The sequence below is a fragment of the Suricata suricatta genome, chromosome 4 (genome assembly GCF_006229205.1).
Source record: "Suricata suricatta isolate VVHF042 chromosome 4, meerkat_22Aug2017_6uvM2_HiC, whole genome shotgun sequence".
NCBI lineage: Eukaryota > Metazoa > Chordata > Mammalia > Carnivora > Herpestidae > Suricata > Suricata suricatta.
The window spans coordinates 26,429,525-26,496,895 of NC_043703.1; the positions used below are offsets into that span (position 1 = coordinate 26,429,525).

The window sequence follows — 67,371 nt, forward strand, 5'->3', positions numbered from 1 at the left end:
GCTTTGAATGAGGTTGAATCCCAATACCTAGTTCCTCTTTGCAGGTAGAAATATTAAAGGTAAACAAAATTACCTTTTGTTTGAATGAATGAAAGCCAGTGTCCAGAATAGAACAGAAGTGCCAGTATCTTTAATTTCTTTTATCATCTGAAAGATTAGCTATGTTATGAATAATTTTTCAGTCATTACATACATACTTGTGTTTCTTTTCCAATGTGATTTTTACCTTCAATATTGCTGGCGAGAAAGTAAAATGGTTTGGGGCACCTGGGTGGTTCAGTCGGTTGAGCATCTGGCTTCGGCTCAGGTCATGATCTGGCGGTTCTGTGGGTTCGAGCCCCACATCAGGCTCTGTGCTGACAGCTAGCTCAGAGCCTGGAGCCTGCTTCAGATTCTGTGTCTCCCTCTCTCTCTCTGACCCTCCCCTGCTCACGCTGTCTCTCTCTCTCTCTGTCAAAAATAAATAAAACATTTAAAAATTTTTTAATTAAAAAAAAGTAAAATGGTTTAAGGAAGGTGAAAAAAAACTATTTCCAATCTAACAATGATCTAGCTCTTGCATCTTAAACAGGGCAGATTTGTCTCTTACCTCTTAACTATAGAAGTTTTTAGAAGGGAAAATTGGGATTGGGAAGAGGGGAGGGGAGGGGAGGAGGTCTGGTTCTTCCAGGTGACACACTTGTTACTGGCACTGTCCGTGGACTTTTCTGTGCCCCTCTGAAATAGGCAGGCAGTATAAAAAGCTCTTAAGAGATTAATTTTCCTGAGAAAAGATGTGAGACAGGACAGTCAGGGCAGGCCAGACCAGTACTGGTCACAAGATTAGACCATACTGGATGGAAGATTGTGTTCGGTGCTGTGAGAAAGGCCAGGAAGAACAGTGAGAGGAGATGCCCAGAGAGGCACTGGCCCTGAGGTCCTTGAAGGGCTCATGGGTTGGGGGACAAATAGAAAAGGCAGCTTTGGAAAGTGGGGTCAGGCAGAGCAATAGAAGAAAACACCCATTACTTAAAGCCAACAAGTAATAAGCACAAAGATTTGGAGACTGGGAGATTAAAGATAAATGTGGGGGGGCGCCTGGGTGGCTCAGTCGGTTAAGCGGCCGGCTTCGGCTCAGGTCATGATCTCACCAGTTCGTGGGTTCGAGCCCCGCGTCAGGCTCTGTGCTGACAGCTAGCTCAGAGCCTGGAGCCTGCTTCAGATTCTGTGTCTCCCTCTCTCTCTGACCCTCCCTTGCTCGTGCTGTCTCTCTCTGTCTCTAAAAATAAATAAAAGATATAAAAAATATAAAAAATTAAAAAAAAGATAAATGTGGGGATTTACCTAAGGAAACAACAGAATCTACACAAATATTCATGTACAAGGGAATTGGTTGTATCATCAGGTATAATATTGAAATTTTTAAAGTACTCTGTATGTTTATATAGGTATATATGCTATAGGAAGTATATTATATGCATACATATGATATTTGTGTGAAGAAGTATATATCATAAAACAATATATGGTCATTAACATATATTTTAGAATAATATTAGAAATCTGAAAGGTAAATTAAATTTAAAAATTCATGGACTGGCATTATTCTTATATGTGGATATCCAAAAATATATCTTACATACATACACATATGTGAGAAGGCAATGAAAGAATACATCAGGATGTCAACAGTGATTTTCTCTGAGTAGTGGAATTACATATGATTTTAATTTACCTTCTCTATGCTTTTTGGTGATTTTTAGGCTTTTTCGTATCACTAGAGTTCTCCTTTCTATTCTGTTTTCATAGTTTGAAATGTCATTCATGAACATTTTTAACAGTTTTTAATAATACTAGGTATTATTAAATAAGGCATAAAGGTCCCCTGCTCCACTTCCTCTCCAGCCTCCATAACCCTCTGAGTCACAATCTCTTGGTGACACCCTATTTATTTATGTTTGTTTGTATTTCTTTTATTAGTTACTATGTGGATTCTAAATAGTATGTTTATATGTTATGCTATTTATTCTACATGTGCTTCTGATCCTTTCTCTACTCTTTATTGCCCTTCTCTATGTCCTCTGAGGCTGAATTTCCATGGGATGCATTTTGTTAAACCTAATTGCCAGCTTCATTCTGGTTGAATTTGGCCAACAGGAAACACAACTTGGAGATGAGTAGGCAGGAAAAATAGAGAAGCTGACTTGCTTCCATCCCCACATTCCTCAGAACTGGTCCAGAACCTCTACCTCACTGATAGCCAGGCCATCCTTAACATTGACAGCCATCCTTGCACCCTGCCATTTTCTCTCTCCTTGTCCCTTTATCTATTCATCCACAGCTTTCTGATATTTCTGTTCTCTCAGTGTTTTCTCCCTTAACACAGTCCATTCAAAACATCTGGAATGAATTCTATTTTTCTGCCAGACCCTAGAATGGTATATAGTATTTGGTATCTAGAGGGGCCCTAGGCAAGAAACAAAACCTTCAAAATGGGATTAAAGGATAAAGATGGTACTCGGTGAACACAAGGAAGACCCCCTTGTCCAGCAGAAAGGCGTTGGGAGAAATCTCTGGCATGCAGGCAGCATGATTATTGAGAAGTCACCACAGGGCTGTGGGGTAAAAGGCGAGTGGAAGGAAGCCTTTGGGTGATCAACAGGCAGATGCTCGTGACCACTACAGTGGTGATGGCAGAGTTGTGAGGGAGGGGGGTGGGCTCCGTTACGGGACCGCGAGGAAGACAAAACGGAAGTGATAACCCCAGAGACTTCGACCACCAACTCAAGGCACTTCTGGGGAGGCAGAAAGACTTCTATGATGGCTTGAAAATAATCCCTGCAGGGAGAGCATGGCTGTATTTAGTTCGCCTTTCCTCTTCTAATAAATTGCCACAATTTTAATAGCTTAAAACAACATAAAATTTTTACTTTACAGATGTGGAGATCAGATGTCTGAAACGGGTCAGACTGTGCTAAAATCAAGGTGTGTCAGAGAGCAAGGCTGTGTTCTTTTTTTGAAGACTCTAGAGAGAATACATCCCCTTTCTTTTTCTAGCTTCTAGAGACCACCTACATTTCTGTCAGTGGCCACTTTCTTCCTCTTGAAAGTTAGCCAGTGCCAGGGCGCCTGGGTAGCTCAATTAGTTAAGCGTCTGACTTTGGCTCAGGTCATGATCTCGGTCTGTGAGTTCAAGCCCTGTGTTGGGTTCTGTGCTGACAGCTTGGAGCCTGGAACTGGCTTCAGATTCTGCATTGGATTCTCTTTCTCTGCCCCTCCCCTGATCACACTCTGTCTCTCTCTCAAAAATAAAATAAATGTTATAAAATAAAAATAAAATAAAAAATAAAGTTAGCCAGTCCCATCTCAAATCTTTCTTTCTGACTCTGACCTTGACTTTCATGCTTCCTCTTTCACTTATTAGGACTCTTGTGATTACAACGAGCCTGTCTAGATAGTCCTGAATAATCTCTACATCTCAAGAATACATTAGTCACATCTGCAGTCCTATTGCCATGTAAGGTAATAAATTCACAAATTCTGGGCATTTGGTCATGAACATCTTTGAGGGCCATTGTTCTGTCTGCATGATGGCTAAGGATAAAGCCTCAAATCTAATTACATAATTTGCAAAATTACAAGCTAGTTAAATGCCTGACTCACCAAGTCTTCCATACCAAGGATGGGCACTGGTTTACAAGGAATGTGGCCCTTATTCTTGGAATGGGAACATCTGGGCAGACAGAGACAAGTCTGAAAAACATTTTTCCCCAAACCCATCTTACACCATCCTTGCCAGAAGCAGCTACTGCCTCATATGTGTAGGTAAACTGCTTTTCTTTCCTTAAAAACATTCATTAGTTGTGCTCCCAAAGAAGGTCTCTTATCCTTATTTCTTATCCAAGTTCTACCACTCCTCACTGCCTCCAGGTTTATTTTTTTAAAACTTCAGATCCTGGAATGTGCCAGTGGGAGCAAGGATTTGGTACATACACTATCCAGTAAAAGATAGTGAATATGCCAAAGAGCTTCTAAGACCTCATTAATATATATCAATAAAAGTCTGGGGGAATTATGCATGAATGATTTTTGAAGATGTTAGCCAAATGAGATGGAACATAGGTTAGATTTGTTTGAATAAAACCATAGGTGATCTCACTGTGATTCTAGATTTAATGTGCAAATTTTGAGTAGCCATTGGTGGCAGTTTGGTTGGTTAATTGAAGCCTAGTCTCAATAATGGCCTGTATTCAGTGTGTCTGAGATACTGAAACTTGCCTGCATACTGTACAGGAGAAAATCCAAAGGCTCAGAGAAATAGAAATGTTGAGGTCAGGGTGCCTGGGTGGCTCAGTCAGCTGAATGTCTGACTCTTGGTTTCAGTTCAGGTCATGATCTCACAGTTCTTGAGTTCAAACTCCACATTAGGCTCTGCCCTGGCAGTGCAGAGCCTGCTTGAGATTCTCTCTCTCTCTCTCTCTCTCCCTCTCTCTCTGCCCCTCCCCTGCTCTTGCTCACTCTCGTACTCAAAAATAAATAATAATAAATAAACTGTAAAAAGAAAATAAATGTTGAAGTGTATCAAATATGTGCAACATATTCAGAAACCATCAACCATATTGATCTAGGAAGATTCAGAGGAGACTTCCTTCATAAAGACATTGGAAAACACACTGGATTGGATGTGAGTCTCTTAGTGGTGACTGTCCTCTACAAAGACTAGTGATGACAGTTGGGAGATGCTGCCACCAATTGGGCTCACTGATTGCAGTAGGAACAAGAGACTCCCACAGGAGCAGAGACCAGATAAAGCAAGTAACCATCAGGTGTAAGATAGGAAAAATTACTATAAAAGAAAGAAGTAACAGTTTCTGATATGGAAGGATCTGTGGTTGTGACTGATTAATTACAGATTTGTGTCCCTACAAATGAAATAAATGAGAAAATACATAAAGTGTATCCTGGAAAATATAATAAAAATCAAAACAAAATAAAATCCTAGGTCTTGGGAGTATAAAAGTGACCTGAGTCACCATAGAGGAAATTCATAGCTTCAGACCCAGTTTTTGAATGTAAGTTAGCATATAGACCTTATATACATTAATTGAGGAGGAATCTAGGTCTCCTGGAATAAAGACCTGAGCTATGATCACAAATTATATAATTCTCTTGGATTCTTCCAGTACCCCTTAGGATTCCTTTGCATGGCCAACTGCTTTTGGATCTAAATTTTTCCATAAGAAGTTTATTCTTCCCTAAGAAGTTTTGAATCAAGACACAAGAATTACAGTATTTTTTAGTTGGATGCAAATTTGATACTTAGTAAATTACAAGTAGCATGGTTTTTCTCTCTTCCTGCATTGAGATTTTTAGAGAGCCTGATTGACCCACCAAGACTCTCAGCTAAAAGTTCACCAAGAACAGAAAATAGCATAAATTTGTATATAGTAGTAAATTAAATACTATAGCATCTTATAGAGTTGTTATAAAACTAACTGGCTTATAAGATTTCAAATATTAGGAAAAATCTTGTTTATCTGCTATTGCAGATTAGAGTATGTTATTATGTAATAGTAATCCATAACCAACTAGCAAGTTTGCTGGCAAGACATGTGCATACGCTGGATGTGACTCATCTTCTCACTTAAAAAGTCTAATATAGTAAGTCTGAAACCTGGTCATTTGCATTTTTTATCCTGTAACCCAGGGAATTGTTATCATCTTCAAAATTTAAGGGCTATTTTCTGCATATTTGTCTCAGATAATATGCCACATAAGAAGCACTCAGTAAATATTTTTGAATGAGTAGCTAAATGAATGAGAATGAATGAATAAAGGCAAATTTAAAGGGAATCCAAAGTCTGAGACCCATTGTCTCTGTGAATCACACTTCATTTCTAAATCTGCAGACTTGATTAACCAATAGAATATCACAACCATTGCATTGTAGTAGTGTAGTAGTCAAGATATATCAACCTCTCTGAATCTCTTTCATCAACAAAACAGTAGCACTGCTTGCTAAATTCTTCCAAGAGGTACTTTAGCTACTTTATGTCAATTCCCTAATAATAAACAAATAGTGACTTTTATTCCAGAAAATATTTATGTCTTGCATCTTAAATATACAATTCAGTGTACAAGTACTTACTTGACAATACTGAACAGTAAATATATGTATTTTTCTTTTCATTCAGATGTGAATATTGAAGTCATAAAATGAATTTGGCCTCATGCTACCTCAGCATATTATTTTCACTGACATTAATTTTCTTCACTACCATATTGCCTCTTTTGCAATAGCTAAGCTATAAAAGTAAGAAATTGTTTGGGTTTTCTTTCTAGAAAAAAAAAAAAAGTAAAGACACACCCCAATGAGATTTAGCTCACACACACACACACACACACACACACACACACACATTTTCTACAGTGAGCATTTATTAAATCTGATGAGAAAAATTGTTTCTAAAAAGCTTAAAAGACTCAGCTCAAATGCAACCTCCACTCAAAAGATTTCTACGAACTTCCCAATTTACACCCACAAGATCCCACACATTTCCTCAAGACATGGGGAGATCTTTGAATAACACTTAGTTTTCTTCATCCTTGCATTTCCTCCAACTCCCCAGGGTTTACCCCAAGCCCCAGGATGAAGAATCCAGTCCATTAAGTATGCATGAAGAAAAGAGTACACTCACCTAGTTTCAAAATGCCCAAGATGCCTTGCCCTGAATTTTAGGCAAAACATGTGATCTGGTTCATTCTGATTTTAAGTTCAAAGGTATCAGGCCAGCCCTGTAAGTTATCAGCTGGTATAGCTTTTAAGAACTGCTTGATCCCCTCAGAAATGGAAGCTCCACATTTCTGGGGGATGGGCAACTCCATGCTTGGGTTTTCTAGCAGCATCTCACTAACAAGGATGATCTCAATCCCCTGTTTGATATAGGTCCCCAGGAGCTCCTAAGGGAAATTTTGAGTTAAGCTCCAAAATTCAAGTAAGCAATGGGAGCGCACAGATGCTCAGAATAGCTGGATTCTAGTAAATTAAGAATAAATATCAGGAAGTGATGTCACAGCAGATGCTTTTGGTGGTGACAAGTGGAGAAAGTCAGCCTGAAAGATTTACCCATTTCCTCCTTCCGTGTATCATCTAATCACTAGTCATCATATAATGGGCAGATGGTCATAGGCTCAAACATTTGGCAACTTGGGGACAGAGGTTCCCATAATCAAATCAAATAACTGGCGGATGCTATGTAATCATAATAGTAAAACTCACAAATAAAAGGATGGGTCCTGAAGGTCAGATTTTGGTGAAAAAGAGAAATATGCAAATCTTACCTAGTTATGATATAAATTACATGGAGACATCCATGGAAAATTCATAGGACTAACTTTCCCAGGTATGAAATTACTTGTCCTGAACTTTTAATATTTTTGCTTCATGGAAGATAATATTGGACAAGCATATCTTACAAGTCTAAAATAATGTGTGATTCCAGCTTTATTGTTCCTCCAATACATGTGGTAATAGGACATAATGTATCAAAAAAAATCTAAAATGTTAGAGGACTGGTGTGCATAGGGAATGCAAATGTCCACAAGACAGCAAGTTTGGGGGCCCTTTTATTCAGTGATGAGGGTGCTGCTTCAGGCTGTGTTGACACCTTATATATAAAGTCCGAACAAATATATGGGAGAATGGGAAAATCATACACTTCTTTGTGTGATTTTTTCTAAGCCGATGAAGTCCAAAATCCCCCAAGAAGTATCTAGGGAAGAGAACAATTGGAAACTGATGATTTAGCCTGTTATAAATCCAGGCTCTGTAGAAAGTTGAGAGAACTTTAGCCAATCTTTCAGCAGTTGGAATATGAGGGCACTAGCCGAACCCCAAAGCTCACCAAATTTCCGTGTTGTTTACCAGAGAGCAACCAAAATGGCCTGGGCTGGTTTCCTACTGCAAATTTAGGTGAGTCAGCAGGGGAACCTTTTCTGTCAAGGGAAAGGAAGCTATGACTCTTAGATTAACTGTTGGAACAGCGAGGGCCAGGATCGGGGCTGGGAAGACCACTCAAGCAAAGAGAGTGGAGTGCAACAAGTGCCCCTGGTGGGCAGAATATCCTGGACAGAGAAGCAAGTTTTCAGGATTTAAGAGAACTAGTTCACTCCTGACATTACTTTGCCCTTGTGACCAAGAAAACCATTTAAGCTATTACAGAAGGCTTTGGAGAGAGCATTTTATCAGAAAACTATGCTTCTAGAAACCATTCAGTTTGCCAGCCTGGGACTCAAAACTATGAGATTTAATGCACCTACAAGTTGAAGTTCTATGTTTTAATTCACTGAAAAGCTTCAAGCACATATTTGAGGTTCACTCTTTCACCATGGATATGTAACATCACACTAGCATATATTCCATTGAATGTTGGCTAGACGCCCTGCCAACTCTAATTTCAATGCGTTGTTCACAGAGTAGATAATATAAACTGTAATCAATGAGAGAATTGAATTTAATGGCATAAAAAGGAATACAAAAAATAATCGGTAACATTTTCCAAAGGCTATACCACTAATGGCAGCAAACCAACTCTCTGGGCTATACTGAACAAAGTCAGATAATGAGTGAAAAGGAGTCATAGGTAGTTCTGCCATTTAATAGAAGAGGAGACCTCAAAGAGTATACAGTAACTAACAAAAGTAACATTACTCTTAGGAGAATGATAGAAATGACAAATGGATCCAGGGTAAATTTTCCAAAATCAATGAATGCTACCCTGGAGCTTCACTTCCCCTACTTATGACAGTTCTTCACTATGACCTTGATTACTGAGCCTGGACTCTGGATTGTGTGCCCAACATAACCTATAGATTGCCCCCGATAGCATATATGAATAAAAAATGCAAAGCATTTTCCAGCTACGTGTAATTAACATATAAGTGAACAGGCAGTTCATTTGGTAAACTTGTTGTGTGTAGCAAAACTCTTATTAAACAAGTGTGACAAAAATGTGACCTAAATTAAAAGAAAAAAGGAGGGCTGAGGAAGGAAGGAAAGACAGAACAAGGGAAGGAGGAAGTAAAAAGTAAAGAAAAAAAAGAAATGGTTTCTTTGTTAAATTGAAAAGTCTAGGGATAGCATCTTTTTCCTCTGCATTGGCTCCTTTTTCAGGCAATTTTAACAATGACAAATGCCTGCCAGCTATTCCAGAAACTAGTTAAAAGTATGACCTCTTTCTCAAGGGCTTTAATGAATGTTGAGTCCCAAATTGAGACTCATTGGCTTCGTTGACTGCCATTGCCATCTGTGTAGTGCTGTGGCCAAAGGGACGGAATACCCTGATTGTCTGGACCTAGAACATATCTGTCCATCTGGATACAAAGGGGTAGAGTTAACATAAATTTAGAATAGTGAGGAAAATTAAAGAACTATACTAAAAGAGACAGGGATGTAATACAGGCAAAAAGCTTTCTGCTAAAATGTACATAGAGTTCATACCTCAACAAGGGTCCACAAACAGTATGAGCACAGCACCTTAGCCTTGGCCTCTTAGAGGAAGCTGACACTCCTGTCCTGTTCCTTACACATCAACCAACCAAATGGGACCCCTCCTGCCTCCTCCTCACTCATCCTTCTTCTTCCATCAAAAATGGGTCATTGTCAAAGGCAGGAAATGTTATTCGGCCTCAGTCCTAATGGGTGGAGAGTTTTTGGTGTGAAGTTAACCCACAAGTCAGTAGCAGTGGGGTCTGCTCCCACATGTTTGACAGGTGAGACCAATCTGGGGCCAGTTCCATTTGGTAACTGCCTGAGGAGGTGATATTACATTGGGATTCGGGGCAAAAGCCACGTGATGATGAAGAATATGCCTTAGTCTGGCCTTGCCCCCTGTGCTCCTATCTCTCAGGCACATTGCATTTGGGGCCATGTGGGTTGAAAGAAGGATTCAAGTGGTTGATATCCTGGATCCTGGCTCAAATGCCATCTTTTTTCACCCTTTAACATGATTTACATTTGGCCCAGTTTCTGCAGATCGTATATGTGCAGGGAGCTTGAAATTGGGAGAAAAGCTCTCCCAAAGAAAGAGTGAAACTCCTGCTTCAGGGAAGGCCTCGGATGTTTATGTAAGACTGCAAGTGCAGCTGTGCCTGCTGAGTAATATCCCACGTGCAGCACGCAGGATCTGCTGTTAGTGGGGATAGGGATTTATTTCTCCTTCCAGACAGGCTCTCCTGGGAACTCTAAATGGCAAAAGCAGTGAACTTCCATATGGGCCAGGGTAGGCCGTAAGTATAGTCGCCGCATATGGAATTTTTTGGCTGTGCGCCTCCTCACCTTACTTTGAACTCTGTATTTCCTTTCCTTTGCCAGCTGTAGCCTGCGTCCAGGATCAATGATGGATTTGGAGTAGGACTAAGCTGGGGATTCTTGTAGCCCGCTTGGAATAACTCTGAAGCATCGTTCCATCAGTGGCCAGACTGTTAGATAAGCCTTCATCTCTGAACTCTTACAGAGGACGCACGGGGAGAGAAGTGAAAAGAAAACATTGTGTTATTATGCATGACTTGACCACAGACTATCTAGAGCCAACCCTGCTTCGTTCTTTTCTGTTAGAGATCCGTACATACAGTATAGTCAATAGTCCCTCAACGTGGTGGCCGGCTTCAGACACCTTTTTTGTCAGTGGGTCAGCCACACTAAGTAAAAGATTTCCTCACTTGAAATATGCTGCTGCTTCTTGGAATTAGGGAAATGAATAGAAGCTGTTGGGGACAGGGGGTTGGGAAGGAAAAAATCAGTAGTTATTAATTTAGATTGGACTAAATAAATAAAAAAGGAACAAGAGTTGAAACATTTCTATGTATTGCCCACATAACAGACCTCCAGAGGAGCATTGTCTGTGGCAGGTTTGGGGTCTCTTTGTCCGTCGGGCTCCCCAGTGTCTTCTCTTTCTGATACATCATCCAACAACATAACGCCTGTACTTGAGATTCACTTCTTGGATTAAAGGGCCACTGAGCTCTAAGAACGGACTCATCATTTTAAATAAGAAAGAAGAGAATTGAAGAATGAAAATGCCCACCTTTGAGCTCAGTTCCCTGAAAGCGCTTTTCCCCCGTTTTATTAGTGAGTAGTCACAGTTTCAGCTTGCTGCTAGCCGGCTGAATGTGTCTTCCAACTATGTGCAATTTCAATCTGAATAAAACTGGGTTCAAACCAACAGTCTCTGCTAGAAGATATAGTCCCACATCCCTTTAAGCCCTGGTTTTCTAATTCTCTGACACTTTCCTCCCCTAATAGCACTATCAGCATTCCTAGGTCACTAAGGCATTCTTGTTAAAACCATTGGATTAAAAGAGAAAAACAGCTTGAAAAGATAATGGTCTCTAGAAGAAAGTAAAAACGTTTTTCTACTTCTTCATTCTTATTCCAATATTACTCTTCCCGTCTCCTCCAGTCAAGGGAGAAAAGTTTAGTGGGCCACAGTACTGGCACCGGCCCTTTCATTCTGGGCCATGAGTCTTTCAGATGTGAGGAATGAGCGCTTTCTCTGTGCGTTCTCCCATGCAGTCAGCCCATTAACTGAACATCCTGGGCTTTTATACCAGTCAGCAGCCAATTTGCTTTAAGATTTTTACCACCTCTCCCCAGTTTGGCTCCCTTACAGGAACTACATCCCTCTGTTCCCTTTACACCTCTGAATTCTTGATAGAAGCAACCAGTAGGTTAAGGAAGAAAAGAGAGAATGGTGAATATCGTCTGGCCTTTGCTCTCTGGTGCATCTGTTTCTAGTTCTCACCAGATACCCTGCCCTTGAACTGTTTCAGTTTCCACCAGACAGGCCTCGCTGCGGTCCTAGCTCTCACTCTATGGCCTTGGTCTCTGGGTTATTACCATTTCTCCCATTACTCCTCTATTCCAAGGGAGCAGTTTCTAGTAGCTAATCACTGGATTGCCTTACTGTCTGTAGTTTGCTTTGGCTAGACTTACATCATCCATGCAATTGATTTTCTTCATTAAATGCACTCAATTTGAATAATCAAAACTGCTTTCTGTCAAGTTCTTGACTGCTAAAATTATGCTGAAATAATCAACAAGTTCCCAATCCCAGTAATGGTAATTTATAGGCTCAGTCAATTGTGAAATATGTTACAAATCATAGTATTATATCCAAGCATTATGAGATAAGAGTGAGGCCTCTGTAATGACGGGGATACAGACTTCCACTGAAAGTGTTCAGGTTCATGCTGCCCTGAGTAGACGGGAGTCTCTGTTGAGTTCCAATCATGTGGCGCCATCCCGACCTCCCCTGCTGCCCGTTCTTCCCGTTCCTGCAGACATGAATCTGCTCTCCCTTCAATTCATTTTTTGTTGAAAGAGAATCATACCCTCTCTAATGCTATTCCTGATTCAGAATGAGTTCAGGCCTTGGAAGGAATGAGGAAAAAGTTTTTATATGATTGCTTATTTAAAACAAAATAAAACTGGGGTGCCTGGGTGGCTCAGTCGGTCAAGCATCCGGCTTCGGCTCAGGTCATGATCTCACAGTTCGTGGGTTCGAGCCCTACGTCGGGCTCCGTGCTGACAGCTAGCTCAGAGCCTGGAGCCTGTTTCGGATTCTGTATCTCCCTCTCTCTCTGACCCTCCCCTGCTTGTGCTGTCTCTCTCTGTCTCTTAAAAACAAATAAAAAACATTAAAAAGATTGTAAACAAAATAAAACTTATTTTGACTGGGGATGGAGTGAGAATGGGGATTAACTGTAAGAGGCTATGAAGGATTTTATTGGGGTGATGAAAGTGCTCTCAAACTGGATATGGTAAGGATTGCACCCCTTGATAAATTTACCAAAAATCATTGGAGTGTGTAATTAAGTGCATGAATTCGTAGTATGTAAATTATACCTCAATAAAATTGTATTTTAAAAAAACTAACAGAAATGAAGGTATCTTAATTTATCAGAAAATATGAGATATAAATGGGAGACAGAGACTTACAAATTGAGAATATTTTTTCAAAATTCTGAATATCTTTCAAAGCAAGTTAATTTTAAAAACTGCTTTTAAGCAAATATCAAACTATGGGTGAGAAGTTTAATATTTATGAATAGATATAAAGTGTTTATTTCTATTTCTGAAATTTTCAAATGTGTCACTTATTATTTACTTCAATGACAGAGCTTACTTTTTTAGATTATAAAAATTATACTTGCATATTTAAAAATAGTGAATAAAATTGTTAGGTTTATTTAAATCCAGAAGTTCATTTTCTTCTTGAGCCAGACATCATTCACCTTATTACCTGATTAGGATTGAAGAGCATTTCTTGTGAGAAGGTAATAACAGTAATAAAATGACCATTCATCAAAGCATTTTTTTACTTAAGTGCAGGCATAATGCTCATCATTTTACATAGTTCTGAATTTAACCTTTATGACAACCTTATGAAGTTCATTTATTGGAATATTTGTAGTTTAAGGATAAAGAAATAGACAGAGAATAGTGGCTCAAAAGAAAGTTCTGAAAATAACACAATTATCATCAAAACTGAGACATGAACCCAGGCATCATTGAATCCAATGCCCATACTTTATCCATTAGTCTGCAGTGTTTTCTTTGGTAGAGAAGTCTGGAAGATAAATTCTGTCCATATATCTTGCAGTCAATTATAGATACATAACAGTCGTATTTCTGAGAAATTGCATTAAGACTAATGAGTTCATATCTTTTATCTAATTAGATTGCATCATTGTGACCTTAGAAACTTTGAAGGTGAGACTGATAAACTGCTATTAGAATTCTTCCAAATTAATAAGAAATAGTCATGGCGTTAAAATATAGGGTAATCATATAATTAATTATACAAAGTAGGATACGATTAATAATTATTCTAGGATAAGAAGCATAAACCAAGATTATCCTGAGCAAACTAGGAATATGGTCAACTTTTCCAAAACTAGAGATAAAATCATTCCACACATACACGAGAGTATTATTGTGTCTCAAACTGTAACCCAGGCAATTTTGATGTAAATTTGCCAGATAATAATACAGAAATGATTATTAACTAGATTATTAGTAAAGATAAGCGTAAGTTCCCGAAGGTCAGGATGTGCAATCCCAAATGTAACTCAGATACCAGCTGCGTTCACACTGCCCCTTTAACGCAAAGATCCATGTCTTGTGGAAATTCTCAAGCACTCAACCAGGTTTCTGAGAATTCCAGAGGAGTTTACACTTTCTTGACATCTCTGGTTTCAAGTTTTTGCCTCCAAATATCTGACTGCTAAGATCCTTTTTCTTTCATTACCTGTCAAATAATTCTTTATCTCTGTATTGGAGTCCTTACAAGTAGAAAACTCAGCCTTTTTCCTAGTTTTAACCAAAATAAGCTAACAAGCACTAGTAATAGTAGTAGTGGTAGAAGTAGTGTGTGTGGAATTATACAACAGCCACTAAAATCAGGAGAGCTGGAAGGAAGTTACAGAAGAATATGAAGAAAGAATTAGATAAGAATATGAATTAGACTGAGCGGTGCCTCTTACTATTTATATGATCTTGGTCACATGTTGTAAAATGATAACATCACCTCAAATAGTTGTACTAAGCAGTTAATGAGATAAGGACATTCATTAGCACAATGAATGAGCACAAATAAAAGCCCAACAAATATTAGTTATTAAAATGATTGAATTCTTAAGAAAGTAAAAAAAGTTAAATTTAATATCTATTTATAGAAGTTCTTTAGCCTATTTGCAAAATTTAGACCACCTCTTCTCTTTTCTCTACCTACTCTAAAATCTCCCTTCTTTCCCTCTCCTTCACTAAGCAGTAAGGTGTCAAATATATATATACATATATATTCTATAGAATATATGTGTGTTCTCTGTGTATATAGAATAATTCTATCTTCTTTAGCATCTACTGACAAACCAAATTCTGAAATTTCTGTTGCTCATTTTAAGATCTAACTGAGGCTAAGAGTCGTACAAATACTTGGGAGGACCTGATTAAATGAGATGACAGAACAGCATCCTGGTCTAGCTGTACAGGAGGTAAAACGGGTGTCTTTCTTACAGTTACAGAATCTCATTTCCTTTCTAACCAAGATTCCTGGATTGATGTGAGAGGACTAACGTTCACTCAAATATTCCAAAGTCAACTACGTCAAGAGCTTATTCTATAATCGTGGGTAAAGGAGAAAAGGACAATTAAGTGATATTATATTTTGGTAAATTCATTACTGTTTGAGTATACCTAAAGAACACAATGATGGAGTTGATTTCTACTTAATAGTGGATTTTTGAACATTGACCTATTGACTTTAAGTCTATTTAAGAACTCAGATCAGTTTGAGATTTGGAGGAATATATCAATGAAAAGAATATACTAATATAAATACATATTATATAGATAAATGTATATATCCATAGATCAATATATTTATTTAGAAATTCACACACAATAAACACAAAAAAATAAATTTTTTCAGGTGATTCAAAGAATAGCAATAACCCATGAATTTATGAAACTTCAGCCTAAAACCCTTGATCAAAAAGCAAATCAGGAAATGAGCAATGATCTGCTCCTGTTCTGTCAGTGCAATACAGAACACAGCCCGAGCCCAGGTTTTACACAGTTGAGTATCAGTCCATCCAAGCAAATATTTGGAATGCAGACTAACCTACATGTTCCATGATTAACGAGTAGTGTCCACAAGATGTTTTAACAGCTACCTATCATCAGGCCAAAACATACAGTGATCCACTAAAATTACCAAAGTTCAGTAATACAGTGTTCTCGAATGAGGCACAATAGCTGGATATGAATTTACCCTGTGAGGTTAGACTAAAACACACATGAGTAGTACCACAATGTTATATAACTGCACCCTACAGCTTTCGGGTCAGTGCGCTTGCGTTCAAATCCTTGCTCAGCCACTCGATAACTATGAAAACTAAGCTAAACAATTTAGCCGCTCCCAGTTTCATTATACTAATTTAGAACACTGAGTTCATGACATCTACCAGTCATATTATAATGATTAAAAGAAACAACATACATTAAAAAAAAAAAAGTGCCATGCCTGACATATAAGTGCTCAATAAATAACTGATTTTTTAAAATAAGCTGCTAAATTTTTATGCTATTGTGAAATGACTGCAGTATTACCATTATGATTACAAAATATAAAATATATAAATAACATAATGTATATTATAACTATAAAGTATCTTTGAAAATCTCTTCAACTCCCTTGGAAAAATATACTTAATAATTTTCTACTAAACCATAGAATGCAGGCAGTTGTGCATTTAAGGCAGGAATTGGAGAAACTTAGTCAAGGCAGACAAGGAGAGTTATTCATAACAAATCTGAGTCAAAATTAGATATGGATAAACACATGCAGCTAGAGGGTCAGGGAAAACTAAGCCCAGAAGCGAGGCATAGTATGAACAAATAGATACACATGGAAACCAGAAGCTAGGACAAGAAGGTAGTTTCAGTGTCAGTTGGGAAAGAACATTTCAAATAAGTAGAAAAGGACAAGGCAAAACAAACAGAAGACTAGATTTGAAGTAGCAATAACAGAAATGATCTGGATTACTAAACAATCCTTCAATCAGAATAATCTTCAGTTGGAGAGTTTTTATATGCTTCTTTGTGAGGATGTGGGAAGCCTAGAATCTTTGGAAGTAACAGGACTGAGAAAAGGCAAGAGAAAACTGATGAGAAGCCACATCAGGATCGCGGATGGTGCCTCATGCTGTGAAGGAAGCAAGCCCTTCTTTAACACAAATGGGAGACTATTCCTGTAATTTCTTTCTTGCCTTAAAGTAGTTCTTCAAAAACTCTTCACATTGGGAGAATAATTCACAATTCTTCCATTTACCTTTTTACTTTATAATGAGTTCAGAATATCAATTCTGAAAAGGCCATTCAGTTTATCTTTTCAATCAGAATTCAGAATAAGCAGGACATATTTTTGAGTTTCAAAGTTGTGTGCAATACTTCTAAGTAGGACATACATCCAAAATTTGAAATGATAATGCTATACTTAATTCAATCAAAATGTATCAATTTTGCTATAGCACCTGGCATGGGCATTTGGATAATTTTAATATATTTTGCAAATACAAAAGTGTAAAAGAATGGATCAAATGAAAACTAGTCAATGTATCTTAGAAATAGAATATTATTTTATAGAATGGAAATAACAAAGTGCACAATTCAATTTGATGTTTTGTACTGATTGCCTTCATTATTTTTTTCTGATCACTATCTCGTTAATTTCTTGGAGAACTCATCTATTCCATCTGCAGTATACTATAATGTAGACCCCAGATTTTGAAATGAAGTGATGAAAAGAAGTCAGGAGAACTAATTTAAATTCCCAATCTTATCATTTGTCAACAGATGACCACAGAAATTTTACTTATACTCTATGCTCTCAGTTTGGAAATCTAAAATAAGGGGAAATTATTATCAGCTATTTTATATCCTTTCTAGTTGAAAGAAATAAAAAAAAGAGGAGTAGCAAGAGAAGGAGCAGGAGGAGGGGGAGAGAAGGAGAAAGAGAAGAAGAAAAAATTTTGGTCAGTATTTTCTAAATCATTTAATTGCCTATTTACTAAAGCATCCTCTTAGAGTTAAAATTTTGTGACCACATTTTGTTTTACTCCTAAAGGGAATTTTTGTGTTCTGATATAACAGCTACCTCTCTTTCCATGTTTTCTTGTCTAAAAATTCATGATGGACTTGGATATTCTCATTTATGGCCCATAAAACTGAATTTGAGATATAAAATAATTCACCAAAGATAACACAGTTAAATCCCATGTATGTATCATTATTGTAAATATTCACCTCAAGATATATACTTTGTAATAAAAGTATTTAAATTCCATAGATTTCAATGTAATTTCAAAATAGTCTATGTAATTATGTTAAAGAAAGTACTTGGACAGCTAGCATTTGTTAGACGAGGATTTTCCCTGAATAGACAGAAGATTGAATGCAGGAAATAAGTTATCGACCAGTTAGTGTATATTTTTTTCCAAGTCTTACTCATAACTTCCCTAGCTGTCATTTTGTATAACCATCCTTTACCTGTAAATTAAGCTCTCCTTTTATCAAATTCAGCTGGGGTTATTATATCAGATTTAATGCCTCTCTAAAAATGGATCTACATGTGGATTTATATCACAAATGGAAAATCTGAGAATGAAGGACATTTTCCATGTGGCAGTCTCATAAAACTATCACTTTTAACAAACAACTTGAATTCAAGAGAAATTTGCAAAAATCTTTTAGGCACATTCATGGTCTTAGGAAGAAGTGCTAATATGGAGTCTGTCTGCTCCGCTGCAGCTGCTTGATTTATGAAAGCATAAACAACTGTGACTCATTCTAGGGAAGTTATAATTACCATATGGAGTGTTAAATGTACAGACACTTTGTAAGGACCAGTGCAGTAGCTTAAATTATAGTCATTATGCTATCCCCACTCCCAAATCTTGCTTTAATGCCTGCTGAGGAGGGAAAAAAAAAAAGCCCCCTTACTCAGTACCTTTCACAGTCACCTCCACTGCATCTTGCAAGGAACATGAAGCCATTTCATAGAAGAGGTAAGTAAAAAGTGATTAGCAAGGTGACTTCAATGGCTACTTCCTCAAATACTTAGTGATGAGTTTCTCAGCATACTTCTTCTATGCTGTGCATCATGCTACATAGCAGGTTTGTTGCTAGCAATGAAATGTGCAGGCCTTTTAAGGTTGCACAGTATACCAGAAGAGGCAAACAACTAAATATTTGAAATAGCTGTGATGTGACCATTGGAAATATGTTTCAATGGCATTATGGTAAGTAGAGAGTTTCTAATGAAATCAATAGCATGCAGATAATGAGGGGGGGAAAAAAACAAGAAGCTAGCTTTTTCTTCTATTCCAAAGAAGTATTTGTTAGCATTATATCTTTCTATCAATTGCCAACCCACCACTTAAAAGGTATCTTAAAAGGCAGTTAACCTTTGATCAGAATCTCCTCTCATCCAGACGCCGCACTGCATGTTGGAGCACAATATCTGAACAGATCTCAGGGAATCTTGCCTCTCCATTAAGGTGCCCTAAAACCAATAGGAACCCATTGATAGTTTTTAAACAATAACAGAAAAGATTTATCTAATGCTCAGTGTGTCCCAGGCACCATTCCAAGTATTCTAAATATAACAACTCATTTACCCCTAACAAACTCTATGAAAAACACTGTTAATTATTCTTATATTCCAGTAGGGAAGCTGAGGCATAATGGAACCAGAACTCAAACACCTGGGCACTCTGGTCTGTGCTATTGTCATTCTTAAGTAATAAAATGATATCAGCACTGAACTTTGAGAAGATTGTGACATCAGTATACAATATGTATCTGAATAGGTACACAACTGAACAGAAGACTACTAATTAGAGAATTGTAGGAAAGCAATTTATGTATGGAAGGATTTGAAAGTGATTCCAAGGAATCTGGCAACTCTTTGGACACGGAAAACAAAGGAGAGAGAATTTAGATATCCCTAAGGATTTGAGCTTTAGAAACTGGGAAGATGTCTTAATAGAAATAGAGATGACTAAAGGAAAGTGAGAGTGGAGGGAAGACAGAATCCTATTCAAACTTCATGTTGCCAGGGAGAGCTGTGGGTCACGTCTGTGTTGTGTAGACAAGGCACAATCAGCTGTGCTATAGAAATCAGCCCTCTTTTTGGGTTCTATTTCTTAGGTGGTTGGACACATATCACAGACAAATTTCACAAAGTATTTGCAGAGATATCCTATTCCTTTGCAATATTTTCCAATTGCATCTGTAAATATGTATTTAACATTGAGGAACTCTACTGACATACGAGGTACTTAACAGGTTTCAGACTAAATGTTTAATGGGGATGGATCAACCTGGCTTATTGTCCTGTGACAGAATTCATCACGCCCCTCTTTAATTCCTCTGCATAAAGTCAATTGGTTTGGGTGTTAGAAATTAGTATAGAGCTGAACAAGAAATGAGGCTAAGTGAATCACAAAGGTGGAAAAAGCAGGCATGGGAGTGTAAAACCCTGTGCAGGTAGCCAGGTGGTCCAGAAATGCCTGCTAGCACGTTTGCTTCCAGTTGGCATATAACATCTGTTTCTACAGTGAAAGGGTGTGAAGAAAATGACTCAAGTGGTAAGCACTGACATATGCAGGGGAAAGGAAGTGATTTATTTTATATTAAGATTGTTACTGTTGCAAAAATAAAAGCACAACCTGAATATGTCTCTGTAAGACTTGTATAATATGTGTGTGTTTAAGGGAAAGATTGTATATTTTTATTACATCATAATAATACAGGGCTCTGAAAATCTAATTAGCACAATGAATAAAAACAGGAGACCTATAAAAAATTATTTTCTGAAATAAGGGTAGAATTCTACCAAGAGTTTAGAAATAAGAAAGGGAAGAGAACTTAGGAAAGTATAAATTATTCATTCCTATTAGCTAAAAAATGTTATATGTGAAAGAATCGACTAATGTTTACTGAGAAAATATCAAATAAAAATATTTTAAAAAGAAATGATGATTTTCACTATATTAATTTAAGAGCCCTGGTTAAATTAGGCATTAAATATTTTTTAGTGTTTATTTATTTTTGAGAGAGGGAGACAGACAAAGAGAGTGGGGGAGGGGCAGAGAAAGGAAGAGAGGGAAGCTCAAGCAGGCTCCACATAGAGCATGGAGTCTGATGCGGGGCTTGATCTTACAACCATGAGATCATGACCTGAGCTGAGCTGAAATCAAGAGTAGGACCCTAATCAACTGAGCCACCCAGGCACCCCTGAAAGTGACAACATTTCTGACTGAAGTTACTATTATTATATTAGTCTCATAGAATGAGTGTATAAAAAATAGGAAGAGACAGATAACGTAGGATAAAAATTGTGGTCTAAAGACTTAGAATGGACTCTAGATGTCAAACAGTTGAAATCTTGTTTTTATAAATAAAGAAGCCACATGCCATTAAGCTGAAGTGTCTTTCCCAAGATCATGGAGCTAGAAGTATTAGGAATGAAGATTTGTTTAAGGGGTTTTTAGCAATAGTAAATGGACAAGCTTCTTTGGAACTTTGGTAAATGATAAGAGGGAGCAATATTGTGATAGTCTCGGAAGAAAGGGAAATGGGTGAAGACCTGGGCAGGGGCGGTGACTGATCAATTCAAATAAAGCTATAGAGAGTAGTATACTGCATCTGGGAAAATAAGAAAGGGCCAGAGAACAAAATAAAAGATCTTGAGTATTTGAAATAAAACGCTGTTGGTATATTAAGTATTTGGCAAAGATATTTATCTAGCAAAAGTGGGTGAGAGGCAGGGACAAGGGAGAACCATTTATTTTTCTTTGAAGGTACCACTTCAAAATTAGAAAACATTGAAATGATGAGAAATAGCACGTGCCAAAAAAAAGTATCAAAGTTGTTTTATACAATTTTTTTTCAATTACTGATAGAGTAAAACATGGAACAAAAATCTTATTGTTAAATTTTACGAGATGGAGCATTTCGGATAGCCACTCTCACCTCCCGGGTCTCCTCCATCCTACAGGGCATTTCCAGCCCTCTCACTCTGGCACTCCTCCCGCTGTGTTATTATTAGCCCTTCATACATTTGACCCTTTGCCCCTGACACCACACCTCTGTAATCATGGTGCACAGCTTACAGTGAGTACATCACAATGTGAAATTACTCCTCTCAAAAGTATTTTTTTTCCACGAGAATAATGCTGTTATATGACGCACGTGCGATAATCCTAGCAGTCTCACATTTGTGACAAACGGGATGAGGTGATATTGTCATACAGAAAAATGCAAGAGGGGAAAGTTCTTCAAGTACTATCTTCAGAAATAATGTTGCCAGAGCCCATGCAAGTGCTTTCAAGGTAGGGAAAAATAAATGAAAAGCAGATTTTTCTCCCTAACAGAATTGCCAGTGGGTAAGGCAAAGGTTCAGGAAAACAGGAGGTTTCTAATATATTAGCCACCCGTTCAACGTCTGGCAGCAATTAGGAAAATAAACAGGATCCTGAGTTGAATTAACAGCACCAATTAAACTTTCCTGCAAATGCATTTATACCGATAACTAGTGGGGCAGCATCTGGAAAATTATTCCCAAAAATGATGGCTGATATTTCTGATATTCTCAAAAAAAGAAATTAAAAATAACAAATGGGTAGGTGGTAAGAGCTGTGTACCAAAAGAGAATTCTGACTTTTGCCACAATTTCAAATAAAAGTCAGATCAAACTTTTTAGAGATTGAAAAGGTACAATTACCTTTTTAGTCTATTTTTGTATTCAAAGAGCTATTTCTAAACATGGGCAAAGACATAGAAATTCAAAAATTGTTTTTAATCTAGGAACTAGAACCTTACAAAACTGAGAGTGAGGTAAAGATATTGTACTTAATAATACACATTTGGAAAGCTTGATAGAAATGGGATTTTTGAAATCATATAAAATCCTTAATTCTGCAAATTTTTGATGATAGAAGCCTTTGGTGAGGTGTTTTTTTTAAAATAAAGAATCGTCTGTAATAAAATAATTCTTCTTTTATGTATCTCAGCTGCATGTTAGGAATCCAAGTTGTAGATATTTATATTAAAAAACTTATCATAAATAATTTTTTTGAAGTTTAGAAAATAATCTTTTTGAAGTTTAGAAAACATTTTTCTCCAGAAATCACAGTAATGGTAGTTTTCTTTCTAAGGTCTTCAACTGGAAATATAGTATCAATTGCATTCTTTTAGCTATGCCCAACTAATTTTCCTTACTCAATGAATGCATTCTGGGGCATGTTGGTGGCTCAGTTGGTTAAGCGTCTGATGTTGACTCAGGTCATTACCTTACAGTTTGTGAGTTTGAGCCTACGATGGCGTCTGTACTGCCAGCTTGGAGCCTGGAGCCTGCTTCAGATTCTGTGTCTCCCTCTCCCATAAGAAGTCTGATTGTGTTTGTTTGGAGGCAGTGAAATGACATGAGATGGGCTTCAACAAAAGTGCTTTAAAAGGCCAAACACAATGGATTACAAAGGAAGGTGTTGGCCATTGGGAGACATGGATGTTGGGGAACCAGTCCTAAAATATGGAAATAAAATAAGACAGCCCAGCATTGGATTTTGGAGATGAGAAATTTTAAGAGACTTTAAAAGCTGTTTAAACATGGGAAAATTGAACTAATTCATTTTGGAAAGCCAAACAGAACAAAAAGGTAAGGCTTTCAAATTGAGCATGGATAAATAGAAGAATGGAGATAGAAAGGGTTGGGGAAATGAGGTATTTAATAATGCACACATTTCATTTGCAATGCTACTAAAATAGAGTTGATGATAATTACAGAAGTTTTCATTAAATCCTAATGCTGAATGAGATCATGGGAGAGAAAAGGATTTGGAGAAATGCATATATTTAGGGAGTTATGGAATGAGTGGTGAAATGGATTCAAAGATGTTAAAGAGTGTTCCTTTTGGAAAGTCAGGAGAAGTGCATGTCACAGAAGGCCTTGGTCAATAGATAAAATGCTACAGAAGTGTAGAGGAAGATGAAAAATGAAAAAGAACCAGTGTATCTTCAAATACTACCCATTCATGTGGCGTGTCTTATTCCCAAACTTGTCTGCATCTAGTTGTCTTACTTTTCTTTTACTTCCACCATCTACTTCACAAGGAGATATCAGTTTTATCTTGATGAAATAATATAAGTTGGCTTTTATTTCATTAGGCTCTCCCTCTATGCCTCACAAGTTTCTCCAGGAAATTATCCAGTATTGGGGATCATGACTGGCTTGTAGAAACCACTGAATAATGGTATGTTGGATAAAAGTATGATAATGGTATAGGGTATGGTTGGGAGTAGAACTGAAAAGGATTTGGAGAATATTGAGAAAGCAGAGTAAGAACTCTATCTGAACAGTCTGGACTGTATTTAGGTGTAAGGTAAGGCAGAGCTTTGGAATGGTATGTCACAGTTTTGCTCAATCTTCTCTCAAAATTCATTAGAGTTTATCACACTTAAGTCTTTCACTGTTAGGTATTTCACCTTGTCTTTACTTTACAAATATTTTTACTTTACATTTTTTTCTGGAATTCTACTTCATCAAAATATCAGTTTAAAAAATCAATAATTCCCTTAAATATTACTTTGTTTTCAAATATAACTTGGAACTTTAAAAGCCTTTAGTTAATGAAAAGCCACATAGAGTAATGTTGAAATTCTACCAAAAAAATCTATGCCAATATATGCAAAATATTCCTGCAGGTTACCAAAGCCACATTTAATAAAAATGTAAATCCAATAAAAGTTTCTAATAATTCTGCTTAATTAAAATTTTACCCATGTACAATGAATTATTAGGAAATATCCCCTTATTTCTTCTTACCAACACCTACATGGCATGGCTCTCTCCTCACCTCTGCCCCACTATTACCTTCTCAATAAGTTATTTGTGTTTCTGACAAGGTAAATTAAAGCCAAGTTTTTGTGTTTTTCTGCCCTCCTTCTCACCCTTAACCTGAACTTGGCATTATGACAGTTTGGAAAGAGAAAATGACGTCAGCTCTTCTTTGAGTTTTTGAGTCCCTTCCTTTCAATTTCCTCTGCTTTTTCACCCATCTTTGGATACTTTATTTGGCTCTCGATGGAAGGTAACCAGCATGATAGGATAAATGAGCTATATCAGGGATTTAACTTTGAATCATTGAAACCTACATTTGTGTTTCTACAGTGAATTTCAGAGCAACACAGGGACTTCTGATGCTAAGCACCAGAGATTTTGGTGTGAGGAACAAAACATTATAAGTTTGGAATCTTCATTATGCTCTTTCTTTTTGTCTTCCTTTCCTTTCCTTTCCCCTTTCCCTTTCCCCTCCTCTTCTCTCTTTCTTTTCTTTTCTTTCTTTTTCTTTCTTTCTTTCTTTCTTTCTTTCTTTCTTTCTTTCTTTCTTTCTTTCTTTCTGTCCTTCCTTCTCACTCCCCCCTTCTTTCTTACTCTTCCTTCCTCCTTTCCTTTCTTTCTTTCCTACCTTCCTTCCTTCCTTCTTTTATTTAAATTAATCTTCTTTTCATACATCAGCCAATTTGGAGAATCCCTGAGACAAATATTCAAAGTGAAAATTTGTACTACCTAACCTTTAGTTGTTACCAGTATTTCCCAAGACTATTGTCCACATCCTCTGTGGATCAACATGGATCAATTGCACTTCTCCTAAAATCTTTGTATTTCTCAAATTTTACGTCCTGGGTAACTGTTGTAGTTTAATGGCAAGTATACTTCTATGCAAGCCATATTCTTGTATTAGAAAAGTTGGACTACTCCTGCTTTGAGATTCTCCGAACCTCTTTAAATGGATTGTATTTATAAATTTCAACATGGTTTTTATGTCGGTCCTTTTCTCCCTTACCATCTCACACATACATCTTACCTCTGATGATTTATTGTTGTTGTTGTTTCATCATGGGCTGTCATTCAATTGCTACATCAAATCCTATGTGTAAAGATGATTCTGTGCCTCACTGAGTTCTTCCCCAATATCCAGAAGTTCAGCATAGTTTTTAGTTCACCTACAAAGTTGCAAAGGTTATTTCCTAACTGTAGTTTTCCCTCTTACTCTTCTTAAATGTGGCTCCCTGATTGGGATGCGTTCATGGAGGATAAGCACTTGTTTTGTGATAATATGGTTAAGGTTTTTCTTCATCTGATGGAAAATCTTCCAGTTAATATGTATCTGAGTTTCCCTTCATCTTTCTTTCTTTGTTAACTAATTCCACTCACTTCTAGTGGTCAATATAGATGATACAACTAAAATCTTAATATTTACTACCTAACATTCACTGGGGGTTCTAGTCAAGACAGACCATCACAAAAAGTGCATCTCTGGATGTCCTGGAAACAAGCCAAGAGAATTACTATGGCTTCAATTTTTGATTTTTCTTTACTTATGTTCTTTTTACCTTCTCTTCACCCAACCCCCCCAAACTTACAAAGAAACAAACAAGAGATTATTTGAGAGCACATCCTGGGGTTGGTTCTTTGAGAAGTGCCACACTGAAGTTTATAAATTGCTCCTGACAAAGCTGCCTCTTTGTTCTTATAATTTAGGGAAGATAGTGATGAGGAACAAGAGAATTGAAATAATGAAATGAAATGAAATGAAATGAAATGAAATGAAAACCACCTCAAGGGATAGAACCTTAGTAACCAGTTGTGAACTATTCAGATCTGTCGGTGCCACCAATATGAAATCCAAAACTAACGCATGGCCACTATGCCTGTTGTAATGCGAATTCATCTTCGCCCTAGGAACAAATCTTTTATCACCAAAGCCAGATTCTTATTCATTAGACACCCTGGACTTAATCTATTTCTAACACAAAGACCTAATTTCTCATGGGTAACGTATTGGTTTGAGACTCCAGAGTAAGTTTTTTTAACAAACCTTGTCAAAGAAAACCAAAAATAGATGGTCAGGGTCATAAACCCTGAAGTCTTCTATATCTCCTACTGATTCACGTGTGAAAAACACACCATAGACAGTCCGGCAAATCACTATTTAATTGTTAGTGTTAAGACCCACACATGAACGGCACAAAGTGCCTTGACCATCATTGCCTTGAGTCCCATGTATTTCCTGTCCTTCAGCCTCAATAGGACAGTAGGAGAGAAGAGGTAAAGCAATTTTTAAATTGAATCCTGACTGATCTCACCACACCATTAGACCCATAAGCATTATAAAGAGATAGAATGCAGGAGGAAAGAATCATAAACATTCTTACATAAAATAATGAACTTTGTTTCTTCCTAAATTTTGATAACTCATTCAAGGTATGGTTGCTTTTGGGGGGAGGGGTATTGTGATTACCCATGAAATAATTTAAATAAACATTTCAAATAAAAATATTCTATTATATTTCTTAATAAGATCAGTAGTCTGACAAAATTTTTTATATCCATGTGGAGAGATAATGCAAATATATGAATGTTATTTTTAATTTCACTCTCTCATTTAATGGGCCATCAAATGATGGGAAAAGGGGATGATTGTAAAGGCAGGATCTTTCTCAAAGGTCACAAAAACTGGTTGGAAGAGTACGCAGTGTTAGAGCCAAGTAGGATCCATAGTAGATATAAAATCAGAAGATTATCTTCTTTGCCCTCATATTATAATAGGAAAAACAAGGCCCAAAATAATAAAATTAACTAGTCATAGTGAAAAACCAAGAAAGTGACAGTGCCAGGTATAAAGAGGAAGTCTTTTTACTTCCAGTACTATATTCTCTCCATTGCTTTGTAAAAGAGATGCAGTGATCATTTTTTATCATCTTGGGCTGCATTTTGTTGTGTCTAGGGAATCCTCTACCTACTGTGACAGAGAACATCACCTATCATTAAAAGTTTAAAAATGCCAGATATTTTTGTAACCTCCCATACAGCTAAAGTATGGACGCATGAAATCAGCAGTCAATCCAATATCCTCGTACAGACCTCGAAATAGAAACAAGTAAGGCAAGAAAAGCAAGGGTTTGCAGAACTGAATATGATAAAAGCAGTGGCAGCAGTAGTAGTCATGCTGAGTCCCGCTGGAACTATCGTGTGATTCTAGAAGCACTGTCCAGAGTCTGTCCAGTGACAGTGGATTCATAGTGGAAGCTGTGGAGGTTTTGTCCACTAGTGGTGGCCATCGTATCTTCATGGCCAATTCAGAGACCTCAGTTTGGTAAGATACAAAACAAACAGGAAAGCTTAGAGATGGCCCAAGTATAAATAAGTCATATGCAGCCTTCTGCCTCAGCCCAGATGCAGTGCTGTTTCCTTGTCAAGCAGGCCTAAAGACATCTTTGGCCTTAGGGTCTCCTATGAGCTGTAGATCCGAATGAAGTGTGGTATGAACAGCCATTGACTCCAGCAGACCTTACTCGGTGGAGCTTGATAATAAGAAGTAAAGTTAATTAGTTTGTCTTGCTTTTCTTATTTCAGTTTCTGTGTTTACTTTCTTTTTTAAGTATTTATTTGTTTATTTTGAGGGGGAGGGAAAGGGCAGAAAGAGAGGGAGAATCCAAAACAGGCTATGAACTGTCAGTGCAGAGCCCAACACGGGGTGGGGCTCGAACTCACCAACCATGACATCATGAGCCGAGCCAAAACCAAGAGTCAGACACGTAACTGACTGAGCCACCCAGGCATCCCAACTTTCTTTTTAAATATGTTAGAAACTAATAAAGGGGTGCCTCGGTGGCTCCAGTCAGTTGACCATCTGACGTCAGCTTAGATCATGATCTTGTGGCTCTTGAGTTCAAGTCCCATATTGGGCTTTGTGCTGACAGCTCAGAGCCTTGAGCCTGCTTCAGATTCGGTGTCTCTCCCTCTCTCTGCCCCTACCCTGCTCATGCTTTCTCTGTCTCTCTCTCTCACAAAAATAAATAAACATTAAAAAAAGAAACTAGTAAAATGTTGATGAAGTGAATGAAATTAAATGAAAAAATAGTGAAAGGAAAAATTAAGTTATTAGTATCTGACTGTACATATACAGTCAGTCTGGATGAGACACTGAATGCTAAACTACTTTAAGAAATGTCATAGTTCATGGTCCAACCACTGAGACAACTCAAATGCGTACTGATCATTTTCTTGCCATTTACAGAACTATTCTAAACAAATGACTGTCATGAATCCAGTCTGCTTAAAATAGAAGTTTGAAAGATGTTGCTGTTAACACAAACTCCCTTCATTTTTTGTTGTGTTTTGTTGCTACCCACTGGTATAAACAGTGGCCATATTTCATGGAAGGTATTGATGCAACATCTAGTAAGAATTAAGGCCATCTTCTGTAACAGTAATTTCTGTAGCTTCTAAAGTAACATTGCTGTCTCTAACTTCTCTGAACTTCCCAAAAAAGTAATTTGTGATATAGTGACTTTAATTTAAAATATATACTTTATATATAATTTATACATATAATATATAGTTAACCCTTGAGCAGGGAGGATTCAAACATCACGGGTCCACCTGCCTATGGATTTTTTTCAATACAAGACAGTACTATACATGTATTTTCTCCTTTTTATAATTTTCTTAATAGCATTTTCTTTATTCTAGCTTACTTTATTGCAGGAATACAGTATATAACACATGTAACATACAAATATGTGTTAATCAACTGTTTATGTTATCTGTAAGGCTTCCAGTCAACTGTAGGCTGCTAGCAGTTAAGTCTTGGAGCAGTCAAGAGTTACACCCAGATTTTCTACTGCATGGAGGTTGGCATCTCTAACCTCGTCATTGTTCAAAGGTCAACTGTATTTGTTCTTCCTCCTTTTCCTGGTACGGATCTCCAAAATGCCTTAGAATTTCCTAAGTGAGGAAAGCCTTAAAGGTTTTCTTTTGTTATGTTAACATGGAGACTTTTGGACTGCACCTAAGGATGCGGAGTTGGTTGCCCAGGAGAATCAACAATGTGATTAGAGAGTTGGAACTTCCAGTTCCACCCCCTTGACCTCTGGGCTGAGAAAGAGGGTGGAGATTGAGTTCAATCAGTCACTAAGGCCAATGATTTAATCAATCATTCCTTTGTAATGAAACTTCCATAAAAACTCAAAAGAACTAAGTTCGGAGAGCTTCTGGGTTAGTAAACAGGTGCTGGGAGAGGGGCACACCTGGAAAAAGCAGGGAAGCTCCATGCCCTTTCCCGACACTTGCCCTTACATCTCTTCCAACTGGCTATTCCTAACTTACATCCTTTTATAATAAACCAGAAATTTAGTAAGTAAGATGTTCCTATGAGTTCTGTGAACCTCTCTAACAAATCAACCCAGCTTAAGGAGGGAGTTAATGGAACCTGCAATCTATAGCCAGTTGGTCAGAGGGTCAGAAACATAAGTGACAACCTGGGCTTGTGACTCGCATCTGAAGGGATGCAGGTAGTCTCATAAGACTGAACCTTTCCTTATTTATAGTAAATTTGTGGATGGGCCTTAGCAAATCCTATCTCCGGAAATGCAAAACAAAAGAAAATCAGATTGGTAAAAGCAAAAACTACACTCAATCGATATGTGATTACAATTACCTCATGTTTTTGCAAACTTGGTATCTTTCCCTTCATCCTTGATTTTTGCTGATTTCAATGTTGAAGAATCCCTTAGACATTTTTTTTAATATCCTCCACAGTGCCGAATGCAGTATTTTGCATGTAGGTGTTTAATTATTAGCTCATATCAATCAAGTCTTGGTGCAAAATATCAATCCATTACCAAAATTATATTCAACCACCCTTTCAATTTAACAGATTTCCATTTATAAAATGCCAAAACAAGGAATATAATCAACGTGTGATAAATTGCATATCCAAATTTCCTGTATTAGCAAGTCTAGAATGTAGCATGAAACAGATCATGAATATTTGCAATTTTTTTGCTCAAAAAGAATGTTGTCTGGAAATACTTTGCATAAGTTTTATGTAAGTCATTCCTCATTCTAACATTATTCATCTTTATCTTAATATTATAGCTTTAACTATTTATAAGATTTAATACTACTGTATTATCTGTTGAATAAGCCAAGGAATATACGAGCTAGAAATTATTTTGACAATACAAGAGTATGTTTCATCAAATATATTAAGAGTTTTACCTATCTTCATGTCATATTATACTTAGCATAGTAGAAAACAATTAAGGGGTGCCTGGCTGGCTCAGTGGGCTGAGTCTCAGACCTCTGATTTGGGTTCAGGTCATGATTAATCCCAGGGTCATAGGATCAAGCCCCACAGGGGCTCTGTGCTGATCATGGAGCCTGCTTGAGATTCTCTCTTTCTCCTTCTGCCCTTCTCCCCCACTTGCTCCCTCTCTCTCTTAAAAAAAAAAAAAAAAGCAATTCATATTATAAAATAAAAATTAAATAAAATTGCATTAAGTTCATTATTAAGGAAAATGGAAGTTAAAAGGCTCATCATCATTGATTTTTTATTCCAAGGTAGTTTCCTTATATTATCAAATCATCCCTATGAGTTAGATGTTAACTTTATTTTAGACTAGAGACATAGACAATATGTAAGATTAAGGCTTACAAATAAGGAACATATTTTCTCACCCAAGTGTGACTTATGTAGTGAGTGTCTTGAAGAATTTAATGATTATGCATGGACAACACATATAAAAGTTATTTATTATCATCCCATAAACAATTCCATGTAAAATAGTCTATTTAAAATATACCATCTCATCTCCTAATCATTTAGAGAGGTTAAAAAAAATTGTCTATGTCCACAAGGACTATAAGGGAGAAAAATGATGTGACTTCCAGTGAAGAATATTCTGTGTCTGAAATTCTGCAAGAATAAAACTTCATCAAGAGAGCACTTTCTTTAACATAATGTCCTCCAGGTTTATCCATAAGCAGTTACAGTGGAAACAAATACTATGTGAGTTCATTTATATAAGGTGCCTATAATAGTCAAATTCATAGAAAGAGAAGACACAATTGTAGTTGCCAACGCTGGTGGAAGTGGGTGTTTAAATAAATGAGGAGTTGTTCCGTAAGTATCAAGTTTGAAAGTTCTGGAGTTCTGCAGTAGAACATACTGCCTCTCACATATCTGCACATAGTTGAATAAGCCTACCAGTGTCCTTTTTCCAATACCATTTGCTCACTTCATGTCTCTGTGTCACATTTTGGTAATTCTTGCAATATTTCAAGTTTCTCATTCTTATTATATTTGTTATGGTCCTCTGTGACCAGTGATCTTTGATATTACCTTAGTAATTATTTTGGGGTACCACAAACCCATATCACACAGCAAATTTAATAAATGTTTTATGCATTGTGACAGCTCTGCAAACCATCCATTCCCCTATCTCTCTTCCTTTATTCAGTTTTCTTTATTCCCTTAGACACAACAATACTTAAATTAGGCCAATTAATGTTATGGCCTCTAAATGTCCATGTGAAAGGAAGAGTCACATGTCTCTCACTTTAAATCAAAAGCTAGAAATGATTGAGCTTGGTGATGAAAATATGTTGAAAACCTGAGATAGGCCACAAGGTCAGCTTCTTGTGCCAAAGAGTTAGCCAAGTTGTGAATGCAAATGAAAAGTTCTTAAAGAAAATTAGAAGAGTTATTCCAAGGAACAAGTGAATGATGAGGAAGCAAAATAGCCTTATTGATGATGTGGAGAAAGTTTTAGTGGTTTGGATAGAAGATCAAACCAGCTACAACATTACCTTAAGCCAAAGCCTCATCCAGAAGAATGTAACTCTCTTACAGTCTATGAAGGTTGAGAGAGATGAGGAAGGAAAGTTTGAAGCTAACAGAGGTTGGTTCATGAGGTTTAAGGAAAGAAGCCATTCCCACAACATCAAAGCGCAAGGTGAAACTTCAAGTGCTGATATAAACGCTATGGCAAATTATCCAGGAACTCTAGCTGAGGAAATTAAGGAGGATGGCTACACTAAAGAAAGATTTTCAGTGTAGATGAAACAACCATTTATTGGAAGAAGATGACATTTAAGACATTTATAGCTAGAGAAGAGAAGTAATGCCTGGATTCAAACCTTCAAAAGACATCTGACTCTCTTGTTAAGGGGCGAATACAGCTGGTGAATTAAAATTGAAGCCAATGCTCATTGATCATTCTGAAAATAATAGGTCCCTAAAAAAATAAATTTCTTTCAAAATATTACTGCCCATTGACAATATACCTGGTCACCCAAGAACTCTGAGGGAGATAAATAATGAGAGAAGTGTTTCCATGCCTGCTAAAACAGCATCCATTCTGCAGTCCATGGGTCAAGAAAAAATACATTTGGTAAGGCTATAGCTTCTATTGACAGTGATTCCTCTAATGGATCTGTGAAAAGTAAATTCAAAATCTTCTGGAAAGGATTCACCTTTCAAGATGGCATTAGGAACATGTGTGATTCATTAAAAAAAAAGTCAAAATATCAATATGAACTGGAGTTTGGAAGAAGTTGATTCCATCACTCAGGGATGACTTGAGGGGTTCAAGACTTGTGTGGAAAAAGTAACTGCAGAGGTAGTGAAAACACCAAGAGAATTATATTTAGAAGTGGAGCCTAAGATGTGACTGAATTGCTGCAATCCCATGATAAAATTTAATGGGTGAAGAGTTGCTTCTTATAGATGAGCAAAGAAAGTGGTCTCTTGGGATGGAATCTACTCCTGGGGAAGATGCCAGGAAGACTGTTGACATGATAAGAAATTATTTAGAATATTACATAAAATTAGTTGATAAAGCAGCAGCAGAGTTTGAGAAGATTGACTCCAATTTGAAAGAAGTTCTATTGTGAGTGAAATGCTGTTAAACAGCACTGCATGCTACAGAGAAATTGTGAAAGTTAAAACCAATCAATGCAGCAAACTTCATTGTCTTGGTTTAAGAAATTGCCACAGCCACTCCAACCCTCAGCGGCTGCCACCCTGATCAGTCAGCAGCCATCAACATTCAGATAAGACTCTCCACCAGCAAAAAGTCTATGACTTACTGAAAGCTCAGATGATGGTGAGCATTTTTTTAGCAATAAACTATTTTTAACTATGGTATATACATTGGTTTTTTTAGACATAATGCTATTTCATACTTAATAGACTATAGTGTAGTGTAGACATAATTTTTAGAGAGAGAACGCATGCATGGGGGAGATGGGCAGAGGGAAGGAGATAGAATCTCAAGCAGGCTTCCCAGTTAATGTGGAACTGGATGAGGGCCTTGATCCCGTGCCCCTGGGATCATGACCCCACCCTAAATCAGGAGTGGGGCACTTAACTGACGGAGCCACCCAGGCACTCCTAAACATAATCTTTATATGCACTGGGAAACTCATTTGACTTGCTTTATTTCCATATTTGCTTTATTGTGGTGGTCTAGAACCAAACCTGAAATATCTTCAAAGTATGTCTATAGAATACTTCAGAGAACTTTCTCTCTACTTTCAAGCCGCATTTACATGGAAGTCTGAGCACATTCCTCAAGACAACTTCTGAGAAGAACCTGAGGTAAAAGACTAGAAAGATCTGTGATGAACATTTGAGGTGGAAAGCTGTCAATGAACAGTTTCCCCCATTGCTACAGTTCAAATTAGAAGTATACATACATACATATTTCTATGTCCCATAGCGTCATAGGGACATACGGTATCAAAAGCATCTGCTATAGTTTCTCAGAAATGATCTTCAGATATCCTATACAGATAGTGGTTTCTGTGTACTAGGTACTAAGCCATTGTTCCTGTCTTTTCATTCACTTCCAACATATTTTGAGATGTTATGTATAAGTATGTTTTCACAATATTAAAATGCAAGTAGGGGCACCCAAGTGACTCAGTAGGTTAACTGTCCAGCTCTTGATTTTGGTTCAGGTCATGATCTCATGGTTTGTGAGTTTGAGCCCCACATCAGGCTCCACACTGGCAGTGCAGAGTCTGATTGGGACTCTCTTTCCTTTCTCGGCCCCTCCCCCCCTCCCCCACTCATCTTCTCTCTCAATTTCTCTCTCTCTCTCTCTCTCTCTCACATACACAAAAATAAATAAATAAATAAATAAACAAACTTAAAAAAATAAAAAGCAATTAAATGCAATGTAACTTTTATGCAGTCCTATTAAAAAATCAATTTTACTAAGCTATATTGATTGCCTAAAGTATTTCCTTTTCAATGAGTTGTACATTGTAGTTCATAGCCAAAGACTGAGAAACTGAATATAGCCTACTAAAACATCTGGCCTGAACTTGGCTTGTAAAACTCCATAGGATATTCTGTTGCTAATGTTACTGAATAGTTCAAATGCTTCGACTAGATTCTTATCGAGTAATGTCAGCCAACCTTTTATTTAATCATTGCTCAATATTCCTCATAAAATTCAGAAAATAATAGCAATATATACTAATTTCTGTTCAGATTAACCACATCCTTCCTTTGTTAAACAGAAATTTGAAGCTCTACATTCTTTATGTTTTATTCTGCATGAGGAAAATAAACCACAATCTAGGAATTAGGAACTATTGAAATTGGATTAAATTGTTCTTGGTTCTAATTACATTGATTACAGAAAAATAATATGCACAGGGCTCCTGAAAGAAAATCCTATGCAATGAAAGACATATAAATATCAACGGCATAATTGACTCACAACATCCTGTGATATCAAAAGATTTCATCTTAAACTTCAAAGAATCATACTTTCTTTTGTAATTCCAGAACTGTCTGTGATTACTTTCTTTGAGCAGTTGGTGTTTATTAGCAAGGAAGTAGATTAGATTGACATCACATGCCTTCCTATACAAAACGTGGTCTCTGGACCAGCTGCACAGACATGACCTGGGGGGCTGTTCACAAAACAGAAATTCAGGCTACTCTCCAGATAGACTGAATCACAATCTGCAAGTCTAAAAGACCTTCATGTGATTCATATTCACTTAACATGGAAGAAGCCAGCTCTAAATGACAGGGTTTTTTTTTTCTATTGATGATATATTTTATTTGTGGAATTGGAGACGGATAATGATAATGTTCTGTGCTTTACACCAGTTAAGCCACAAACTTTCTTTCTCTGGCTTGCACACCTGGGAAACAAAGCTGCTGAGTAGCTACCCCACAATTATTCCCAATGTCTTCCCTTCTAACTTTATTCCTACCTCTTTGACAAGGCCTGGGTCTTGATAAATAATGAGAATACCCTAGTCCCATGGAGTGAACCAGACTATTTCACACCAACTTCATTATTTCCTTTTTCATACCTGAGATGGCTTTAGGCTTGGGCATGCGACAATATTCTAAGCAGATTTATATTAATCTTGCATTGTGTACATCCTATAAAAGCAATCTATATAGAAGAAGAGTTCAAATTAATTATATGCCACAGAAATCATCAAAAACAAAAAAAGATTATGTCAGACTGGGGGGCATATAATTACTACTATAAAGTAATGGTATGTTTTCCTATATTAATAATGTATACTGCTATTTTTCCCTCTTTAGTTAAGAAGGTTTCCTCCTAATGACCCATTACTCACTGTAAAAAAAGATGTGCTCTGAGGAAATCAGTGTATCACAATCTTAAATTATGTTACAAAAATATGTCTACTCTCATGTGAATTTTTGCATTTTAGAAACTTCAATGAGTTCTGGAGCTAGTTAAATGGGTAATGCACCGCTTAAATTTAAGGAAGTCAGAAGGCTCTGTATTGGACAAGGGACTTCAGGGAAGTCACAGAGCTAAAAACAATGCTGCTTCTTAGGGGATCAAGACAGGGCCAACTTGCTCAAGAGATGTCCTTCTCCTGCTGGTGTAAGCTTGGGAAATGAGAGTACTTCTACTTTCACCATTTTCTAGCTAAACCTGGAAACCTTAAGCCTTCAATCTCCAAAATAAATATCTTCCTCAAAATCAGATCCCTTAATATCAAATAAGCACTCGTGGATTTAGCAGGGAAAACAACATAATATTTTTAAAGTTGGGCATATATTTTCACAGGGTCTTAGAAAAAATAATGGTTTATATTGCAAGATTTATACTTTTAAAATTTAGAAAAAAATTTCATGTGAGAAAACTAGTGGTTATTCAGTAAAGAAACTGAAATCAAGAGTTTAGGTGATTGTTCCAAAGTCACACCTAATTAGTGCCAAAATCATGACTGGACCGTATGTTTCTTACCTTAGTCCTATGCTTCCCACTTCCTCTTGCTTTTCCAACCATCAGTATCTCCAGTGAACCATCTGCTGATTCACGGCCCATTATTCTTTGTGTGTTAATTATATGAAAATGCATGCTTAACTCCAGATGATGTACATTATAAGAAATAAACCACACTGATATCCTATGGCTTCTTTTTAAAAACAGGAAAAGAAACATCATATTTCTAATTGTGTATGTTCTTGTTTACTAAAGGGGTTTATTACCAAAGTTTTCGGTGGTCATAGAGTGAATGTAATGATTATGTGTGTTTCTTCTATACACTATAAAAATCTGGAGTCATTCACAGATTTTTGAAGGAACTATACTTGCCAAAATTTTAATGACATAAAATTGTAGAAAATCATAATTACTGACCAATTTACTTTAGGTAAAATTCAACCCTTCTATTCTGATATGTGGAAATTATATATAAACTCTAGATTCAATTATTATTTGTTCATCATTTTTATAGCTGGATGGCTTTTAGTTGCTACTATACTGATACTTATTTATACAGTTTCAGAATGTCAAATTATAATAGTATGAATCCAAAAACATTTTCAATCTCTGTTTATTGTAATCCTAGTATTAACTTCAGTAATCTTATTACTGTTAAACCTATATTATAAATTTTTATGTGTGCAGTTTTCTGTCATTATTATATGGATGATACCTTTAGAACTATTGGTATATCATCTAACCATTTCAGGAAGTTGGCCTGTCTTTTACTTTAATAAGGAATATTGTAATTATAAAATATTTTAGGAGCACCTGGGTGGCTTGGTTGGTTAACCATCCAACTCCTGATTTTGGTTCAGGTCATGATCTCATGGCTCAGGGGATACAGTGCCATGCGGGGCTCTGCACTGACAGTGCGGATTCTCTCTCCCTCTCTCTCTGCCCTTCCTTTGCTCTCTCATGTGCATTTGAGTATGTGCATGTTCTTTGTCCCTCAAAGTAAATAAGTAAACATTAAAAAGTATTTTAGCTCAGAGAAACTCTAGGCCCATGTTATCTCAATATAGACATCATCCTGTCTCGGACAATCTAATCTGATAGGTGATTATCCACAATCAGATGGATTTTGGCTTCCATTTCATTCGAATTGTTAGGAAAGTACTTGTTTTGCTCATCATAACTTCAGTGTATTTGATGGAATTGGTTTGGCCCTCTGGAGTACTATAGAACAAGTCTATTTTTTTTCAAGGTGATAGTCTTTTTTGCTTACTTATTTTCAATATTAAGCATTAGTTATCATATTGCACTTCCCTTTCCCCCTTTCCAGCCCATCATAATGGTGATGATGATAACATCTGGTATTTACTGAGCACATAGCATGGTCCAGGGATGATCTATAGCCTTTCCCATGTATTAATGTATTTCATTCCCCCAATAGACCCACAAAGATCCAGTTACCATATGGGTAAACCGAGACTCAGAGAGCTTGCACCGATTTCTAGGAATCATATCAGCTAAGAAATCCATAGGAAAAGCAAACAGGTTTCTCTGACATCAAAGCCGCGTTTTCCCCACCATAGCCTCTGCCTTTTACTGCATGTAATATATTAATTATATCATGTGGCTATTTTAATAAAGGATTCCATTTTAGTTAAGTCCTCAGCTTTCCACACTAAGTTCCTGTTTAAAATCTGAGTTGCTGAGCCTTGTTCCTAAATTTCAGTTATTGTTTTATGTTGTACACGTTTAAGTACTTCCCAGTAAGTACTCTCATCCTTCTACAAATGCCAGTTGGTTACTGTGGAGACATAAATGTAAGCTAGAAAGCGATCAGGCCACTAATTGATACAGACAGTCAATTAGTGCTTCAAAGGAGCTGGGTCAGGGTTTTACACATAGAGAACATGGGAGAAAGATTATAGTTTGTTATGGCATAATCTCTGCTGCTTCATTGTGGGCTGGAGCTATACGTGCTTCTGGATGGTTTCTACAGAACCTAAGCAAGTTTCTCACTGTTTGCTAATGGGTCGGTAGCATTCTGGGAAACAATAATATTCTGTGATTTGAACCCATTAGCTTTCCCTTTCTAAAGTTCCAGACTGAACCAATTCCGACTCTGTTCAGGTCAAAAGTCTTCTTAATCTCTGTGTTATGCTGATCAAACCTCAAACTGTCGGGTCAAATTATTTCCATTGGGCCAGTTCTATTTGTGATTAATTAAAATTTCTTCTTGATTGCATACAGTTCTTTTAAATGTATAATCCCTTTATTGTGTAGCGAATTGAGAATATGGTCCTAATTTAAAAACAAATACTCATGTGGGCCTCTCAGTATGATGTAAGCCACCAACTTTGGTAAAGTGAAGAAAGAAAAATAAAACATTTTATTATTTTTGCATGAGTATATGAATGCAATGACCAAGAGAAAGTAGTATCTGACTTGCCTATTGTTGCAAATTAGAAGAACTGATTAAAGGGAAAAAAAGGTTTATATAAATAAAATGTATATGCAGAAAGCCTTGAGTCCACATTTTTATCCAGCAGTTAATGTTTTTGAAAAAATAACTATGGGAAATTTTTAAAGGTGGCAAACCTCTTCATTAGACTATTGGAAATTTGAAAATTCAGGTTAATTTTCCATGAGGTATATAAATGAAGAATTGGTTAGAAATTTCATTCTCTCCGTGTTCATGTAATCATGTAAAGATGATTGCTTATGTTGTGTTTATAAAGAAGGAAACAACCTTTTTGTTACTTTATTTATTTTCTAGGTGCAAAGAAAATATATCGATTTTGTGTGAGTTAAAGTCATGCATACAAATGTATTATCAGAAAGGTTCTTAACTTAAACCCTTTCCAAAAGCAAAGTCGATTTTCTCATCATCAGTGGCTCTCTCAAAAATGTGAATATAAAGTAAAGCAGTGGAACGGAGCGTAGCAGTGTGGAGGACTAGAGTTGTTGCTGAGAACAGCACAGCCCACAGTGGGCCAGGTGTCAGGCACCCTCGAGTCCCTGTGACAAAGAGCAGTGAGGAGAGAGATTCCCAGAGCGGGACTAGCAGAGAAATACAGGTATCTCTCAAGGCAGGTGGGGGAAGAGGAGAGCTCAGGAAAGGCTGACGGACTCTAAGATAGGAGAGGGGTCTGTGAGGCTGACACAGCCATGCACCTGCGGGGCACTTGAGGCAGGGAGCAGAGGTTACGTGCTCATAGACAGGGGCCCGGCCCCTGGCTGCTCCCCAGCCTCAGTCATTTGCCTGAGTTGGGAGTAAAGGAGTAAAAATTAGAGTATATGAAATATATAAAAGAGTATATGAGTATATGAAAGGAATGCACAGTGCATTCGTGATAAGATATAACATATAAAACCGCCTGGCGATTAAATTTCAGGTAGCTTTTAACTGAGCTCAGTGGTCTGGAAGACAACAAGTAAAGGAGTACTTTTTACTCTAAGCCTTGAGGGAAGAAGAGTCTTTGTACCAAAACATTATCATGGCTCCATAATGCACAATATATAGGAAATGGGAGGGGCAACAGTATTGCATGGATATAGCATTTATTCATAATGGAGCCAAAGAGGTCTCTGTCACCCATTAGCTGTGAGACCTTGGGGGAAGTTACTTAACCTCTCTGTGCTTTCATAGCCTCATCTGTAAAATGTGTTTGTAATAGTACCTGCCTCCCAGGATTATTAAAATTATTAATAATATGTAATAACCATTTAGAGTCTGGCACCAGTATCATACAAATTCTTATTCAATTCAATTATTTCTTATAGAAATAACTTAGTTACATTTCTCTATCATGTGTACATCTGGGCAACCAAATCGGTTTCCTTACTTATGTTTCTTTCTGCCTTTCAAATTCTTATGCAAGGGGACTTCTGGGCTCCACTTCATGACATTCCAACTTAACCTTTCCTTAAAAGGGAAAATCCTTAAACAGAAAAATTTCCAAAACAAAGTCTTAAGTAATCAGCCCGTATTGCAGCCTTCAGCCTGATATCAGACTAAAGACACGTTAAAATAATGGCATTCTTTCTTCCAAATATGAACTCGTCTACAGCATTTTCTGGCTTTTGTGCACTTTCTAATGCTTTTGAGTAGTTGTCAAAATATTCTGTCTAGAGTTTATAGTTATTATATCAGTAAATGTTGATCTACTATGAACTTAGGGAACCTCAATTGGAAGCAGAACCACTGCATTCTATTCTGCTAAGAGGAGGTGAAAAGGGTAGGGATGGGCCTCCAATGTGGGGCTTTTCCTCTGGGCCTAGTGACTCTTTCCTGTTAATTATATGTAAGAAATAGTCATCAAAGCTGAATACAAAGATTGTAAGTGCAAGAAATGTCAGTGGGCTTTAGAGTAATAGGCTACTGGGCAAACTTTATTTTGGAAGCTTCCAAACTTCAGAATCTGGAGGTTTTTTCCTCTGGCACATTGTTTCTTCACAGAAGGATCATCTAGCTAACTGTCAGGGGTATTGCTCAGCTACCAGCAAACTTGACATTGTTATGTTCAGGTATGACCTTATTTTCACTTGAACCTTCATGTCTACCTTTCTCTGGATCTGAAGAAACTGAGTTTGTAGTACTCTGAATGAACCCTAGAAAAAATACATGGTCTTCCCTAAGAAGGAATGGTAGCAGACTCAGTGCACAAGGTAAAAGTGTGACCTAGGAGGTCTAAATGCTTCTAAAAGAAACTTTCAAACAATTCACCTGTTTCCACACCTTCACTCTAACTTCTTATTCAAATCCCATTATGTTTATTTTTTTTATGGTTCTGAAGTATATCAGCCACTAGTTTGGTTCTTTCTCTGTAAGCATTTAATTCTGACCCTCTTTTCCTTTGCTGAATCATTTGCTGCTTCCTTTTCTGATTTTGAGACATAAATTTTGCCATTAAATATTTTTGACAAATTAGAACAAAAATGTCATTTGTGGATCTTTTATGTTCTTTTTGCAAAGGTGAATTTTGAAAGAGGGGATGACTAGGTTTTCCTATTTCCTATTTCCCCTTTTATTAAAGTTGGAAGTAGCCTTCCAGCATACTTTTTTAATCCACAGTGTAACAGTGTAGAACTGAAGTACTACTTTAAAAACTTAAATGAATGAAATTCTAGTATATTATTATTGACAAATTACAAAGTTAATTCCACTTATTGCCATCACGAGCACGTTACCATGTCCAGTATTTACAAACTATACTTTCCTACCCAGGAATATTTATGCATATTTCACAATATTTAATTATATTTTACAAACATATACTGTTTATGATTTCAGAAAAAAAGTAATTTTAATTGGGAAGAGCAGACATTATGGACTGCAAAACAATGTATAGACAAACCTCAACTTAACGATGGTTCAACTTAAGATTTTTCAACTTTACAATGGCGTGAAAGCAATGCGCATTCAGCAGAATTCATAGTTGGCATTTTCAATTTGGATCTTTTCCCCAGCTAGCAATAGGGGTCACTGTCCTCTCTGTGACGCTGGCAGCCACAGCTCCCCAGTCAGGCACACACCATGAGGGCAAACAACCAATATACTTAGAACTGTTCTGCACCCACACAACCGTTCGGTTTTTCACTTTCACTACACTATTTGATGAATTGCATGAGATATTCAACATTTTACTATAAAATAGGCTTTGCTAGGGGCTCCTGGGTGGCTCAGTTGGTTAAGCAGCAGACTTCAGCTCAAGTCATGATCTCACAGTTTGTGGGTTCAAACCCTGCCTCGGGCTCTGTGCTGACAGCTCAGAGCCTGGAGCCTGCTTCTGATTCTGTGTCTCCCTCTCTGTCTGCACCTTCCCTGCTCACACTCTCTGTCTCTCTCTCTCAAAAATAAATAAACATTAAATAAATAAAATAGGCTTTGCATTCGATGATGTGCCCCAACTGCAGGCTAAGGGAAGTGTTAGATCATTTAAGGTAGGCTAAGCTGAGTTTTGAGACTGGGGAAGTTAGATTTCTTAAATGCATTTTCAGCTTACAATACTTTCTTTTTTAATTTAAGTATAGTTGATGAATTACAATATTTTCAATTTATGGTGAGTTTAGTGGGACCTAACCCCATCATAAGTCAAGGAAGAGCTGTATAGTCTTCTTTAAATTTTTTAAAAGGTTTATTTATCTTTGAGAGACAGACAGAGCATGAGCAGGGGAGGGAGACACAGAATCTGAAGCAGGCTCCAGCTTCAGCACAGACCTCAAGGTGGGGCTCGAACTCACAAACCACGAGATCATGACCTGAGCCAAAGTCAGCAGCTTAACCGACTGAGCCACCCAGGTGCCCCCGTATAATCTTCTTTAATCAGAGGAAAGATGATGTGACTTTTTGCCTCTTAGAAATGTGTATTTCTTACCTAAAGGAAAAAAAAAAAAACTTGGGGAAACCAATGAATAAAAATAAGGATCTATCACATTTAGAAATTTTGATTTTTATCTTCCTTGAAAAGTCAGAAGATTGTCACACTGCTTCCATATTTACAGATGGCAACAAGTCACAGGCAATGAGTAAACAGTGTCACCTTCAGCCAGGACATGTGCTTTTCACTTCGTCTCGGGTCCAGCCTTGCCCTGTAGATTCCCTGGAACCCAGCCCACCTACGACAGTGTATTATCTGCTGCTTCTTATAGAGTAAACGCAGCATCCTAAAGCTAACCTGTTTTATATTGAACTTTGTACTGAGCATAGATTTTCCCAAGAATAAATGAATTGGCAAACCCTGAAATACTATTGTATTACTACAAAGGCTATTATATTAGCAGTTTTCAAAATATAGTAGACAGGTCATGAGTGCTCTTTAAAACTTCTCAAGATTATTTGTTAGTTCATTTTAGAGGTTTTGTATTTATAGTACAAAAACAATTGTACTTTTCTTTCTGGTATGAACAAATATCTATTTTAGAAAAACCATATATCACACGATTAGTGTCTTATCCAAATAAAATAGTTAAAAGAACTAAAACATCCATTTGGCCCTTAGCTAAGAAAAAAACTAAAATACGTTAATCAAGCTGAAATCTCCCTTGCTCCTTCTTCTTGCTTGTCTCCAATTTAATTTTTAAAAAATAGACCTCTCCCCACCCCCATTCCCAATTATTAAAGGCTTCGCTGAATCCAGCAAGATATAAATATCTCAAATTCTCTTCAACAATTTAGGGAGAACTCTTCTCAACAGATATTTTCCTCCAGCCCACAAAGGTGTCATCAATTTTAAACAATATCGAAACTTGTATTTTCCAGCATCCTTGAGCTTCTATGCATCCATTCATGGTATAAAATTTATGCAGCCAACCTGCAACAGATGTACTAATGAATAATACCTCTTAGCATTTAAGCTTTCATATTTTCAGGCACTATTAGCAATGCCCCTTATCTTTTTCAGGCTGAGCGTATGCCAAAATGCCCTTTATTTTCTTATCTTCCATTTTGAGCTGAATTTGTCAATGAAAAGACTCAGCTAATTTTTAATGTTGATTAATTTATTTTGAGAGACAGAAAGAGAAAGAGAGCATGAGTAGGGGAGGGGAAGAGAGAGAGAGAGACAGAGAATCTCCTGCAGGCTCAGCACTGTCAGTGTAGGACCCCATGCAGGGCTCAACTCATAAGATCTTATGCTCAAAGCATAAGATCATGAACTGAGCCAAAATCAAGAGTCAGAAGCTTAACTGACTGAGCCGCTCAGTTACCCCTCAGCCAATTTTTGAAAGCTAATACTATGTATGATGCTAAAGATACAATTAATTTCTTTGGTTCTTATTGGCATTATTGGGTTATGAAATATTGAAACCTCTTTAGTCCTTGGGTCATCCTAAGCAGCACAAGAAGACCATCCCCAAATAACCTACGTGCCCTGATTCTCTCTCTGTGGAGGACCTCTCTCTCAACAACAGCCATGTGCTTTCCCAACCCTACTTCCATTTTAACTAGCTTTCATCTATACGCTCAATCTTTTCATCCTGTTCACAACTCCTCCTTGCCTTAATCAAAACCTCACTCTCTTTAGAACATGTTGAAACCTTGTTCAACATACATCTTCTCAAGTGGACACTGCTCATTCTCATGTACTCCACACACCACAGAGTTCAAACTCTTGAAATTAAACATACTTTGTTTTGGGTTGTATTGAGACAGCCAAGATTTGTTCTAAAGAACATCTGATAGCGCTGATTCCAACTTATTAAACTCAAACTACTTCACATTTTTTATTTCCACTTATTGATTTTCTTTCCTCATCAAGTGCCCTTTTTGAGGCTTTTGAGGTTTATGTATTCCACAATATTCCATTCATGACAAAAAAGATTAAATTTACTCCTTTTTACCAGATTGTAGAACTAAAAATCAAACTGTCCACTAGACTATTGCATAGAATAGATTTTTCAACAGTGACTCTATGATCATTTGAACTGGGTAATTGTTTTTATTTCAACAGTTAACTATATTTTGCTTCTTTTTATTTTTTTATTTAAGTTTTAGTTAACATCCGGTACAGTATTGGTTTCAGGAGTAGAATTCAGTGATTCATCACTTACATGTAACACCCAGTGCTCATCTGAACTGAGTAATTTTTGAGATAGGGCTGTTCTGTGCAATGTAGGGGTGTTAGCAGCACCCTAGGTCTCTCTGTCCTGCTGCCTTGATGCCAGCAGAATATCTCCCCAAAATTTTAGTAACAACTAACGATGTCTCCAGACATTGCCAAATGTCCCCTGGGTGGAAAACTTGCCCCTGGTTAGGAACTACTGGCATAATTGAAATGATTTTTAAAAATCCAATTCTCTCTGTTATGGGATTTATAATCCTGACACATTAATTCAGTGTGCAGCTGCAGAGAGGAAGGTCAAGAAAATATTAAGAAATTTAAATGCTCAAGCCTGGAAATTTAGTCATGATAAAATTCCAAAAATAATAGATGCATTAAAAACGTTTAGAAATCTCTATTCAGGCCCCTGTGTCTGAAACTAAGGAATGAATTAATTTCGTAATACTATATTCATTTAATTTATGCTTAGCATTACAAATGAACTTGATTTGGCTATTAAAAATTTTTAGATACTACAATTGAGAAATAAATAAGAAAAAAAGCATAAAACTGTTTAAATGACTTCAAATGCAGTGGATTCAAAGAGGAATAAACGTATCCAACTGCAAAAATAGTTTTAAAATGTCATAAGTGCCTATAATTACATCATTATCTTTTCTTGATATACCTCTTATACTAAAAAACAGCTATTTACAATATTCTACTTATTTCAAGAAAAATAACACTCACAAAATCAACACTGAGTCCTAATTGAATATAGTGTAATAACACATACAAAAGCACCAAAAACCATAATTATCAGTTGATGAGGATGAATTGTTATGTCAAAGTAGCTAAATTTGCATCAAAAATGTAGTCTTTTCTTATATTGTAATAATCGTTCAAAGAAGTAATAGGTACTATACTTGAACTATATAGGACTTACATAAAATTTGAATTCTGGACTGTCCAAATCACTTTCTCAAATATATTCATAATATGCAAAGTATGTTAGAACTACTTTAAAAATCAGATACTCTGAAGTCCATTAATGATGCCAACTCAATCTGCAGCTGTTGCACCTTGAGGGCTATGACTAACTCCTTCTCCCCTCCCTTGGCTTTGACTTTTCTCTTGGGTAGGAAAATGTATGTTCTTCTGGTTATGGTGGTGTCCACAGGATAACAAAATATCAAGAAGATGGATTTTTTTTAAAAGTTACCCATTGAGGCACCTGGGTGGCTCAGTCGGTTAAGCATCTGGCTTCAGCTCAGTTCATGATCTCACATTTCATGGGTTCAAGCCCCGCAACAGGCTCTGTGCTAACAGCCAGCTCAGAGCCTGGAGCCTGTTTCAGATTCTGTGTCACCCTCTCTCTCTGACCCTACCCTGCTCATGCTGTCTCTCTCTGTCAAAAATAAGTAAAAAACAGAAAAAATGTAAAACAAAATAAAAAATAAAAGTTACCCATCAATCATCTCCTTTTCATGACAAATACAAAATGGAAAAAAGGAACAACTTATTTACTAAATTTATACTTTGATTTGCATGGAGCCAAATATATGAGTTTCCCATTCACTCCAAAGTTATCACATAAAGAGAGCTTAAATGACACTGAAGAAATTGGCTAAACACTTCAGTTCTATTAAACTAATTCCGTATAATATCTGGAAATTATTTCACTAAACCAACAATAATTCTAAGTATTTTTGAATTTAGTTTTATTTGTTTTTTTCCCTTTTACTTATTTTGTGTGAGAGAGTAATAGATGAGCATGCACACATGTGAGCAGGGGAGGGGCAGAGAGAGAAGAAGAGAGAGAATCCCAAACAGGCTCCGTGCTGTCAGCACAGAGAGACCAATGCAGGGCTCAGTTTGATAACCGTGTGATCATGACCTGACGCTTAACTGTCAAGAGACAGATGCTTAACTGACTGAGCCACCTAGGTGCCTCAAATTTAGTTTTATTCTTAATTAATTGTAACTAACAGGCTGGCCTAGTATTTAAGTGATATTTCAAAATTTAAATGAATCTTTTAAAGAATGGACTTATTTTTTTTTAATTTTTTAAATGTTTTTATTTACTTTTGAGAGAGAGAGACAGAAAGAGAGCATGAGTGGGGGAGGGGAAGAGAGAGAGGGAGACATAGAATCTGAAGCAGGCTCTAGGCTTTGAGTCATCAGCACAGAGCCCGATGCAGGGCTCTAACTCACAAACTGTGAGATCATGACCTGAGCTGAAGTCAGACGCCCAACCAGCTGAGACACCTAATTGCCCCAAGAATAGACTTCTCTTTAATTTTAGAAACTAATGGAAATCATTCTACTGTTGAACTATTCCTCAGAGGCAAACAATTACATAGTGAATTCTCCTTTATAGTAAAATGTTTGATTTATCTGAAATTTTAACTTTTCACCACATAAAGAAATGAGTTGGGTTAAGTTATAGCCAAAAGTCTTCAATGCAAAAAGTAAATGGTGGTTGAGAACTTAAACTTTGAGTTAAATTTCCATTTGAATCATGTTTCCACCGCTTATCCTAGCTGTGTATACTTAGCCACCTTCCACGAGCCCCAATATTCCCACCTAAAAGATGACCAGTATCTTGGGCCGCTGGCAAAATTAAAATGAAAAAAAAATTTTTTTTAAATGCTTAGCACAGTGATTGGCCCAGAGTAAATGATCAACAATTTATTGTATTATTATTGCAAGTTATTTTTCTAAAAATTAATTCTTCTCATTACTTAGGCATTCTATGAAAACATAAATTACCCTGTGTGCTTTGGGTAACAACAATATTAAGTTACGTGCCTGTTTTTGGTTTTCTTTTGCTTTGTTTCAATAGCAGTGCTGAGAAAAGTGCTCCAATGATGGTGCTCCTGGTGGACAAGGCTTATCATTCCATAGGGTGTTCAGGGAACAGTTCTGTTGAAAAGTGAACACTTCTAGGGATTGTGCTGTCAACTTTACAAGGTCAAAGAGTTAATTTTTAATATGTGCTTTTATATATTTTTCCATACCATAATCATCTCTTTGTTTTTCTATGCCCACTGGTTCAGGATTCTGAACTTCCCAACTATTGCAATCTCTGTTTTATCAATGACAAATATCTAGGCTTTCTCTGTCCCATAAAACTCACCAAACTAAAACTCACCAATATGTAGCATATTTAAGTCCCTCATTCTTCACAGAGAAGAATGAGAAATAAAAGTAGAGAAATGAAACGAAATGAAATGAAATGAAATGAAATGAAAGCATTTCTCTACTCCCATTCCCACTACCCAGGATTCATGTGTTAACATCACTTTTATCTTCTTTGCTCACTGAATTTATGTTAAAATTACTGATCCTGGGGTGCCTGGGTGGCTCAGTTGGTTAAGCGTCTGGCTTAGGCTCAGGTCATGATCTCACAGTTCGTGGGTTCGAGCCCCGCATCGGGCTCTGTGCTGATGGCTAGCTCAGAGCCTGGAGCCTGCTTTCGGTTGTGTGTCTCCCTCTCTCTCAGACCCTCCCCTGCTCTCACTGTCTCTGTCTCTCAAAAATAAATAAAAACCATAAAAAAATTTATAAAATTACTGATCCTATATAAATTTCCTCTGCCTGGCCCTACAGCAAATTTTAGAGTAATTCTATAATTAATTTAAAAATTTCTGTTAAAAGAAGTGCGTATTTGTGGACTGTCCATATAATACCACCTACTTATTTATAAGTAAACAGAACAAATGGAAAAGAAACTAATAACAAGGCTCTAGGTTTGGAAGAAAGTCAATAAAGAAAACTAAAGTGGAATCACATATTTATTTCCTTGTCATGTAGGCTTGTTTTGATGGACCCAACTTTACAAGACTCAAAAGAAAATGAAATTTTAGAAATAAATACTGTAAAAGTCCAAGTGTTTTTAAATAGATGAGTTTTTAAAGATGTGTGTCCTCAATTTAAATATTTTTTTAAAAACTCCTTTTCACCCCCTCCTAACATTTCATGAAATATATGTGCATCCTGAAATGTCAAAATATTATTTTCATATGTTGGGAAATTCAATCCATGCCTCTCTTTAAAATTTAGTACTTGTTTGCTTCTAAGGATGAGTGCATTTTGGAATAACTTTGTGTTAGCTACAAATAACAATCTTTTCAAGCCCTAGCAACCAGGCTGTGCTGTAGCAAAGGCCTTTGAAGAGTTTCTTTCACTGTGTTTGCCCCTCCTCCTCATACAAGTACCCAGGTCCCTACTACCCAATTTGAAAGGGGAGGGGGGTAGAGAAAGAGAGAGAGAGAGAGGAGAAGGAAGGAAGGAAGGAAGGAAGGAAGGAAGGAAGGAAGGAAGGAAGGAAGGAAGGAAGGAGGAAGGGAAGGGAGGGAGAAACGTAGGGATAGAGGAAGAAAAAAAATGTTAATGAGGCTGCACAGTTTTTCATAGTTTAAAAGTGTGTGAAAGCCAAATGTATACTTTTCACCTGCTTAACATGCAAGTTTGGGAATGTAATCCTTCAGCAAACAACAGGTTTATTGATTATAAAGATTCCTGTAAAACTGTTTTTTCCTTTTTGCTTTTGCCAATGTATGCTGTTTTTGTGAAAAAAAGAAGAAAAGTGATTTGGAAATGAGCCACCTTTATTTTAAGTTCCCCAGTCAACATGTTGCCACAGCAACCAAAGTTGCTATCTGGGAAAAGACAGATGTCTTTGCTTCAATCAGGATGCAAAGCTTAGAGAAGGAAAAAAGAAGAAAAAAAGCAATGAAAATTCATCATTTCATTATTTGAAATGTGAATTGCTCTCAGTTGGCGATGAGCCACAGTTCTTATCCACAGTACCTTCAACATATATTCAACTCCCTCAATATTGCAATACTTAGTTTCCATTAATTAAATAATTACATCCAACACTGTCTCCTCATTCAGTTGAATTCATTCATTGCCCAAAACACTTATTATTCCATTTAAACTAGTTCATACTTACTATATAGTATATTGAGAAAAGTGATGTTTAACTTTACTTAATAGTGGTTGTGTAGAGAGAAAGAAAAAGATGAGGACCATGGGGGGAGAAAAAAGAGAGAGTACTAGAAAGCCACCTGTAATTTTAGCTAAACATGGTTGTCTGGTTCTATGTGTTATTCTCACCCCTGAGACTTCTCTAAAATGAAGATATAGCAATTTGTGAATGTTCAAACTAACAAGGACAAAAAGAAGAGACAACAGTAGACAAGATATTACAGCAAATTTTTGAAGATGGAAAATAAATAGAATAGTAAGTGAAGTAACAAAATAGAAGTTTCATTCAAGCTATCTGGACACAGGGACCCTAAAGAACAGTGAGCAAATTGAGATGGAATTACAAATAGATTCAGTGTAAAGGTCTTTAGGAGGGAGAGTGTTAAGGCAGAAAATCAAGAGCTTGGTTTTAAAAATCTGCTGAAAGAAAAGTTGGAGGTTTTAATTCCTTTTCGCTGTGTGTTCATGGGGTTGGGGGTAAGGAGGACTTTCATTCCTGAGACTAAGATACCAGACAGATGAAGTTGAGAGGAAGGGGTGGAGTGCCTGGGTGGCTCAGTTGGTTAAGCGTCAACTTCAGCTCAGGTCATGATCTTGCGGTTCGTGGGTTCAAGCCCCGCGTCAGGCTCTGTGCTGACAGCTAGCTCAGAGCTGGGAGCCTGCTTCAGATTCTGTATCTCTCTCTCTCTCTCTCTCTCTCTCTCTCTGTCTCTCTCTCTCTGACCCTCCCCTGCTTGCACTGTCTCTCAAAAATAAATTTTTAAAAAAACATTTAAAAAAGTTAAAAAAAAAAAAAAAGAGAGGAAGGGGTGGCCCAGGTCTCAAAGTAACAAAGTTAGTTAAAAGTTTACATATTACATACCACATACTATAATTACATTCAGTTTCATGCTTGCATTTTTCAAGTAATAGGCCCTATTTTTCAGAACAGCTTTAGGTACCAAAAGCTTGTAAAGGTAATACAGAGTTTTCAGATATCTCCTCCCTCCTAAACACCATTTCCCCTTTTATTAACATCTTTCTCTAGGATAGTATGTTTGTTACAATTGATGAACAAACATTATTATGAGCCAAAAGCCATAGTTTACAGTGTCTTATTCTTTGCATTGTACTGTTCTATGGGTTTTGACAAATGCATAATGTCATTAAAATATCATTCAGTACATATTACTTCATTAAAGTAGTTTCACTGCTTTAAAAATTCTCTGTGCTTCATGCATTCATACTTCTTTCCATTCCATCTCATCTTCTGCCAACCATAGTATATCACCTTATCCAGAATGTCATATAGTACAGTATGAGTCTTCCACACTTGTTTCATTCACTTAACAATATGCTCCGTCAAAGCCAAGCTAACAAGGTAAAGTGAAAATATACATTGGTGTTGGAAGAAGACTTTAAGGGAAATAAGATATTAATTTAAGCCAACAGGAGCTCACACAGGTGGGTATGTCCTGGGGTACGTTGCCCAAAACAGATCAGGATCAGAGGCTTTATCATTTCTATCATCGTATTTATCACTTACACATGACTCAGCTATTCCATCGAATTATTCACACTTTCTCCATAGTAAAGAACACTACTGCTACTAATCTAATATCAGAATGAATACTTTGCCCTTTCCAGTTATTCAAATGTATTTTTTCATCTGGTTTTCACAAACTGCCTTATCCAAGAGAGTCTCATATAGGGGCACAATCCATAACTTGGATTAGAGAAGCAGCTCCAGATGCACCAAAGGGTTGGATCTGGACCAAAAGCCTCATGTTCCCAAAAACTAAGTTAAGCAGTCCCAATGTTCAGCTCAACACGGCAGCACATATTTCCAAGAAATATATTTTTTGGGGGGTGACTGGTTTCTTCACATAAAAAGGACAATTATTTTTTCCCAGAATACTTGAATATTAACTTACTTTTTCATAATTGATTATATATTATAAATGGAAAAAATCAACACAATAATTATTGCTTATATAGCCTCAAAGTTCACAACACAATGGGTATATGCTTTTTATTTTAATTTAATTATTTTAACGTTTATTCATTTTTGAGAGAGAGAGATAGAGTGCGAGTGGAGAAGGAACAGAGAGGGAGGGAGACACAGAATCTGAAGCAGGCTTTAGGCTCTGAGCTGTCCGCACAAAGCCCAGCGCGGGGCTTGAACCCATGAGCCGTGAGATCATGACCTGAGCTGAAGTTGGATGCTTACCAGAATGAGCCACCCAGGGGCCCCATATGCTGTTTAAATGTTGGAATTTCTGTATTTTCATGGAAATAATTAAATTACCATTTGGCTATATTTTATCACATATGGTGCATTTAAATAGTAAAGCAATATTAGTCACCTGTTTTGTATTATACTTGTATTACTTATTATACAAAATATGTTACATGGATCATATTTTGTTTTGACTGTTGAAAAACTATGCCTCCCATGTTTACTGCTGTAACCTAGTAATGGCATGAGCTCTCCAGAGTCCCCTGGGGAATTTCTCATGTTGACAATGCATCCCAAGTGCCAGAATCTCCATTTGGATATCTATGATTTTGCTAAAAATTATGTTGAAATCCGTGTAGCCAAGAAATTATCCCTTTGGCTGTTCATCAGAAGAGTCTCAGGAGATTAAGCATTTCCATTCTAGAGCTGGAATGATTTACACTTTAAAAGAAATGTAAGAGGAAAAAACAAGCTCAAAATTGCATTTAAAACTATTACACACTGAAGGAAATGTTACCTACATAGAAGATCTTCAGTGAAACAACTAACTACCTACTTAACATTTATAACATGTTAGGAGCCACAGTATTATCTATGTAAATAAAAACTTGAAAGGTATCTCATAGATTCCCTCAAGTTACAACATTGTCTTTTAGCAAAATCCAATGTAAACCTGTTCTGTTTTAAATAATTGCCCCCAAGAAAGACTAATTCAAGAAATTCCTCTTAAAGAAATGGGTCAGATAATTGTTTGTATTATCTAATCTATGGTTCTAAATCCGTTTTTTTTATTATTCTTAATGAAGATGAATGTGAATGATTACCATTCTCTGCACAGAGTTTGAACTGACTGGAAAACCATTCTAATTTAAATAACTTTCAAATCTGGCCCGATTTTCCATGAATCCATCTCAAAGCATTTCCTCAAGACCCATCATGTGGGAAGATGGAGTAAACATACTTTTCCCTGTTCCTTCCACTACAAACAACTAAACCCCATAGCATTATTGTCAAAACCAAACATAGGAAGACTGAGACACGGGAGAAGGCAGAACAGCTAGGTGCATTGGGAACCAAGGGATGACATAATGGTGAGTTCTCTGGGTTTGGTTTGGTTTGGTTTGGTTTCCCTTGGATCCCAGACTTGGAGCTGAAGAAGCTGGTAACCCAGAAATGCCAACAGACACAGACAAAAAAAACAAACAAACAAAAACCAAACATATATATCTCCACAGAAAAAGCCAACACTCCCTAATCAAAAAAACCAAGATGGGCAACCTAGAGAGATAAACACTTTTAGACAATAATGCTCTATTCAAACCAAACACCACAGGACAAATCGTGACCTGATCCCTTTCTGCACGAGCAAAGGCAGAATGCAGAGCCTAAACATCCACTCCACCTGGTAGTAATGAGCTGTCCCTCCCTCCATCTGCTGGGGTGGTGTCAGAATAGGCCCAGTGGAGAGTAAGGACTTTCACCTGCTCCTGCAAGTAATGAGGCCATGAAGGTTTTACAAAGACTCTAAAACAGCTATATAAAATTGCTGTAACAAACAGTTATGAACACATGTAAACCAATTAAAAATATAAAAATTCAGCAAAGAAAAAGAAGATATAAAGAAGACCAATGAGACAGAACAATATAATGAGTTAAACAAAAAATGCCACACACACACAGAGAAACCAAACTAGAAAAATAATAACAACAACAGCAACAGAACTTCAGGGACTGGTGGGAGCAAATCAAAAGTCTAATATTTGTGTAATCCGAATCCCAGAAGAAGGGGATAAAGAGGAAGGGACTGAAAAGTACTCAAAGAAATATGGCAGAAAGTTTTCCAAAACTTGCCAGAAGAAACAAACCAATGTATTAACAAAGTTGAGTGAATCAAAATAAACCCAAAGAAACCCATACAAAGACACATCCTATTCAAACTTCTAAAAACAGAGACATGGGCACCAGGGTAGCAGTTGGTTAAGTTCCAACTCTTGGTGTCAGCTCAGGTCATGATCTCACAGTTCGTGAGTTCAAGCCTTACGTTGGGCCCAGTGCCGGCAACACAGAGCCTGCTTGGGACCCTCTCTCTCCCTCTCTCTCTGCCCTTCCCCTGCTTGCTCACTCTCTCTCTCTCTCAAAATAAGTAAATAAACCTAAAAAAGTAAAATAAAAATAAAGACCAAGAAAAACCGTGAAAGCAGTGAAAGAAAAACCACATGATATCTATAGGCAAAAATCAATTTGAATTACAGCAGATTTCTTACCAGAAGCCATGGAGGTCAAAAGGAAGTGGCATATTTTTCAACAGCTGAAAGAAAGGACTGTCACTTGTTACACATAGAACCCCAAATCTATTTCCAGTGAAATATTTTGCAGGACACTAGCAAAATTCAAAATACCATTAAAGAAAAATTGCCATCAAACCTACACTGCACATCAGATTCTAATAATCGGACCTCAGGTGTTCTCTCTGGCATCCTCACCTAAGCAAAATCCTCACTTAAGCAGATGAGTTCTTACTCTTTCTAGCGAAAAGGCACAGAAACCTTACGTATTTTATGTATCACTATAAAATTGATTATATACATTTATGTTTAACAATAATATTTTTTAAATCTTGGTTTTATCACTTTTAATCTTTTTAGTATGTTCATGAAGTATAATTCTAAATAACTATTCCCAATATTGTCACAGATGACTAACCAGGTTAGATGAATCTCTTGAACTCTCACAAATTACAAATTCTGAGACCCAGACTAGACAAAAGCAGTTAAACTTTACGTAGTGTGACCCTCAGTGCTTCAGGTTGAAACATGTGTTCTAGAGATTTGAAATTTAGAATGAAAAACACCCAAAATATTGGCACTTTAATTTTGGGGTTTTGGTAATGGAATTTATCTCATCTTTTATTTGTTTTTATTTTCCATTTTCTTTAAAATAAACATTTGAATTCTGTAAAGGAAAACAAAATTAAAACATTGTCAAATTTGGTAAATATGTTATGCCATCCATCTTCAGATTCTAGTTTAGATAATATTTGGTGTGTAAGTAAGTATTTGGCAATGTTCAATAGGAGTTTGGGAAATCTGCCTACAATGCGATAATCCACTTAGGGTATTCCTCTTCTTCACGGAGACTAAACTCTTTATTCTTTCATTTGTTCTTTTAAATCCTCTTCCATCTGTTATTTGTCTGTTCTTCTGATACCATTTTCCCTGATAATTCCCTGAGCTTTGTGTTTCCTAATCTTAATATTTTATCTATTGTCTCTCACAAATGTGTGTGGATGTCTGTAGTGTGTGTTTGTGATTGTGCACTTGTATTTGTATGAACATATGTGTACTTGTGTGTATTTGTCTATCTGTATGACTTTGTATGTGTGTATGAGTCTGAGTGTGGTTAGATGTATGTATAGATTTTTATGTGTTTGAATGTTTATGTGTACACAGTTGTATTTATCCATTCATCTATTACCTTTAAACGTTCATGTCTTCATATCTACTTATCTAGTTACCTACCTATTATCTATCTATAGTCCAAATTAAGACTCACTCACTCCTTATAGAATATTATTTCACTTAACAAATTCAAATGACCATCTAATCAAAAACATGTGCCCAATACCTAAAAGGCACTAGGGATGATGCCAGTTACTATGATTAAACCATTAAAATGTATAGTTTCTGCCTTTAAAGAAACTTTCTGCTCTTAAATATTTTTTTTAGAAAATTGATATTATCGATGTGCAACTAAAAGGCAATTTATTTTAATCATTTAACCTGAATGATACAATCCTACCTAAAATTCTTCCACATCTCATTAAATAAACACTTCAAATTTCTTAGACTTGCACATTAGATACTAATAACCTGACTCAGGTGTTCTTTCTAGGACCCACTGTCCTCCTTGCATCACTTCCTGACATCTAACTTGTGTTCTAGGGCATTTGAGTACTTCACCATTATATAAATATTCATTCCTCCTCAATTGCCTCAAAACACTGAACATGCTATTCCTCTATGGCCTGCCATTTCTCTTCCTTCGATTTCAATGCATTTAATCTGAACCATCATTTATGCCTCATTAATAGCTTTCCTTTAGATTTTTCTTCTCCTGTAACAGTTCTCACGGTCTGCATGTCGGTCAAAAATATATAGCTAGCATGTCAATGACATGGTTATCGCTGTGTTTGGCACTAGGATACAGCCATCAACAGAAGAGACACTTCTCCCACCCACATGGGGTACCCGCATTAAAGTCCAGCAGTAAAGGTAGACATTTTACAAATTATTCAAAGTTAAGTGCATGACTAGGAGTGAATAAATGCCATGAAAGCAAAAACAGAATTCTAGGAAAGCTTGTTGCAATCATGTTTGTTTGATCTACGTGGAAGAACATCCTGAGTATCTTGTAAAACAAGAAGCATTCAAATCATATTTACTAAATGAATAGATATTTTTTTAAATACTAAAAGCATTTATTCAATTCATAGTAATAAGAAAGTAGAAAGACAAGGCTGCCTTTCATTCTATTTTTAACAATGATATAGCAAGCAAATGATAAGGTTGTCATACAACTTTACCATATCTTCTTGACTTTAGTTACATGGATATTCTTAGAAGATCATACAAATAACACAGAAATCAAATTATGATTTTAAAAAAATTCTTGTTCTGTGACATCAAGAATAAACATATTTTAAAAGAACAAAGATTCTCACTGAGCAAAAAAGCTTTACAAGTGTGCATAAAGTATTATGATTATTCTGGACATAAAATAAGTTACGCTAATTAAACAAACATCACAACCTCACACGTGCCTTGCTGTCCATTAGGCCAGAAATCTGTCTGGAATCAATCTCAACCAGAAGATAATCCAAGAAAAAAAAGCACTTCTACTTGGACACATTAAACACTACCATTTCTGAAAATCTACTTCAATTTCAACTTAATGTTATTGTACTTCATATTTCATCATAATTTTAGTACAGAAAAATATGGTTAAACCATTCATTTTTTTCTAAATGCTTTTGTACAATCACTGCCCAAATGTAGTGGAAATGGTTTGTATTATCTGTTATCATGGAGCTAGAGTCAAGTAATAATGATAATATACCAGCAGATGGATAGAGCAGTTTAATCACCAGACTAGTAATAATTTGATTTCCCAAATCAAATATGGATGTATTCATTGATAAATTAAGTGTGAAGTGAAGAGAACATGAAGCTTTAGAGAATAGTAGTTTTCAACCTCTGAGTTAGTGTGACTTCAAGCAAATAAAGGCATCAACCCTATTCTCTTCTTAGATTATTTCCATGTATTCTTTTGAGCAATTAAAAGATGGTTTTGAACGTTATCCAATAGATCCTATTACTTCCCCTCAAAGTCTTTTTTTTCAGTCTGTTAAAATTACTGAAGAGAAAAAAATTTGATAGAAACTGAAGCATAACAAGAACTTTTTATTTCCTGTATCTAAATAGGGTACCTGAACTACTGAGGCTAAGAAATTTGTCTATTTTTTAAAATAAGATTTAAAAATCTTATTTTAAAATAATTTAATAAGACCCTTTAATAATGCATTTCTTCTTCACATTAATGCCAAGGAGAATACTTTTACCATAGAGTATATGGCCATTACATTAAACTGGAATTTAAGACTGCCGCCTGGTCATTTGGGGCTTATCATGTCACTGCGACAGCAAGAAAAGAAATTTACTGTATAGGCTTGAGGCCTTAATCCTGATTATCCTGGAAAACAGAGCTATGGCCAGAAAATGAGAACAAAGATGTATGTCGGAAGACCTCAGAGGTCCTATTGGGAGTTTGTTTTATTCATTTTATTTTGGGGTTTTTCAGATCTACATAGAATGTTACAGTAAGCATCCACATCCCTTCATCCATATATATCAGATGTTAATATTTCACCACATTTCTTCATCTCTCCACAGTTGATAATAACATGATAGAGAGATGATAGACATAGATAATAGATACATAGACAATAAATACACAGATATAAAAAATACATAAAAGACGGATGGATGATTTTTCTGCTAAATCATCTGGGAATTGCAGACATCATTGCCTCCTTAATAGTAAATACGTCAGCATATACCTCCTAAGAACTAGAACACTGTCCTACATAAACACAATGTCATTATCATCCTTAATATATCATCCATACTCAGAATGTTCCAATTATTCCCAAAATAAGTCTGTAAAATAATAGTCTTATGCTGTATGCCTGTTCTACTCTACATCTAAAGGAAAGCAGAAAAGCCTGGGAGTATACTATTGCAAGGTCATAGAAATTCATCCTGAGACCCCCACACCAGGATGAGGTCTTAAAATAAAAATGTGGCCTCTACGGCCACACAGTGATGTTACAGATGTTGCAGATATCAAGTCACTGAGCTGAGGGCAAATAAGCTTCAGATCCAGCTGGCGATCCTGTCTTATTGCCTCTCATGTCCCCAGGCTCACTGTTTCCTATAACCCATAGAAACAGAAAGCAAGTAGAAGAATCTTTTTCAGGTTTTTCACAGGTGGAAGGTGGGAGCAGGGCCAACCAAACCCCGTACTGATGCAGTGAACTTGGCTCACATCCACCATTTCACACAAAACACTTACTTCACAGGACCCTGCAGGAGTAACTTCCTGACTACCACAGGATGCTAAAAGTATAGCACACCCATGAATTCATCTGACTCACATGTATTACCCCTTCATTTATAACCACAGAGATTTTTATGCTATGCGTGATCCCACCAAAGAGTTTTTAGTTTTCCTTTCCATACGTTATGTATTATCATTATGGGTATGTCACAGATAATATAACATTGAAGCATAAACTATTTGCAGTATATTCATTGGAGTAATTACCAGACCCAGTGCATATGCTTTTGGATAACTGTATAGTTCCTTCAGAGCACAAAAGGACCTAGATTAAGAGTGACTGGAGGCAAAATTCCAGTGTGATACTTCATGCCATTTTGTGTGCCTGCCAAGAAGCTGCATGTCCATAGGAAGAAGCATCTTTTTCTTATTCACGTATTATTTGCTTACGAAGATATGTGTTCATAGATGTGTGCCCGGTGGAGAGGATATCTTTTCTATACTGCATATAAAGGTAGCTTACAGGCTTATAATATGCATGGTTATTTTATTCCTGTAAAGTTTTTTCCTGAGGATTCGCTAAAGAATGGTAGTGTTTTTCAATGTCCACATAAAATTGATAGAGAAACTAGATGGAAAAACCCAAAGTTCTAATGTTAACGGGGTCAATTCAATGAGAAGCTATAACAATGCTAAGCATGTACACATCTAACAAAAGAGTTTCATATAACATGAAGCAAACAATTATGGGGTTGAATGCACAATTCAGTTGGAGACTGCAACACTCCTAATTCAGTAATCAACAGAATAAGTACACAATATATTGAAATAGCTGACATTAGTTCACCCCACCAGCAAAATACACATTCTTTTTGAGTGCCTATAAAATGCAATGTTTTATAAAGGATTGAAATCATGCAAAGAATGTTCTCTGAAAATAAAGTAATTAATGCTTAAGTCAATAATAAAGTCTTCAAATATTGGAGAATTTAACAAAAATACTTCTAAATAATTAATGTAATAAAAGAATACCAAAGAAAATTAGAAAATACTTAGAATTGACTTAGAATGAAAATACAACTAGTTTATAGGATGCAGCTAAAGAATGCTTACAGGAGTATTTAAACACAAATGCTTATACTTCAAGAGGAGAAGTATCAATTATCTAAAATTTTCAGTGATCTAAAATCAGTTATCTATTAATTATCTAATCAGTTTTCTAAAATGTTGATGGGAGGGGCGCCTGGGTGGCTCAATCAGTTACGCATCCCTCTCTTGATTTCAACTCAGGTCATGATCTCATGGTCAGTGAGTTCAAGTCCCAAGGTGGGCTCTGTGCTGATAGCATGGTGTCTGCTTGGGATTCTCTCTCCCTGTCTCTCTCTCTGCCTCTCCCACCTCTCTCTTTTTCTCAAAAACAAACAAGTAAATTTTATTTAAAAATAAAAATAAAATGTAGATGGGAATATAAACTGGTACAACCACTGTGAAAAACAGTAAGGAGTTTCCTCAAAAAATTAAAAATAGAATTACCATATTACCCAACAATCCCACTTCTTATTATGTATCTGAGGGAAATGAAATCACTACCTCAAAGAAATATCTTCATTCCCATGTTTGTTGTAGGTATTATTTACATTATTTACAATTGCAGCCAAACATCCATCAGTGGATGAATGGATAAAGTGTAAAGCGTGCACACACACACGCACACACACACAGAAGAATATTTTTGGTTATTAAAAAAGAAGGAAATCCTTCCTTTTGCAACAACATGGATAGAATGTGAGTAGATTATGCTAAAGTGAAGTAAGTCGTATAGAGACAGGCAAATACTGTATGATACTGCTTATGTGTATCTTAAAAAGCTAATCTCATAGGAATAGAAAATAAAGTGGAGTTGGAGAAATGGGGAGCTGTGGGTGAGAGAAATGGGGAGAAGTTGGTCAAAGAGTACAAACTTTGAGTTATAAGTGAATAATTTCTGAGGATCCAGTATTCATCATGGTGACTAGAAACAATATTGTACTAAAAACTTGAAGGTGGTTAAAATAGTAAATCCTAAACATTTTCACCACACACAAAAAGGATAATTATATAAGGTGAGAGATATTAAGTAATCCCACTATGGTGATCATTTTGCAATATAAACTTGCATAAAATCATCACATTGTACACCCTAACCTTATACAAAGTTGTATGTCAATTATATCTCAATAAAGCTGGAAACATCAAATAATAAACATATCCCAGAAGATACTGATAAAACCAACAGCAAGATTCATGGATCTGAGAAGTAAATAGTTTGATTTTCTTTTAAAAAAATCATTGTAGTTTCTAAAACAATTATATTGATAATTATTGTTTTGTTTTTTAATTAAAGAAAACATTTTATTGTGCTTACTCACTTGAGCACTCTTGTAAAATAAATTTGTTTCGTAAACATGAAGGTATAAACATTTGACTGTTGATAATATATAGTTAGTTGTAGAACTAATAATGCTATTAAAAATCTAATTGGTCAATTTTGAAGGATAACAAACAAATATATTATCTATAAAACTTTAAAACCATGCCAGGTATACTTTTAAAAGATGCCAAGTAATAATTAAAAGAATTATATCATAGATAAGCTGCTATATAACGATCGTCACTTCAGATAGCTGTGAAATTAGGTGATTAACTAGTTGTTACATAACCTTCTAATTTCTGTATAAGTCTAATTACATGAAATAGAAGTTGGGGTTTTGATTTTTTACTTTGCTTTTCTGTTTGGAGTGTAATTGTAACTACTGTAGTGTAAATGATGGAAAATAATTGCATATGTTAAAAAAATAAATAAATAAACAGAAAAAAAAGAATTATATCATTCTATAACCTTCAATGAATCGATAGATCAAGGTAGGAAGCAGCTATGACTATTAACAAAAATAAAATTTAAAAAAAGTACAAAAACTAGAAACTATATCCCTCTTGATGAATGAGCACACCATAACCTTTAAACTAACCAAAGGAGTCAAACCTGGATCTGATCAAGCCTACAGTTCTAGAAACAGGAAATCTTAAGGACAGAACTTGATCAACAGTTTATCAGCACAATCCATAGTGTTGGAAACTATAAATAGTTCAGGTTCTAGAACAGATAAACTGTAAGGAAAATAAGTAAATGAACATGAAACATGTAAATTAAAAAATCAAATTAATATAAATAGACAAGAGTAAACTTCAGTCTGAGAATGTACATCTGTGTGATAAAAAAATATAAAGAAAAGCACAGCAATAATACTATAATGGATAGTTTTGGAGAGGTGGATGGGTTGTGTTTGGCATGGGGAAAATGGAGAGACTTCTGGGGTGGGTTTCTTCATTCTAATTTTTTTTAATCTGTGTGATGATTTTGAGTGTGTTGAACTTAAAAATATTTATTAAGCTACTCATTTATTCTATACGTCCTTATGTATTTGTTTCATTTTATAATAAAGATGTTAAAAACAAAAATGAAACAAAATAGTTCCTGAGAATTCAGTATCAATGGCTTTGTCATAAGCACTGAGGTACAAAGCTGACTAAAACGGGGAGTCTTTGAGGAGTTGATGGATGACATGGTAACACTAGTAGGTCATTTAAATGTGATGGATATATTAATCATCTTGATCTTGGTAATCATTCCACAATATTATGTATGTCAAATCATCGTGTTCAACATTTTAAATATATACAATTATGCTTTTCAAAGAAACAAATATAAAATTTAAATAAATACATACATACATGTAATCTGGTACATTCAACAGTGAAAATACTCTGTTTTCAGAGTACTTAGTCCAGGCTCAGGTATAGAACCTTAACACTCTGAGGGTAAAATAGCATCTAACCTGAAAAAGAATTAGCCAGGAGAGTGTGTGAGAGAAGGTCTATAGAAGTCAGGCTAATCAGAAGGAAAAAAAAAAAGCATGGTTCATGGAAGTTCTATAGAAACTCACAACTGGAACATAAAAGATGTAGTGGAAAAAGACCAAGTAGCACATACCTGTTTTGAAATAAAGATGCCAGGATGACCTTTACAATGAATTAATGTGTACATTTCCTAACAGATTAATACAAAATTATACTATGAAGACACAAATAGCTCAATACCACACAACACATTTATATCTGGCCATAGTATCTTCAAAAAACTAATAGCAATAAATCAGTTCTTTCAATTACAACAATGGTCATATAAAGGACACTTCAAAAGAGTCCAGATTATGTTGGTGATTTTAGAGATAATATCAGATTAAGTTGCTGGCAAGATAACCTTTTATACTTTGTGTGCAAATAGGCTAATAAGCATGGCATACAACATAAGTCTGTATTTCAATTGAATCAGTTGTTGTGATACTTGTTATTGGTACAATATCCCAGAGTCTAGCCTATCAGTCTTTATTAATGAAATCAACAAGATAGTCACATCTATAAAACAGATTCCTTCCAATGTAAGTAAATGTTAACTTCTCATTTGACAAATATTTAAAGCCTGATTAGTTACCTTATCCTGAAACCTGAAATATTTACCAAGCTAAATATATTAAATATAATATGCTATTAGAGAAAAAAATAGCATGATTTCCCATGATTATCTCATTCCCTAGTATAAATCCAGTGAAGAGTATTAGAGTATAGAACATAGTATGTCACTATAAAAACATAATCAGGTGAGATGACAGCTTTGGTAAGAACACAATATGAGAAAGTGATTGTTAGATAAAGATATTTTTAAAGGCTTATATTGATTGACAATTACTAAATCTAGATCTTATCTATCAAAACATGGATAACAAAGAGATGTACAGTGGAAATATGTTACAGTGCATGTATCTGGAGCCAAAATAATTTTCATAGTGGATGTTAGATCATTAACAAACTCTGATTCATTGTCCAAGAAATCTAATAAAAATACATGTTTATTGGGATGTTTCTTTCATACCAACATTCAACCAGTCACTTAAACATCTTTTATTCCTAGAATGATTTAAAATTTTTAAATTATTTTAAATATTTTAAATTTTGAAATATTTAAAAATTGCTTTATCCTTTTTTTATTGGCATTAAGCAAAATATCAGCCAAAAAAATAAAAATAAAGCAAAAGTGAAGATATATCCTTAAATATGCACAGTAATTATTTATGCTAGAAGAGTGGGATAAAATATGATTAATAGGAACAGTAAATCTATCCTGTCTTTGGAAAGAAAGTTTAGGTCACAGGCATAAATTAATCGTGATATTAAAAATAACTGTTACGGGAGAACCATTTTTTGCTGAGATAGTATTTTTTTAATGGGTGAACAAAATACTCATTTCAACTTCAGTAAATTAGCATTTATAAAATAGTGTAGTATAAAACAGATATGCAGTATAGGCTATATATGTCTTATCCTTAATATCATTTATTAATTTATGCAGGCCCTTTTTTGTTCCTTTAAACATTTACTAAACAGAGCTGTTGTGTTCCAAATTGATTTTGCTGTCTCAGCCACATTAGGCTGAGATGCTTTTTAGCTTTCATCTGAATGAACAATTTCCTAGTTAGACACACTGGATTTGGAGTTGGGTCTATAAAAGCTTTACTGTGTTCTTTTTCTTTCCTCTTAGAACTCACAAAAGAGACCTAAATTCCATCCATCTTTTCACTTGCCACAGTGGAATCTTTAGCAATGCAATTATGGGTTGAATGAAGAAACATAGCACAAAATTGGCAGAGAAACAAATAGGAATTCTCTATGTCCCATACTTGCACCCCTGAAGATCAGTTCCCTCTGGATATGCATGTAAATTTGTCTAACTTTAATTATTTGTCTTTGCTTTGCTTTGGGAGCATAAATCCTCATCAAAGGTTTAATGTAATCCTACTGAATCTCATGTGGCTAACTCTTAGGCTCTTTGCAAGAAAACCAATTTGGTTGGATCCCGATATTTAAATGTAAAAGATTTTGAATGGATTGAGTCAAAAAGTTCTTTCTGAAACTGAATGGTGTCATTTAATGGGATCAAATATTAAAAAGTCAGATTTGTTAATATTCATAAGCACTTATAAAATTATTTTTGTGATGTCTATCCTATTTTATTGATTTTGATCTAAGAACCATGAAACACTGGATCATTTTATCAGGCACATTTGAACGGAAAATAACCAGTCCCACACTATCAGCAGTGAGGGAAAAACATATTATGAACCAAATATGCTATAACTACAGAAAGGATGATAGTTCCTAAGGAGAAAGTTTGGCTGTTGTGTTAATAAACTTGATTACCAACTGGTGTTCCACTATACTCGACTTCATTTAAATCCAAAGTGGATTGGATCAGCTCATTTCTGAGATGGGCAATGCTTTTTGGCTCATAGGTTTGTTTGAATCTTATCAGATGCTTTCTCTCCATAAGACATAAATAAAATATTGACTTATTTCCTCTGTTCCAAGTTCCTTTTAAAATTTCTTCCTCATGACTTAAATAATGAACAAGTTATGGAATATTCAATAGAGAAAAAGGAAATAACTAGAAAAGGAAATAGCAAGAAGGACAGGGAAATATGCAAATGAATATTAAAATTTCAGTTCCTCAAGAAAAGAAAGACAATGAGTATCAATTTCTTACTTGTAGGGGGTATAGCTCAGGGGTAGAGCATTTGACTGCAATTTCTTACTTGTAAACATGCAGAGCTTACATAAGTGGATATGCTAATGAAACAAACATAATAACTATGCAAAAGGCAAGTTGTTTCTGGAAAACCAAGAAAAATCATTCTTAGGATAGGTGGATTCTTTTAGAAATAACTAAACATGATTAAGAACCAATCAGTGAAGATCACTGGTTTAGATTTTCAAAAGACCTGTAATATGATTCCATATGAAAGATAATTTTTAAATGAAAGGATGTAAAAGGGAAATATATTTATAGTTAGAATTCACCTAGGAGAACCCTTAGGTGAGAAAAAAGATCAATTTTGCCTTAAGATGTAAATAACTAAAGAGTGAGTATCTCTAGAGCTTAAGCAAATAATATTTTTAAAAAAGTATTCAACACAATACCCCATGTTGTCAGCAGCACAAAGCTATTCTAGGTAGTGAAATGTCAAGCTGATGGAAATAAAGCCATCGATTCATATTCAGTAACAGTTATGAGCACTTCTCATATGCAAGGCAATATACTGAATACTAAATTACAAAGATGTTTTTTTAAATATGGTTCCTGTATTGATATAGTCATCAACCAGGTGGTCAGGACTGTGATGTAAAGAAGTAATTATAATGTCAAGTGCTAGGCACATGATATATTTATGCCTACAATGTCCTGAAAGCATGTAACTCAGACTGGAATTGGAGTGGTGTTCTCAAACCAAAGACAGCTTCATTTCAAAGCCTGTGCGCTCTCTCACTACTAACTACTAACAGCACAAACGGTGGAGGAGTCAAAGGACTTTCTAGGAAGAGAAAATGACTCCTAACAGGGTACAGAGATAAAACACACACACACACACACACACACACACACACATTTCAAGGAGTAAGGAATATTCATGCAGTCAGCATTAACTTCATAAGAACCTACTATTTGCCAGGAACTCTGCCAAGAAAGTGAGATTTACAAAAATGAACAAAAAGTGTGTTTTAGCCCTCAAGTATCTCACCAGTGTGGACGGAGAGAAAGAGAGGAGTAAACCTATTACAGTGGCATATTACCACAGTATGTTTATCCAGAAATGAACTGCATTTAGGGTGCCCAAAAGGATAAATGATCATCTCTGCTAGGGAAATATGGATAGTCTCTCTGGTGTATCCTTTTTTTTAAATTGAAGTATGGCTGTCACACAATGTTATATTAGTTTCAGGTGTACAACACAGTGATTCCACAAGTCTATATATGTGCTCACTGCAAGTGTAGCTACTATCTATCACCATACGATTCTATTGCAATTCCATTGGCGATATTCTCTATGATGTCATTTTTATCCTCATGACTTATTCATTCCACAAAGGTAAATCAATCTCTCCCACTCCCTCTCACCCATTTTGCTCATCCTTACCCCTATCCCCTCTGGCATCCATCAGTTTGTTCTCTGTATTTATGAGACTGTTTCTGCTTTTTGTTTATTTGTTTGTTTCTTAGATTTCACATATAAGTGGAATAATGTGGTATTTGTTTTTCTCTGTCTCATTTCACTTAGTTTAATACCTTCTAAGTCCATCCATGTTTTCACAAACAGCAAGATCTCATTCTTTTTTATGGCTGAGTAATATTCCTCTGTGTGTGTGTGTGTGTGTGTGTGTGTGTGTGTGTG

The 67,371-nt window shown here is 36.2% G+C and overlaps 1 pseudogene; it reads left to right on the top strand.

The window, feature by feature from the left end:
• The first annotated feature begins 31,964 nt into the window (after positions 1 to 31,964).
• Positions 31,965 to 43,338, top strand: LOC115290539 (annotated as a pseudogene).
• The last annotated feature ends 24,033 nt before the right edge of the window (positions 43,339 to 67,371 follow it).